Source organism: Larus michahellis, chromosome 1, assembly GCF_964199755.1.
Source record: "Larus michahellis chromosome 1, bLarMic1.1, whole genome shotgun sequence".
NCBI lineage: Eukaryota > Metazoa > Chordata > Aves > Charadriiformes > Laridae > Larus > Larus michahellis.
The window spans coordinates 51,255,949-51,328,037 of NC_133896.1; the positions used below are offsets into that span (position 1 = coordinate 51,255,949).

The window sequence follows — 72,089 nt, forward strand, 5'->3', positions numbered from 1 at the left end:
GATAGCTGAAAAGACAGATGATAGATGATACGACTAATGATTGGTTAATGAGGATGAATAGATGCAATAAAGGCATGATCCTCATTGCTGTAGGGAAGTAATAATGGCATTTTGTGTAACAATGACATGAGTTTCTTTCCTCAGTTCACTTATACAGATTAGAGCTAAAACAAACGTGGAAAGTCAAAACTCCCATTGCCAAAGGAAAGTGAACAGGGCATTTCAGATCTACCAATTCTGAGGGCCATATTCAAGGTAAAGGCTCACTTGAAACCAGAGTTCTACAGAAACACTTAGTTTTGCTACAGTTTTCTTGTCTAATATCCTTTTAAAGACAATCTTTTACTATATAATTTTCTACTTAGGTTTAGAAAGCAGAGACAGTGAAAGTACATATTACTTTTGAAGAAAGGTTAGCTTTTGTGTTACCAGATGAAAAACAAAACGAAATAAAATAAAATCCCTCCGACAAAATTTAGCATGACTAGAATAAGAGCTATATTCTAAGTCAGGATACAGACGCAATGATTTTCTGTTATTTGATCAGTTACTGGAAGTAAACATAAAGCGTGTCGGGCTACAAACAGGTATGTTGTGAACATAATTAAGAACAGCCTTGAGTTGGCAGGTACAAGAACTTCTCAGCATGTATTTACTACTTTTTTTTATGACGATCTGTCACCAAGATGTCCCAGTGAAAAGTAAGGACCGGGCTGTGCTGGATGCTCTTTACTCAGTACTGAAAACGCACCCTTTCCTCCAAGTTTACAAGGCGGCAGATGCCGGAGCGGTATCCCCCGAAGCCGGCCCATGGGGGAGAGCGGGACGTTATGTCTCAACGCGCGGCGGGCTCCAGCTTCCCTTAGCAGCCTCCGTGGGGCGGCTCCGCGCTGGTCAGTGACCCGCCACCATCCCCAACGGATTCCGCCTCCACACAGAGCCCGGACCGGGCCGGCTCCTCCAGCCCCGCCACGGCCCGACACTACGGGACGCCCTCGGGCCAGGCCTCATGCGGCCGCGCGGACAAGGCCAGGCCTCCGCAAAGGCCCCGGGTGCCGCCTCCGCGCTGGGAACGGACCCAGCGCTGGGGGCTGTGCGCGCGGGCGCCCGGCCTCCCCCTGGCCCCTTCCGGGCCACCGTAGCCGCCGGGGGAAGCGGTGGAGGGAGCACGCGCGGGGGCTGTTGGGACGGGCTGTTAAGTTGGATGCGGCGCGGAAAGTCGGGCCGCGAGAGAGGCGCTCATTGGCCGGGAGTGCGTGCGGACCCCGTAGAGAACTGGGAGCAGCAGGGTCCCAGCCAATCGCGGCGGCCGGCGCCGGGACCGATCCCTGAGGAGGCGTCGGGCCGGGAGGGGAAGGGGCTCGGGCTGGGCCCGCTGCCCGCTCTCACAGGTGGGCAACGGCGGCGGGGGCGATGAGCGACCCGGCGCCCCGCGGAGAGGGCGAGGAACGCGGTGGCGGCCGGTGGCGGGGCCCTGCCTTGGCGGGAGCGGCGCCGGGGCCGGGCGGTGGCGGCGCCCTGAGGCGCGGAGCGGCTCGTCCCCCGGCCTCCGGGGGCTGAAGGCGCGGAGCGGGGAGAGGAGCCCCGTGCGAGGCGAGGGGAACAGCGAGGGAGCGGGGAGCAGAACCCGCGGCTGATGCCTTGGGCAGCGGCCGGGCGAAGGCGGGTGTGGACCTTGAGTTTCCTGAGTAGTTTTGTCAGTGATATGCACCTCTCCCAGACATCCTCGTCTGTGAGAATTAGTGGCCTGAAGCCACGTAGAAACGTCCCGGAAACTTTTGGCTGCAAGGTAGTTGTGCTTTCAGCTGAAGGAAAGGCTTTACCGTTCGAGCCCTTGTTTGTTGCTAGTTTAGAATTACCCAGCTGAGAATAAACTGTACCAACCTGGCATCGGTTAGCTTGGCCTTCACTCTTAAAACGGTGTCGGTCAAAACAAATACTAGTATGTTATTGTTGGTGGTCTTTTTGTTTTTTTTAACGTTGTGTAAGCTGCGTTGAAAAGTGACTCGTCAGCCCTCGTATTCTACTGTTATAGCTTAAAGGATTTTCGTACGTCTCCCATAGGGTGGTGAGAATGAATGCTGAAGTGAGTCCTTTAGGTCCAAACTTCCAGCCTTCCCCTGCAACAGTCGGTTTGATTCTAGCTTGTATATCTCCATCTACTGGTGGGAAGCGAGCCTTTGAAATACTCACGGCTTCTTGTTAGGCAGCTGTAAAGTCTGTGGAGATATAAGCATCGTTTTAGTCTCTTGATACTATAGAGGGGGTGGCTTTTCCTTCGTGAGAAGGAAAGTATACACTTTCTGCAAGAATTCAAGTAACAAAAGTGTGGAGTGTCTGCTGCTTCCAGTAGTATCTTCATCTGAATGGTACTAATTGTGTTATCAAGAAAACAAATAATATAGATGAAATTATTTTTGACTTGTGAAGTTTTCTGGCTTATATTTTTACTTCTTATATATATGTATTTTAATTTATTTTTTTTTTTGCAAAAAACAGGTGCAGCCATGCAAGAAGGCATACGTTTTGCTTCATCAGGAGATGACGTTAAAATATGGGATTCCTCATCTCTAACTGTGTTGGAGCAGTTCAACCCACATACACCCACACATCCAGTCAGCTCACTATGTTGGGCCAGCAATAGTATCCTTTACAGTTTCAGCCATAGTTTTGTGAGCGTTCCGCAAAATTTTAGTGAATTTTTTTTATTGAAGTGTCTGCAAGTCACAGGTCTGATGCAGTTTTGGGGTTTTGCATAAAAATGTTTGTATGTAGTGTGAAAAAATTTTGTGGTTCTCTGTGTTGAAGTGATTTACAAAATCAACTCATGCTGGTAAATGCTTCTGAAGAAGTTTCTCTTCCTTTAGGAGGCTAACGCTTTTTTAATGATTGTGATATGCTTGGGTTGTCTACCAACTGTAAAGCTTACTCATTTGTTTCTTCAATAGTTGATTACAATATTCACTTTCAAGGCAGTGCTTCATTTACTGACAAGGTTGAACAAAGCAATTGCTAGTGTAGTAAAATTCTATACATAGTGTAGAGAGGAAAATTGTAATGACAGATTTTGTTTGTTTGTTTTCCTTGAGCAGTTTCTCATTGATTCTGATAGTCTTTGATAGTGTACACGTATCTCTTACTCAGTAGGCACTGGTTTGCTTTGTGCTGTCTGTAGCATTTGCAGAGGAAGCACAAATATTTTGGATGTGTAGAAAAACATTTGTAGGATGGTGGTGATCTATGCATGACAATGGATCTGGCCCATTTAGACCTTTCACCTCTCTCTTGGAAGCCTATTACAGGATACTGATATGAGGTGCCAGGTATTCGGTGAATATTATGAGACATTTCATGAAAGCAGCGCACTGTCAGGTGAATAGCTTGTATGGCTGTTACAGGAAAAGGCAGCCATGTCTGATCTTGATGTAAAGGAAAGACAGGATGTTGGCACATAACAGTTATGTCCTGCAAGTTCTGAATGTGTCTGTCTCTAAGTCTGCAAATAAGTGGATGTATGAGAAAAAAGTTAAAGCCATCAGAGCACAAATCAATGTGTTAGCTATGGAGCTTGCAGATAAATTGAAGCATAGGTATAATTATATATATAAAAATTGTATACATGTATGTGTTCTTTAGTAGACTGTAGCTATATACAGTCTGTCTTGTCATCTTCCACCTAGTCTCCCCTTCACCTGCTGAAACTGAAACAATGAAGTATCTTGCTGTATATGCTTTTGAACATTTGTTAATTTGTTAGGGGTAAAGCATTGATTTTGGTTATGTATAATTCTGTAAGCTAAAATGGTGCCTTAAAATAACGAAAGAAATAGCAAGCACTAATCTGCCTACCAGTTCTTTGGTGTTAAATCCAGCCAATTAACCTGTATTCTTAAATAAGCAAATATAAAATCACAATGGACATCAGCCTGTAGACGTACAGTATGTGGATCTAAATGATGGTGGGTGTGCAGAGGCAGTTTCCCTGCTCTGCAGTTCTATATTGATGGCTTTTCGTACTACTTTGAGGTACTTGGTGTCATAAAAGGTTCTTTTGGTGTGGTTTTTTTTTTTCCTTAGTACAGAGGGAGACAAATTAGCAAACATTCATTGTGCTCTAGAATCTATATGTTGAAGTAGTTTAACATTTGTCACAAACAGGACTGTTCTTGCAATCCATAGCATGCTAACAGCAACAGACATTTCTTTGAACTCTAGTGATAAATAGGCTCTTACTTGGGGGTGGTGGGGAAACAAAATTGTAGACTGGATAAGCAGCCTTAGCGGTAAAGAGATCTTAAATAATGTCTGCCAGATATTTCTCCTCTTCTCTCTGAAAGAAATTGCTCTGCCTTGTATTGGGAAGTAAGGGATGTAGTTAATGCAAGAGCTTCTTAATGAAAGCTTAGAAAATAGCCTTATGTTTCTATTTCTAGGTCCCTTCAAGGTACAGTACTTCAGACTGTTTAACCAATCTGCCTTCTGTTCAGTAAGGGAAACTTACCGTTGCTTTTATTAATCACTGGTACGATACAGTTATGGTCCATAACTTGTGACTAAGATAGATACCTGGCCACTGCGTCTGCTGCTGGTGATAAAATAGTTGTTTCAAGCTGTAAAAGCAAACCTGTTTCACTCTTTGAAATAGCTGAAGGGGTAAGTATGACTGATGCTTTTCCCTGGTTTTTTTTGTTTGTGTTTTTTTTCCCCCCACTCATGTACAGTTTGTGTCACACTTCTTGGGCATATTGGGATCAATTTAATTTTAGTATTGTTAGAGTTATGCCACATATGTTAAAACATTTCCTTTTGTATCGTTAAATACATGTAAAGAGGGAGGGGAATAGTGCTTCTAAAATAGTTCTACCAGTAAGAAAATACAAATGCAGTTATACTAGCGTCCACCGCTGAGAGCTTTCTGCTCGGGGAATGTGCCTGTTGAGCCTCAGTGTGATGGCCCGAGGCAGTCAGTGGTTCAAACTTGATCTAATGCATAGGCAACAGAACACAGCTCAAGTTTGAACTTCATTTTCCAACTGGCATTTTCATTGCCAGTATTGCATACACCTATGAATTGTACATTGAAAAACATAAGAGTCTATGTAAAGGTTGTTCTGGAGCGTACGTGCGCTAGGTTCTAGAAATATGTGAAATAGGAGAACTACTGCAATGGTTGGGTTTTTTTTTTCCCCCTGTTAAATGGAAGTGTGGCCCTATAAACTCTTCAGAAAGCTGGACTTGGTTTTAGAAGAGTCTCTTGACATGGTTACTTGAATGACTTGTTAGCGTTCTAAATCATTCTGATTATTCTCCTTGGATAGCTATTGTAATGCTAATTTGGACTGGAAATTTTCTGAGAAGTTGTTTGTACCGGGCTTGTAGGTTGCCGAAGCAAACACTTTCAAAGATGGAGTGTTTGTCCTGGAGATTTCACTAGATCTGATCTGTAACTAATGCAATCATTTCCAGTTTTACCATGTCAATAATTAGAGGGACTTGTTTTTTTCTTAATTCAAATCTGAGGAACTTAAAAGTGAATTTTCAACATGATAGAACTGAATAATAATTTGTCCTCGATGTAAGATTGACATTTTTTTCAAAAGCTGTACTTCAATGATTATTTTAAAAAGAATCACTTTACTGAATTACGAGTTTTGCTGCTATAATATTCTTTGTAATGTTTAGGGAATGTGAAGTACATGACTTAGGCAACTTTTTGATTTTCTTTTAAGGAGTTTTTTTCTAAACTTAGCATTTTCTTTTTAAAACTCAGTACCTGAATAGGAGTCTATGATTGCACTTTAGGGAGCTATAGTTTAAAGGGAAAGTGCATATTGAAGGAAAAGATGCTAAAAAAAATTGAAATGGGGAAAGGTAAACATTTGAGAGTTTATTAATTAATGTAGATTAAACACGTGTCCAAACTGGACTGGATTTTAAATGCCTTTTTATAGGAAATTACTTTAGTGTACTCATAGTTCCATCAGTCAGTGGGACTATTTGTGTTAGTGAAAATGAAAACACGCATCAATATGCTCTTAAGTAGATTTGAATAAGTCCCTTAATTATCTTTAACGTACTCTTTTAATTTTCTCCATCAGGCAAAACAGACATGTGTGAGCTTGAATTCTAGTTCCTCATATATTGTGAGTGGAGGCCTTGATAACACAGTTAATATATGGGATCTGAAATCCAGAAAAGTTTACCGTAGCCTTAAGGTAAGTTTGGAAGGAGGAAGAACTGTAGCTTTCATGACTTCCAGGTTTTGCTGCCAACAGTAAAAAATGTACTTTCTCTAAGTCCTGTATCTGTAGGATCAAGCTCACGGATAGGAGCTAGCACATGTGTGTGTCTTGTTCAAGTTTGTGTTCTTTATGTGCTGTAAATAGCAAATTTAATTTAACAAGCATACTTAACTTGATGTCTTCAGAGTACTATTCTATATTCTATAATAATCTATGTTTAAATTTTCAGAATAGGCTTCTTACTTTGCGAATTTGTATTGATGCTCTCTGAGGGGGGATTTTTTTCCAAGGGCAGCATTTCAGATAATTGCTGATTCTGATCTGTCAAACAAGAAAACGCTTTTGTATTTTTAGAATACTGTAGTAGAACTAATGTTATGCAAAACTGGGTTATGATTGTCTTTTAACTGATCCAGTATAAATTCTCTAAAACCTTGTTATGATGCACAAAACTTAGGATAGGCTGGTATATTTCCATGATGCCTTCAGTAGATGATTTGCCTTCATCTAGGACCGCTGTTAAAGAGGCTATAAAACCTTGGGTTTGATTTATTGTTTTTTTTCTTGGACTCCTAAAGTTACAGTTTGAACCAAAGCTAATAAGTAGTTAATACAATACTTTAAATATCTGTTTCTCCTTTTTTGGGCTAGAAGTACTTGATTGTCTTCCCCTATATATTCAGAAAAACACAATATCATCATTGCAAATGACTATACTGAAAAGCTATTTGGTAAATATATGTGTTAATACCAAAATGACAGAAGGGGAAGTTGGCAATAGTACATCAGATTAACAGAAAGTGTATTAAAATATCACTTGCTTCTGGAAGACTTTACTTTCAAAGTAACATTAATGACACCTGTGGGAGATATCTCTATGGTTGTCTTATTAAAATATTGTATATACTTACAGCATCATCTTTATTAATTTATTAAAGCAATCTGAAAACAACCAGACAGTTATTAAAATATAACGGCTGATCTTCAGTATGTTCTGCTGCTGTTTTCTGGGATATTCCGTAATAACTCTTAAATAATATTCTTAAATGTTACAGATGGTCAGAAAAAAACATCAAGCTGAAGTTTTTCTGCACGAGCACAGAATAGGAAGGAATATGGTTATCCTGAATGTCTTTAACCCTCTCCCTCTAACACCCCTTCCCCACAGGATCATAAAGATGAAGTCACGTGTGTTACATATAATTGGAATGATTGCTACATTGCTTCTGGATCATTGAGTGGTGAAATTATCCTACACAGTGTTACCACCAACTTATCGAGTACTCCCTTTGGTTATAGCAGCCGTCAGGTAGGCTATCTGTTCTAAGTTCCTTTCAGGTATGAAGCTGTAATTCACAGTGACTAGAAATGGAAAGTACCTAACAAGAGCTTTTAAATTTTGTTAATCTGTTTCCTTTTAATTTTTAAGAGTTCGCTTATGGAAAGGAAAAAACAGACCATTGTGTGTATTCTAGTCTTAAATAGTAGGTAACGTTGAAATACAGATTTCTCAAGTACCTTTACTTATATGCAGGTTACAGCACGTTTTACTTTGTAGACTCTGGTGCCTCAAGAACAAACTTCTACACATCTTAGAACTGAACAAAAAACAGTTGGCTTTACAAACCGAAGGAGGATTTGAGTGCACGACTCAATGTGTATTGTTGCAAAGAACAAAGATCATGTAGCCTGAGTTCTGACTTATCCAAAGTAATCAGATTTACAACTGAACAGAGGCATCCGTACAGTACGGGTGAATATAAGCCTGCATTTGCAAATAGTAAATTTATTTAATCTGGAGATTAAAATTGCACAGCTGCTCAAAGAGAAAAGCAATGAGATTTTACATTACCTATGGAGGTGTTTAGATAGGATTTTGGATAACTAATTTGAAGGAAAACTATGCAAAAGACAAACACAAAGCATGTGTGCTACTTGAGGGCCTTGGTAGGGTTTTCCACTGCACTTCCTTTTGGCAGATACAAAAGATACTGGAGAATTAGTGGGTACCGTTAGGGGAATTGCCTTGTTATAGGGGCATCTGCAGTAGTAAATGAGATGTGTTGTTCCATCAGAAGTTCCAGTGTGTGTTCTTAATGTAATACTCACATTAAGTCTTAGGCACAAGCAAGTGTTTCTGTTCTAGGCATTCTTTTATTTTCTTACTGAGTTATTTTTACTGAGGTAGAAGCTGCCTAGGGGATGCAGAACTGTTACTTTGGTCCTAAACCTGGCCTTTAACGTTGCAGGGAATATTGAAGTTATTATTTAGTCATTTTCTGTTACTGCAGCAGCTTTTTCAGTCCTAGATTGCAGATAGAGTGTGAAGTTAAATTTTTCTCCTGTCTAGCGTGAACAATATGACTTGATGAAGAATCTTACGACGTTATAACATCATGGGAATTGTGGTATACTTTCTTTTGAAATATCTCCATTAAATTCAGACTATCTCTGCTCTTAGGTGCTGCAGTGTCTTTGATCCATCACTGTAGTCTCATACTTATATTGAAGGAAAATTGTACTTCATATTTGGTTTGATCTTAAAAATCCATCTATGTAGTCAGTCCATTTTTTCTGATTTGATTGTTGTGATCTTATAAAAAGAAACGTGGCTGTGAGGCAGGAGCTACAGGGATATCCATGGCTGGATTACACAGACGAGGTGAATATCCAGAGTGCAGACTACGTTGCTAGTTAAATAAAAAATGAAAAAATTCTTATGAGGATGACTTATGTCAGCCTGTTTGATATATTCAACTCTTTCCACCAAAAAGTGATTAGGAATAGGAATAAGTGATGCAGTGAATAGCTATTTTGGCAGATGAAATCAAGAGGCCTACTGCAAAGCTGAGTGACCTTTAAGATGGATAAAGATATTTGAAGTGTTAAATCAAAGTAATTGCAAGCACAGAGCTACTGTTCACTTTCTAAAGGGTCTATAATATTTTCTAAAGGGGGGCAGTTATTTGATTGTAGCCTTAATTTAAAATGGACTGAGCTATAATTGTGTAATGGGATGTCTACTTGGATGTCCCAGTTTGTCAGTTTATCTTATATCCTAAAATTTATCTATGCTCCTTGTGCACTGTATGCAAAACCAGCTCAATTTTTGGTATTGGGTTTTAATTGCTACTTGTTGAGAATTGCAGGATTAATTGTGCAGTGAAGCAAATATCTGAAGACTTGTGTAATTCTGTTAAATTTAAGAAGCCTTTACTCGATTTATAGTTTAGGGGCCCAGCTTCTAAGAGCATGTTTGAATAGATACACAGTTTATTGTCCTGCTTGATCCTGGCACTAGCTGTCTGGCTTAGTAAGGGTCATCACTCCCTGGTAACCTTTTTTACAACTGGGGAATGTGAGGTCAAACTAACCTAATAAAATTTAGCTTGTCTCTGTTTGATTCGGCATGATGGAATGTAGTTTCCTTGCCAGTTAATTTCTGATATTGTATAGACTCTACAAGTAGTAGAATAGCCTAAGGTTGCAGTGCTTTCTGTGACTTTAAACAATTTTCTTTTCATATGAGTTTTGGGCTATATTCTATTAATTGATTTTGATTTAGAAACACCTTTGTGCTTTATTAGAGTTGAGTTCTTGCACAGAGTTGTTTGCAGATCCCATAATTTGTCTTTGCTGTTGGTATTCATTTAGACTACCAGATTCTTATCTACTTGCTGTTGTGAGGATGGATTAAGGTTTGTTTCAAAACATAATGTTTGTTCAAGTCTTCACTGCCTGGTGCTGTTCTCCTAGCAACAGGATTTAGCCTAGTTGTTTGAACAGCTGGCCGATTTGTAAAGAAGTGTGATGAGTTCTGGTCGCTCCATATAGTGAAATAGCTTTAAAAACTGAAGGCTATCAACTGTGTTTACATCTGCCTTCTCACTTACAAGGCTCTCTAAGGTATAAAGGAGATTAAGAAACTGTACTATCTTTAAATAAGGTAATCGATGATACTAGACTACTTCTGGTTTAGTTTTGGGCTTTTCACTTGTTTTCCAGCGGTGAAAAACCCTAAGCGTAAGAAGTCTTTCTTAGCAATGGACCAGCCACTTTCTGAAGTGAACTGTTCATTGTTTGGCTGTCTTACTGTGAAGCTCAAAGATAAAATGTACTTTTATTTTCTACAATCGCAGCTAAGGCAAAAAGATGTATATGGCTTTTTGTGCTACATTGAGTGTGGAAAATGTTCCAAGGAGGACTTAATTTTCTCTTTGTGTGTTCAGCACCTTGTGCTAAACATGTTTCTGGTAGTTCTGTGTGTGCAGAATTCCCAGAGATCATCAGGAGTTGTACTTATTAAGGTGTAGTGAAACTTGCCTTCATATTTGCTGCTTCTTTTTTTTTCCAGTCTTGGCAGGTTAGTTCCAACACATGACTCTTTCCAATAGTTCCTAATAATCTTGAAATGATTTTAGTGTTAGTAAGTAAAATAATTAGAAAATAGATGACCCCTTCCCACTTCTGTTCAGACATTTACTTAAGCATGTTTGAGTTTTGCTTAGTGAACAGCTATACTGACTTAAAATAAAGCAATCTTAAATATCCCCTTAGATCCAATTCAGACAAGATACTTAAGCTTGCCTAGCCAGATTTTTCCCAATGAATCATGTCCCACGCTTTTGCCATTTGATTTCTGGGGATGAAATTGTAATCTGTAAATGTTCTTGGGCTTCCTTTCAGAAAAGTACCGACGTTTAACTTGTCTCCCACATTCTTAGCTAATTTTTTTTCTTGTAACTAGTAAACCTCACTGTTAAACCATATGGGTTGTGTGCCCTTTTTAGGCTTGGGATTCATATTGCTGGCAGTACAATACAACTGTATTGGGGCTATTTTCACCTAGTCTGAGTTGGAGGCCCTAGTGTTCAAAATCCAAGTAACAGAACTCTTGTTTCTAAACCATAACTTAAGAAAAGGGACAAGAGATGATAAATGAAGTTCAGCTGCTTCAGGGAAAAAACTTGGCTAGGAGTGTACTGAAGTTCTGTGTGACTTTATCATGCCAAGCAAAAATCAACTTTTTTTTTTTTAAAAAAAACTGTTTGGTGAAGACTGTGACTACGTGTTAGTTTCTTGTCACTAAGATAGACAAAAACATTAAGAAGTACAAGAAATAAGATAAAGAAACATGTATTAAAGTCAAAAATAGTTGATAGACTCTGATCTAAAATAGTATGTGTGACAGCTCAAAAAAAGTTCACAGAATTAGGATTGGCAGAGTTACAGAGGGATTAGAAGTAGGGAAGAAGTCTGGTAAAGAGAAAAGAATGGAACTGAAAAAGTAGGCTCTTCTTAAATAACACTTAACATAAAAGGATACACAGTTAAACAATAATGCTAAATTCAGGGTAACATTTTCTCTGTGAACACGCAGTTGATCATGGTGATTTTTGATTTTTTTAACGTGCTCTTTGGCAATAAAATTAATCAGAGGGAGAAGGTTGGAAAAGTAACTTGAGAATTACAGCAGAAGGAATATTATAAAGGAGGTAAGTTTTGGTTTTAACTAATTGGAAGAGACTTGTGCCTAGATTATCCTGGATCTGTCTCCTGTGGTGGGTGGGGAGGAATTCCTTTTGCCTTCTTCAGAACTCCAGTATCAAGCACTTTCGTACATATGTTGTAGGACTAAATAGTTTAACTATCTGATCAAGTGTAATAATTCATCTCTTCCTGTACAAGGAGTCCCATTCTCTTGCAGCAGTGGGTCACAAAAAAGATACTTCTCTATGTATACTTGTCAGCTTTCATAGTGTCTGTTTGTGTGTTTTAACTTCACTCCAGTGGTCCCTGGATAGTGTGTTGTTTTTTTTGTTTGTCTTGTTATAAAATTCAGGTAGAGTTGAGTCAATATTTTAAAGACAGAATGCTACTTCATGAAGCCTATTCTTTTTCTAAAATACAGTTGCTAGTTGATTTATGGGTGGGGTGGGAAATGAGCAAAATGCAGCTATGACTTACTGTAAGTGATGTTGTTTGACCACCTGCCTCTTAAAACTTGATGCTTTCCCATATGAGGCTTGGTTGTCTGCTCTTTCTAACTGTGCTAAGCTTAAAGCTATATTTTTTCACCCAGATGTTTCTCAGATAGAGTTGATTGGTTTGTGTTTTTTAAAAACTTCAGATTAAGTGACTCACTTCTGGAATGAGTTTCTTTCATGCCTTCAGCTGTCTGGGCAAGACTTTGAAACTCAGACATGTAGCATATTGTCAGGGATGCCAATATGATGCATTTGACTGTCTCATGTAAAAGTGTGCACAAATTTAAGGGCCTCTGTTCCTTGAGTCTGATCTAGCAATTGCATTGTTGCAAGTGCAGCGTGCGGCTAAGCTAATTCAGTGAAAGTGGGTAGTGAATAGGAGCTTCCTCACACCTCCTTCATTGGCAACCTGAAATTAAACTGTTAAGCTGCTCTGAGGAAGCACCAGGACTTCAGTGAGAAACGGGAAACAGGTAACATGGGGAAGGTACATATATGAAAGAAAATGGAGAACTTGCCTTGGTCCTGTGAGATCAGAAGGAAAAAAGAAAAGGAAATGGGAGACTTGATAGGATAGCAAGGGCGGTTTGAGGAGAGCTGGGAGAGAGTAATCTTGGTGGGCAGGAGGACAGAGGAGGAAGAAAATGGAGCATGAGCAGATGCCAGGGCAGTAAGGAAAGCATTTGGAAGTGAATAATTGAGGGAACTGTGAGGGACGGGCATGTTTCTCATGTAGATCGTGTACATAATTGAGGCTGTTGTTCCCGAATCTCTCAATGTTTATTTCGTTAGTGTAAATAAACTGAAAAATGCTGATAAAAATGTCTCCATCGTGTCCAGTAGAGGGCTGTATTAATTATAAACAGTCATCTTCTGTCCTATTTGAATATGCAGTTGAGGGTGCCACTTCTTTGTCGAGCAATTACGTTTCCAGCAAGACATGCAATACAAGTGCTAGAAATTACATTGGAAGCATATAAACCAACACATATCTCCATTAAAATGAAGTTAGAGAGAAATAGGATAAAATCCAATACAGTGCATTGCGGTGTGGTCTATACTAGAATAATGTAATAGCTTTTTGAGAGCATTTTCAGACAAATAAAATGTATTGGCTCTCATCTGTCTGGACTTGAGTAAAGCACTTGATTCAGTGCCTTGTGAGAAAATACTAGAGAGGATAGAGGTTAGAAAGGAATTGAGGATGGGTGAGAAATTGGCTATAGGAAAGAATACAGTAGGTAATATTGAAAGAAAATATTTGTTTGGGTTATCAGTAGCTAATCTTGTTTAATATTTTTCAGTAATGGTTATGATATGAGAATTAGACCTATGATGAGGCTCAGTTGGAATGTATTGCCTGTAAGAGAGAGGATTGTGTCAGTATCCAAAAATGATTGAAATAATAGACATGGGAGCAACAATGACAGTATAGATATCAAGGTATTAGACTTAGGTCACAATTGAGGCTTTTCTTATTAGACTAGGATTTGAAAATTCCCAAGGGAAAGAAGGACTTGGGCTTCTTGATCATAAAATGGCATTGAGCAACCAAAACAGATTGGTTCACAAAAACGAAAATGCAATCTAGGATACGTCAGGATGAGTATTTACAGAGGAAGTATTACTACCTTTGCAAAGGCAGTAGCAAAATGCTTTGAGGATCATACAAGACTTTGGTTGTCTGTATTCAAGAAAGATTCAAACTGGGAGAGCTGCAAGGAGACTGTACTGAAAAACCAGTCTTAGGGGACTGAGTCTCACTTATTGTTTATAGCAAAATAAAGCCTGAAAGGTGGTGAGGTGGCTGTCTATTAAAACAGGGAAAAGCAGCAATGGGGAGTTAAGAAACAATTTAAGTGTAAGGGTGTTATTGTCACAGAATCACAGAATGATAGGGGTTGGAAGGGACCTCTGGAGATCATCTAGTCCAACCCCCCTGCCAGAGCAGGGTCACCTAGAGCAGGTTGCACAGGAATGCGTCCAGGTGGGTTTTGAATGTCTCCAGAGAAGGAGACTCCACCACCTCTCTGGGCAGCCTGTTCCAGTGCTCTGCCACCCTCAAAGTAAAGAAGTTCCTCCTCATGTTTAGGTGGAACTTCCTATGCTCGAGTTTGTGTCCATTACCTCCTGTCCTGTCCCTGGGCACCATTGAAAAGAGCCTGGCCCCATCCTCCTGACCCCCACCCTTTAAGTATTTATAAGTGTTGATGAGATCTCCCCTCAGTCGTCTTTTTTCCAGACTGAAGAGACCCAAATCCCTCAGCCTTTCTTCATAAGAGAGGTGTTCCAGTCCCCTCATCATCTTGGTAGCCCTTTGCTGCACCCTCTCCAGCAGTTCCCTGTCCTTCTTGAACCGTGGAGCCCAGAACTGGACACAGTACTCCAGGTGTGGCCTCACCAAGGCAGAGTAGAGGGGGAGGATGACCTCCCTCGACCTGCTGACCACACTCTTCTTGATGCACCCCAGGATGCCATGGGCCTTTTTGGCCACGAGGGCACATTGTTGGCTCATGGTCATGGTAGAAGTTATGTTGGAGGCATATAAACCAACACATATCACAGGAGTGAACTGGTGCAAATGGGTCATATAAAATAAAATTAATCTGGAAATTGAATATTGTAATTTAATATTAGAGCAGTGGGGTTCTGAAACATGCTCTGAAGCAATATGGTGGAAACAAGATACTTACTTGCTTCTGAGAGGCAAGTTAAGTTCCTGTAGTACGTGGTTCTGTGGTAACAAGGCCGCACGTGGTAAACTAGGCATGTTATCCTCTTCTGTGGTCCCAGGTCCCAGGGTGAAGCCTGTTCTTCTGCAGGACCTACGTACTTGCATGACTCCGGAGTCTTTTTGTCTTATGAAATTGGCTTATGTCCAAGTACTTCAAATCAGTGGAGGGGAATTAAGTTTAACATTCTTGGCAGGAGACCAATCAATGAAACAATGTACCTTTTCACACGCTTTTAACTTCTTTATTTTTAGATGTGGTGTGTTGTATGGGGTTTTTTTGTTGGTGTGTTTTTTAGCGTGTATGATGGCGTGATAGTTGCTGAAAAATCAAGAAACTTTTCTAGAAGTTTTCTTTTTTTTCCTTTTTTTTAATTAGCTCATGGTACGCAGACACACACAAAAAATCTGCCCCCTGACAGCAAAAATGGCATTGTAATGCAAAATGAATGTGGTGGGTGTGGTTTTTTTTTTTACTTTTTATTTTTTAGAGTGGCCAGCCTTAGTAGACTACTATAACTTAATGTAACATTTGTATTCCTAATGTGTTTGTGTGTTTGCAAAATAACTAAATGTGATGTTTAATAGTGGTATTATAATTCATTTTTTATGTCTGTTTTACAGCCTATTCGACACTTGAAATATTCATCCTTTAAGAAATCCTTGCTGGGCAGTGTTTCTGACAGTGGTGGTGTAACGCTGTGGGATGTAAATAGCCAGAGCCCATATCATAATTTTGAAAATACTCATAAAGCACCAGCTTCAGAAATCTGCTTTTCTCCAGTCAATAAGCTGCTGCTTGTAACTGTAGGTTTGGATAAAAGAATTATTCTCTATGACACTTCAAGTAAAAAGTGAGTATATTTAAAAACCTTTGATTTTATAGGATCCTTATTTGGCTCTTATAAACTGAAAAACCATGCCTAACTGTGACGTGAAATACTTAATTTAGACCCCACTCAGAATGGTTGAAGTGGTTGGCATATCGCTACTGAAGAATGTCCCATAGTCCATTTTGCCTTTTTATTTAAAAAAAAAAAACAAACAAAAAAACCCACCCAAACAATCAAAAAAAACTCCAAGGTATGTGGGTTCTAACTGAGGTGCTATGTGTGAGTGACTGCTCCCAAGTGCTCGTGTACGGGCTTTTCTTGTCGATACAGAACAGTTAACTTCTGTGAGGGGCAGTACAGCCCGTGAGGACCTGCAGCCACCTGAGCTCAGCTTGCCTGCTTTTCTAGTTCAAGATACAAGACGTAACTGTGGTGCACAGAGTTGCTGAGATAGTGAGCCTTAAATATGGGAGAGCATCCGTTGAAAAAGCAGCAAATACAGGATGATGTACATAGGTGATGGGGCTGTGTAGTAAGAGGGGATGATGGCAAGTGGTTTCATGGGTCTGTGGTTCTAGTGTGGGTGTGCTTTCACTCTAGCTGAATAGAAGTCTGGCTCTAGCTTGGAGGGGTTTAGTAGAAGGATGCAAACTAGGACCTCAAGTTCTTCCTAGAGTTATGGGAAGGTTAGAGTCGATAGGCTTGGGAAGCTAGGGGATGTATGTAGTTTGATTGCTGCTGGAAATGGTGATATCAGTAAATAATGTTGGTGTCAGAACTGCTGTTATGAAGGCAATTTGATCCTGTCCTGGTGAAATCTTTTGGGGCATATGCAACCTTTAATTTGTTAAGCATGAACACTTAGTATAAATGCAATCCACTGTTCTGTAAGATATTTCACTGAATTTACTTGGCACTGGAGAAGTGGAACTACTGCCCTGTAGCTGAATTATGAAAGCTTTTATACTTTTTTTTTTTTTAGATAAACTGTTTCAAAAAGTCTAACTTTTGAACTCTAAAAGCTTCTCTATCCTGTCCTTCCTCCTGTTTGAAGGTTGCTGACAACAATAGTAGCTGATTTTCCTCTCACAACAGTAGACTTCATGCCTGATGGTACTACTTTGGCTATAGGATGTTCCCGGGGAAAAATCTGCCAGTATGACTTAAGACAACTGACATCACCAGTGAAAACAGTTATTGCTCACAAAGGCTGTGTGAAATGCATACGTCTTCAGTTCAGTAGCACTTTTTCCAAGGTAAAAAAAACAAACAAACCACCTTTCCTTTTTATTGCTCAACAGGCAGACTAATGAAAGCAAAGCATAAATTTAAGTTCTAAAAAAAGTTTAAAAAAAAGTTAGCATTCAGTTTCTAAGCACTATAGATGCCAATGCAGAAATTGTAAACTGCTCAGTCTTAAGTGCCGTTTTAAGGGGGTTTTAATGTGGAATTGTCCCCATTTGTAGCCTCAGTGTAGAAATGAAAATTTCGTGGTGTGAATCTGCTGCCATTACAGATCAGTTTGTAGCATTTTAGATTCATTTGTAGGGAGTAGCGGAGAAGTCTGTAATGGCCCCTCTGCTTAGGGTGAAGACGCATAGCTGCCCGTCTTAAGGTATTTTGCATGGCCTTTTGCAGGCACATGTAGATGGTGAAGTTGATTAAATAATAAAGAAGGCTTAAGAGATTCTTCCAAGAATTAATTAGGCTCTGCTCTATCCAGAAACCCCACACATCCATTCAGTGGACACAGAGAGAACCTTTGAAGCGGATTCTTCACCAGTCTGAGACTTTCCTCCTCTTCCAGCATACTTGCTGCTGGTAGTTGACTATTCCTTTACAACTTGGAGTCTCTAATAATGTAATCTCTTATTTTTCCCATGCCTAAGCCTAGGATCAAAATTGGCTCCTGCCAGGTCACTCCAGTGTTACCTTATGTTCTGTTGCTATTCTTTTGCAGGTCCATGCAGTATTCATATAATAATACAGATGTTTCTCATGTTCTTTGAAGTTACATTTTTTTATATTTTTAAAGGCATATCTCCTAGGCAACTTTACATATCTCCTTTGCAACTTGAACTGAACTTTTTTTTTAGTGTTTTGAGGCAGAAAGAATATTGGCTTATATTTTTACTCTTAGCTGAAGGAATTATAACATCTCTTTGTTCTATTTTCATCTTCAGTCTAACCTTACGGCTTCTTCAAATAAACCTGTATCCAAAAGAGTAGAAGTCAAATCTGGTAGTAATCCTGGAGGATTTCAAAATACTGGCATCAAAAACGTTGCCTCTCAAGCATCAGCAACAGTTTCATCTCATTTGACATTGCCAAATGAGAATAAAGGAGGAGAGGTTCTTCAGGAGAAAACAGGTAGTGTATTCTTCCTACTCTTATAATTATATTTAGCATAACATAGAAGATGAAAGGAATATTTCATGCCTTGAGAATTACAGTATAAAAACTTCACTGAGAGAAGGGCATTTGTTTGGAAGACCTGTGTGTATGTGCATGCACATCTGCACATTCTTAGCCCTCCCCTACTGCATTAGACATACTGTGAGACTGTGGGAAGTGAATTGGGTCCTACTCCAAGCTTTAGACGTGTGGAGTCTAAAATTCTAGACTTGAAGTAAAAGTATGTATTTAAACTTTAAAGGAGAAAACTCTATGGTGATATTGTGGGGTTCTCTCTTGCGGTCTGTAGACTTCCTATAGATTATCCTTATGTACACAATATATTTTCTGACGCGATGTCTGTATGGAATGCACAGCTCATGGTTTGTAATTCCGTTAATAAACAGGAGTAACAGACCTCATCTAAAAAAACCAACCAAACAAAACACAGGAGAAAAACCCACAACCTAGTCTAAAAATCAAAGTGAGAACTGAACTGTATTTTTGTGAGGCATGATTCCAATATCACATGGTAGGAAAGATGTTAAATATAGTTGCAAGTATGATTAGTTGTATAACTGTACTTGCTATTTATGCTTCTGAAATTAACAAGTTCTTTTTAAGAATTCTGAGCATTATTCTAAAATTCTGCCACTGTGTGAAATGTACTCTTAAAATTTTATTTAATTCAAGAGTTCTGAAAAGTTCTGAAAATATAGTCAAATCAATGACACTGTTAGTTTGATTCTTGGAAAAAATCCTCAAGCCGTTTTAATGCAACAGCACTTTTTCCCTCCCTTTTTAAATAAGGAGAAACACATTTAGCAACAGTAATTAGGCAATAAGCCACTGCAGTCTATAGGGATGTGCATTAATGACCTCCCTTGGGTAGGCAGTGAAGTATGAGGTGAAGTAGAATGCTTCCTATGTATGCAAGAAGTATTGCTAATCAACATTACTGAATGGTGTGGAAAATTTTATTTCAGTTAAAATATATGATTTATTATCTTTATTTGAATATGTAATGGCTGTTACCCCTTAAACAGGATCATGCATAATAAATAAATGTTTTAAGAAAATGAAGGCTTGCCAAGTAAAACAAATATTTTTCATTAAACTGAGTGTTCACTTTAGAAGTAAACACCTTTGTATACTTCAGAAGATACGGTCTTTAAACTTATAAATGGGAATGGATGAGAGATCACAAACTTCATATGTTCTGTGAAAACTCTTCTAGACTCTGATTATGGGGTTTAGCTTTGCAGAAATAAGAGGCATTCAGTAAAGTGATCTGGTTGATAGCATATTTAAAACAAGAAAACACCTGTTTGTACAGTTTATAAATGGACTGGCGCTTTTTGTCACATGTATTTTAAAGTACAAAAGTATAAATGAAGGCAGAATGTGATGAGAAGTTTGGATGTACTTTGAGCTGCCTTCCCATAAACTCCTATTTAACAGCCGTCCTTTGGTTTAGGTACTTGCTACACTTAGATTACTGGGAATGGGTAAAAATATACAAAAGGCATTTTGACCTGTTATGCTTCTTCCATGTAGATCCTCTGTAAATTCTGGCACAGGTTGATACTGCACTTCTAGCTTGACTCAGTACGCCCAGTATTTACTTAATGGACAAGCAAGTGCAGACCTATGTATGTGTCACAACTGACACATCTGAAGGAATGGAAAATGCGATATATTAATACATTTAAAAGTGAAATCTTAAACCTGACTCAAGTTCCAGTTGATGTAAATACTTGGGCGTAATTAATTGTAGTCATCCACACAGTCACATTTGGATCACTTGAAGTAATCCCACACAGAGAAGTAGTTACAGGTTTTACGAACAGTGATTTGGTTTTTTGTTGTGTTGTGTTTTTTTTTTTTTAATTAAAGTAGGTACAAAGTAAAGCTTTTGTATCTACAGGTGACTTATTTGTAGGAGACTTATTTATGTATTGCACAGCACTAATGCTCTTTGCCTAGATCTTAACTTATTAAAAAAAAAACCAAACCATAGGCACTTTCAGAGTAGGAGCTCAGTGAGGGAAGAACTGCAGCATGCTTACAGTCCTGATCTGGTTTTCGAACATACTAAACTGTGAAAGTTATTTAGGTGGTTATCTTAGCGGTTCAGTTCACTTCTCCATGTATTCCTCATCTGAAAACTGTAGTTCTAATAACTACTGGGGTTTTTTTTGGTCTTGAGATACACTTTCATTCTTCAGACAACTGCACCTGTTACCATGCATATGAAAGCTAACTTTTTTCCCCCAGATTGGGTCAGGGATGGGGCTTGAGGGTGGAACAAGTTTCTTTTGTCTGCAGCTGTAACCCCACTCTGATTTCCTAATCTTAGAAATAAGCAGGGAATATCCTAACATCAGGTAAGCTTTAAAATAAATGTTTCATAGAATTTCCCTTAGAATGCTTAATGGCCCCAGTGAAGCACATTTATCTTCTTGCAGAATAGATTTACATTTCGATTATCTGAATGTGGTTACCTTCTTTGCAGAAGGCACATTCACTGTTTTTCATTTCCTCTGATACACCATAAATTTGCTGCATCCATCATGTAGATATATCTGAAAATTAGTGCATTCTCCAGTTTGTCAACCCTTTTTAAAAAGAGGAAACAAATCCAACGGTATCTTAATTTTGTTAATAGGCATCTTAGCTTTTAGTTATATTCACCTGCACTGACAGCCCAAATAAGGAAGTTAAAGTTGACTTTCTACCTGGGATCTGTAGAAAGTTCTAAAGTGCTTTCTACACCTACCAGGCATCATGCTTACTGTGACATTGTTTGGGGATAATGTGTGTTATTTTTGGAAAATGTCAATTACTAACTGAATGTTATTGTCCCTTTAAAGGCTTTCCCCATAGTTGCAGCTTGGATGTGATTCCATCTAAAGAAACAGATCATGGGAAAAAAACTGATTTAAAGAATTTTGATGATTTGGGTCGAAATAGTTTAGGAGATGTGTTTTCTCCAGTCAGAGATGGTAAGTTGCTAATACTAAAATTTGTAAAGCATCATTCATCTACGTATAGCACAACTTGTTGACATTTGTGCGTTACTGACCACTGTACCTACTTGGTATTTTAATTTGTCTTTGATTACGAACTCAATGCAATGATATGAATATTGATGTAGATTTCATTTAATAAACACTAATTTGTCTATGCTCTGATACTTTGTAGATCTTATTGGAAGTAAACTGAATGAAGATCCTCAAGGAAAAGGAGACGGTAAACATACTTTCAATATATTCTTTGTCAGTGGTAGGCCTTTGGAGGCCTGTGCTAGTTCTTGCATGCTACTTTTGTTGTATGATGAAAGCAGATGCTGAAACAAATGAACTTTTCTGGAAATTGTCTAACGCGTTGAGGTGCTAAGACACAACATGGTAATGGGAACTCCAAAAGTATGGGCCTAAAGTGATTTTGTTTTTCCTTTATGCGATTTATAGTGATATATGGAGGTTTTTCATGCTTTATTACTTTCATAAGGACAGTGACAGTGTAAGTTGGATTTAAGGACTTAGTTTTTTGTGGGGTGCATTTTTGGGTGATTTTCTTGGGATTACTTGTCCTGTGTGGGTGTGCGGGCATTTTACTTGTGGGTTTGATTTGGTGTGTGTGTGTTTCTTTTTTGGCCTATGTGTTTCACCCTTCCCTCTTCCTTTTTAGGTCTGGATTTTCAGTCCTACCTTTTGGGTTTAGATTTTCTCCCACAGCTCACCAATGCTTTACCAATAAAAAGAAACCCAGTGGGCAGTAGCGTGCAAGGGATACGGTCTAGCCCATTACATGCACTTGTGGGATCTCCAGTTAAAGAAGAGGAGGAACATCTAGAGACTGACACTAAGAAAATAAATCTTGGAAAACAAGAATCTAAAGAAGTCTTAAAGCAGGTATACTATACTAATTCTTGCTTTGAGTGATCATTTTAGAATCTTGATAGGATACTACTACTTGAAGGAAAAATCCTTGATGTCATCCTAGCTAATCTTATTTTACAGCTCTGTTCACACTATTGACACAAATCTGTAAAATGTTTTTCAGTTTAAGTGTGTTGACCTTCAGTAATGCAAGAAAAATGTATGTTTCTCTTTATATAAGCTCAGGTTATAAAAGTTCACATGAAACAAAACTGGGCTAGCTTGAAGAATATCTTTATTTTTCTAGAAAATCAAGAATGATCATTAGTTGGTTGCACCAGTATGATTGCTTATCATTTATTAGGTTAATTCCACGCTCTCTTCTTTTCCTATTCTTGATCTCCCTCCTCTTCCTCCTTGAGCTATCTTTGATATGCTTCTGCTGAGACCTTGGCTCCTTTTGTATTGCTTTTGAGAAGTCTGAGTTTGCTAGGAATGATGTTTATAACTTTGCCACAAAATGTTTGATGCGAAAATTAAGAGGCCTCTGCCTTTTGCACTCCTTTCTGTGTGTGCGCACTTGAGGCAATTTTGGCTATTTTAGCAATCAATGTCTTGCTAGAAAATGAAAAACAGATTTGTGAGCAGATTCCTGAAACCAAAAATGCTTGACAGTGCATTCCTGCTGAAAACTTGGTCTTCAAGTGTAATTAAGTAGAGTTCGTCTTTTTTTTTTTTTAATTATTATTCTTATTCTTATTGTCAGCTTTCAAAATCGAGCTCATCAAGTGCAGAATCCATAACTTTAAGTCCTCCACCATCATCCACTGCTGTAAAGGCTACTGATACAAATGAGAGACTAGTGAAGAATATTCAGGTGCATCCTGCATATGATTTGCCAGTAAATGGTACTACCTCAATAAGTAAGTTGATCATTTTGGCCCAGTTTTAGGCGTGGTTGACTGCAAACTTATGTGAAACCTGGTAAAATAGCCTTAGCCTTATAAAAAAACATACAATCCTGATTCTTCTGTAAATCTAGTTAGCCCTCCTCGAACGTATTTATTTGCCTCTGAAAAAGCTTATTCTAAATCAAGACTTCTTTAACTAGGTAATATTTGAGAAAAAATATTGACAAGCATCAAGAGAAATAAAAAAACCCCACCTTCTTGTACTCCATTATGCTGATTTTTTAAAAATTAATTCTTATTTATGTATTTAATTTTATTTGTAAAGGTCCAAAGATAACATCCCCTGTCACTGCTGGAGTTGCCAGTTCATTGTCAGAAAAAATAGTAGAAACCATTGGGAGCAGCAGACCAAATGCACCTCTGACATCAATCCAAATAAACTTCATTCAGAATATGATACAAGAAACAATGGATGACTTCAGGTACTGGTATTCATGCAGAAGACTTTTGTTTTCAATGACATGTTTTACTTAATAAGATGTTTTAGCATCTGCTTTAACATACTTCCCAATATTTAACATGTTCCTCCATATAAACACATATATAGCCCTAATCATGGAAATTTAGGTATGAAACTTTATTTATTTTGGATAGCTCCGATGCCTAATTACACTGATGTCTCTGAGGGTTTTTAATGCATGTTGCTAACATGTTTTCAGAATGAGTGCTTGAATACTTCTTGGATGGTAAATTCATCTGCATAATGAGGTCCGTACTGCTTTCATGAAGCCTTATGCTGATTTCTTTCCCTCCCTGCTCATGTCTTGTCCCAGCAGGGGAAAATTCTCTTAAAGTTGACATTTTGGAGAGTTTGATCTAGATGGTTGACTTGTATTGGCTTTGATTGTTGTTAGCTTGGTATGTATAAGGCAAAATACTGTGTGTATTTCTACTGGTGCAGCTTGTCATTAAAATAATGTCTGTTCTGTAAGTGATGGCTGGTGTCAGATTATTTTGTGTTTGTGGATACCTAACTAACATTCTACTTGTCATGAAAGAAGTTGAGAAAGAGAAGCTGAGAAAGAAGTTGAGAGGAGAGTTGTATCTAGGGGTTCGCTTCCCAGACCATGTTTAAGATGAAGTAGGTTGACTGACGTGGTGGAGCGGAAAAGACCAGGAGAAGTATTGCTGTCTTGATGACAAAAAGCAATGCAAAACTAGATTAGCAGTAGGTCCGTGTGCTATGCCTGTTCTGTATCTGCCAACAGAAAAATACATTGAATGTTATTAAATGTCTTTAAATAAGGATATAGTATAGAAAAACTCCCTTGGGATTTTTTGGCAATAATCACGCATCTGATTAAACAATGTAACTTTCACATGATTTAAATCGCAGTCTATGGATTGCAGATGTTTTTTCTTTAAAGTCTGTGTTTAGGCATCCCATTGTTGGAAGGTATGCTCGTCAGTCTTGTACTCCCAGTATCTGAGGTCAGGAGCCTCAGAGATTGTGTTTCTTTTCTGACCTATACTTCCTGGAGTGACTGGAAGGCTCTACTGGCCCTTTTCCCAGTTGTAAATTGTGGATACATTAAAACCAAATGTAAAAGATTGTTTGTACTCAGGTCAGTAAGAGGGAAGGGAGCCATTGCAAGTTTCTCATTGATAACTGCTTTCACGCTCTGGAATCTGAGGAAAGGATTTTTATCACTCTTGCCTGAAATCCATTTCTCTTCAGGTAATGGGGGGAAAAAACAAGGACCTTAGAAAAGGGTCAGGAGGAATATATAACTCATGTGATTCCAAAAAGCCGCTTGTTTCTTGAACTTCCTGTCTTTGGGAGATGACCTACATCTTTGAGTTTCTAAGCTGCCAGCTGGCATCTATGCTAGATACCATTGAAGACTGTTTGCTTTTAATAGGAGGTCTGAAGCACAATAACCTGTGGAAATAAACCGTGAAGAATATATTCCCTTTGGGTTTGCTATGTGTTTTAGGAAAGGAGAATGGAATAAGATCTCTGTGTGTCTACTTAAGACTTTCTCGGGCCGTTGGTATCTGTAGCACAGTATTTGGCCTCAGACGATTGCACTGTGATGTGCTGTTGAGGAAGAGCGTATGAGCTTGCCTGCTTTTTTGTGAGCTGTTCTCCTTGTTCTTCCTTAGCATCTGGAACACTGGTGTAGTGTTCAGAGGGTATTTCCAAGCTTGGTTCTTATAGTGTGGAATAGTTGCCCATGAATTGACAAATTCATGTCAATTCATGGACAATGCTGCCACTACTTCTTATGTAGATTAACCTGGAGCGTTCTGTGGGCTCGAGGATCATGTATCATTTATCACTGTTGATGTTTTGGGCCCTCTTACAAAAGAGTGCTGAAAGGGATGTACCGAAAAGATGTATCTTCAGGTATAGATAAATATCTTTCTCTGCAATACTTGTGATTGAGGGATTGAAAATTAACTTTGAATGGTAAAAATGAGAGCAGCGAAAAAAATATGTTGATACCGCCACGTACATTTCTATATTTCTAAACAGAAAAGATCCTAAGTCTTTCATAAACTGAAAAAATGGTAATTATGAAAGTCAATGTCATAACAAAATAAGCAGTAGAGGAGTACATTTCATGGCTTAAAGGTTTTTAGACCCATGTTTCACAGTGTTATGAAGGTGAGGAAGTGTGGGGTTCTGGGTGCTGAGGATTGGAGAGAATTACTGCTTTCTAAATAAAACTAAGCATTGTCCTTTTGAAATTCTTCCCCCAGAGAAGCGTGTCATCGAGATATTGTGAATTTGCAAGTGGAGATGATCAAGCAGTTCCATATGCAGTTGGTATGTACACAGAGCATGGTGGGAAGTATATTCAGTTTTCATTTTGAGTAATACCAAGGCGTGCCAACTTCTCTCAAAACAAAATCAATTTTGCTTACTAAGAGCAAGAAAGGGAGGATTAGATGTGAAGGAGGGGGAAACTATGAATTGGAATCTGTTAAACTGGTTTATGATTGATAAATAAATGGGTAGGTATCATGAATTCCATATTTCAGGAGTTATAAAAAGAGAAAAGGAAAACAAATTCAGCTGTCCTTTGGAAAGGACCGAGAAAGAGCTGGGGTAAGGAGGAGATAGATGGAGTTCAAATAGAAAGCTTCACTTATAGGTACTGCATCCATGCTGAACTGTGTTCTGTGTTCTTTAAGTTAATCTTTTTATGAATCTTTGTTCTTTTGATCTGCATTAAAAAGACCTTGTCTTGGTACTGAACACTTTAATGGAACCTGCATTAGTAGAGTCTCATCCTGAAGTAGTGCAATATATCCTTTGATAAAATATTCACTAATGTATTAATGATCAAAATACTGTATGTCAGCATAAAAAAAATTCTTACTGTTCTTATCAAAAGTTTCTAAAACCAGTATTATCTAGGTTCTTTAATTTTCAAAAGGGATATGAGAATTGATAGTCTGAAACTGGAATAATTAACTTTATAGCTGCTGATTGGAGCTTTTTTCTTTTCTCTAGAATGAAATGCACGCTTTACTTGAAAGGTATTCTGTAAATGAAAGCTTAGTAGCTGAAATTGAGAGACTGCGAGAGGAAAACAAAAGACTGAGGACTCACTTCTGAAGGATTTACACTGCTAATTTTATTAGCATGAACTCACTACAGGTGGTGTGTTGTTTATGACAGATCATCCATCATCCCTGAAGTATTGTATGAAGACCTGCTATTATTTTGAAAGGGAATCTTTTCTTCTAAATAAATGGTGTAAGATACTATGTGTAATTTTAAGATTTTTAACAGATAAACACTGTATAAAGAACGTTTGCATACTCATGCTAACCACCTTGAAATACATCCTTCTAACAGAAAAACTAAAAGGATTAGTACATTATCAGAGTTTTAGCAATATGTGAAGTGCCTTTTTATAACAAAATCAAAACAGGACAGATGCCTTTTCTGTAAGAGTTTTTTGATATACCTACTTTTCTATCAGCTTCTTTATTTTACTGCGATCAGACACAATCACTGTAGGTTGCCTTTCAGATACTTTTCTTGGTGAAAAAGAGGAGCGAGAAAGCTCATCTGCGTGACATGGAGCCTTGTTTATAAGGAGCTGGAAAGTACTGTATTCAGTTAACTTTATTCAGCTGGTAACTCTGCTAGCCTGAGTAAAACTAGAGCTTGAAAATATTGACAACATCAGTGCCGTGATCTTTCTTATTATATTCGTAAATCTGAAATTTGTCTGCTATGAACTCTGATGTTGCAAATCCTACTTCAACTGCACAGTGAGATTTTTCTTACAACTTTAGCTATGAAACTAGAATGCTTTTTATTTACATGTATTTGAATATTGTCACAGCTTGTCCAATTTGAATGCAACTTTAGACTTCAAAATGTAAGTATACTCCGCCATTAATAATATAGCATTGGGTAAATGCCATCTTTCAGTCTTTGACTCAAGCATCTGCGCCCCCCCTTCCTTTTTATTCATAGTGGACAACACTTTGTATTGAGCAGTTGTGTTTTAGTTTTGAACCTTGTCGGCTTAGCATTATTGTAGCCTTTTTCAGAGAGCTCCAAACCAAATCTAACTACTCTCTTAGTTGTACAATTAACATTACACACATTAAAGAAAAATCATTACTTCAGTAGCATAACGGTATCATACTTGTGTGTGAACACTTCTGAAATGAAGCTCAGTATGAAGCCCTGACTCTACTGAAGTTCGTGGGAGGCCTGGCTTGGATTTATCTGTGCCAAGAGATTACATTAAATTAAAACTTCAATTTAAATTAATTTAAAAATTAAATTAAATACAAATTTCTCTGAAAGACTTCTACAAGTGTCTCTTGCTATTTAAATTGTTCTGGAGGCTTCTTAATTTTCCCACTAATATTTTGTTGTTTCTTTTCACATGATCATTAGAACTCAAATAAGGTAAGTCTAAGAACATGGTGAGTTAATTAGTTACAACATCTAGTGTTTAAATCCATGATGGCACTCTTCTACTAAATGAGAAAGCCATAATATATAGTGTAACTTATTTTTATATGTTGTAAAACTAAAAAAAAAAAAATCCCCTATCTATACCTTTTCACTATCTAACTTTTTTTAAAAAAAGAGACCTTTTTTCATGTCAGTTAATGATGACAATCTTGTAGCAAAGTGAGTGTGTTCAAGTAGTCTTTAATATTAGGGACAGGACTTTAAATGTCTGCAGTTCTACTGCTTTAATAAGCTTTGAAAAATATTTCTATATGACACATAACTTCATGGTAAAAGGAAGCAAAGTAAGTTAAACTTTTCTTTTTTTCAGTAACTTAACACACAGTGTAGAGAACTCTTTTTTATAAGTTCCTAGGATGTATAAGCTTGACACTGACCACACAGTTTGTGAAGACGATCGTAGTTCAAGATAGCAAAAATATCTTGCAGTTCTTGTACATGCTTTGCAGTGTTAATGAAGTAACCTTGCACACTTGCATCTCTTGATTTGTTCCCCAAGTGCTCTTGTTGGTGTACTCAGATGACAGCAGGGAATTAGACAAGTATCTTGGGTATTTGGCTTGTAGGTACTTTGTTTTCTTGACTCAGAACTGTATAGTGTTTTTTGTAATTCCCAAATGGAGGTGATTATAGCAAGAGTGATTAAAAGGAGACATTTTGGCCTTTTAAAAAAGATTTTTAGGGCTTTTTTCCATATTGCAGGATTACTGTAGCGCAAGTGGCTACATATGCTGTGGGGAGACTCAATATGCCTACTGCTATAGGCGTGTGTTTTGCCTTGTACACAAATCTGATTTTAATGTTTAAATAAAGCTTGTTTTAACCTTTTTGAGGAAAAAAAAAAAATGCTGTGGTGACCTACTTATTAAAGACAATAATCTATATTGTAATTGTTCTACCTCAGCAGGCAAGCACCTGCTCCAAAGAATTGGTAGAGATCTACCTAAAATTCTTCAGTAATCTCACTTCTGCCTCTGGCTTGATGTAGACAATCAGATCACTTTCACGGAAATGTTTGCATTACCTCATGCCTTTGGAGTAAAGAACAGATGTACAGTTTCCCCCTTCCAACTTGGAAACTGTTACAGTCATGACAGAGAGATCATGTTCACATCTAAAAATAATGTTCAAGCAGATGTTTTGGGTGGGGGGGAATAATCTTGTCACGTAAGCTCCTGGTGAGTTGGAGATCCTGCATCTTCCTAATACTAAACTTAATGCGTGCGTCTTTTTTTTTTTTTAATTCACAACTTTTATGCATGCATCAGACTTTCTGTGATAGGAAGTTTACTTGCAGTTTCAAGGTACGTAGGGTTTGAAAACTAATTTTTGACTAATTGATTTATTCTCATAAAAATGCAAAATGATAGTACAACCGTACTTCCTGGTATCAGCCCCCCAGTGCCTGATACCCACGCTATGCTGTTCATAAACACCACAACAATGATGAATTTGGAAGTTGCTCACTGCCCCTTTCTGCACAAGGAACAGGACATAGGAAAAGGAAGAAAACGCTTCACAGGCTCCACCGCCAAACTGTAGAAGATACCCTGGATACTAAAATTTAAGATGAAAAATGGTTGTGGATTATTTGGATATAAAGGTAACAGATCTGATATTGCTGGATGTTTAAAACTGACAGGTGACATGCTCTATGCTTGCCCACCGGTGTACTTGTGTCTGTGTGATCGTTACTGCTGCGTGTCAAGAGCTGCACCTTCTGGTCTGGCTCAGCGCAGCCGTTTTCGCATTAGCTCTTGCAGTGCATCTGGGGGATGGCGACTAACAAATTCTTGAAGAACAAACTATGGAAAGAATCTCACGTTATTCCTTAAGCATCCTGTGCCAGGCACTGGCAAAGATAAGATATGAGGCCAGAGGGACAAGAATAAAAAATTCTGAAGTGTTTTCTGTGAAATTAGCTGTGAATCTGGATGTGTCTCTGTAGACAACAAAGTGCAGGCAGTACCTGTGTTCTCACATTTCATGTTTTCATACTTTGAGCTGGCACAGCTGTAGTACAAGGAAGATAACAGTGGAATCATCCTTGCTGAAGATCTCAAAAGTCATTGTAAACACATCCATTTTTGTTCATTTTAGCAGTCCAAACAGTGATATATTTGTGGGACTAAGAGCTGTGAGGAACAATCATTCAGGTGTGGACAAGGAGTTGTCCTATCTAGTATCCCGTCTGTAGCAGTTGCCAATAACACTTCCTGATAAATAACAACTTTGTCTGAAGTTATGGGCTCATATGAGATGTTTTCCTTTCTTCCTGTGGAAAGTTAGCCTATGGTTAAAACGCATACCTAATATTTTCAAAATAAACTAACAGAAGCTTTTTTTTGGGGGGGAGGGGGTAGTGCATATAATAAACCATGGATTTTCAAAAACATCTTTATGAGATGGGGAGGTGATGAGACCAGAAAAAATATTCGTGGTGCAGAAGGCACCTCAGATTTGAGAGCAAGCTTAGAAACCTCCACTAAATCTGCAGAAACTTCGAGGTTATTCTCTCTTGACCTGGATTTAGACAGCTGGTGACTAAGGCCAAGGGAAGTGTAGACTGCTGGTACTTATTCCCTAGCCTCATTGGTCCTTAAAACGTTCAGACCTCAACTCAAGTGGAAAGAGTCATTCTTTCATCTGGACAAACTCTGTCAGGACTGGAGATGTTTGGTGGAGCAACAACTGCCCCTTTGTTGTTTTTTTTTTTTTTTTTTTTGGACTCTGCCCATCTTGAAGCAGTTCCGGTCTCCAAATGCTGGTGCAACATCAACAGTGATGCCCATGGTGTTTTGGGGCTCCACCGTGTCAAAATGTCTGGCTTGGGACTCTAAAATCAGCTGATTAGTGTCCTAAGCCATCCACTCCCCATCACGTACTAGCACTAGCAGGTCTTAGGAAAAACTGGCCAGCTTTCTATCACCTGCTGGCTTAGCTGTAGACGTGACTGCCTTTGGAGGGAGTTTGTAACTGTTGTCGTACCTCCGAGGATCACGTGAAATCTGTTCTAGTTATAGAAACTTCTGTTGTTCTTATTAGCAGAATATTGTTCTCCCTTAGTTCTAACAGGTGCGAGTTGCAGCACAAATGGTCGTGCTTTGGGCTCTGCATCTCTCTTGAATTCATCATTTGCCCTCTCATTCTAGCTAAAAATACCAAAGCTCATGTAATTGAAAGTTATTATGGTTCCCGTCCAATTTCTTACACTAGAAAGTTCTGTCTCTATATGGAAATTACTGAGAGGCAGTGCTTTTTCAGCCTATTATTTTGCAAGAACGATAATTCTGATTTATTCTTTTCATCCCTACTTGTCCTCTGAGTAATGGAGAAGGAAAGAAATTACACAGAGAAAAGGGCACATGAGAAAAGAACATCATTTCCTATACAGGTTATTTACATATGAGTGCCTTTACAGGTTCTAAAAACACGTATTAGCTAATGCAGGGCAGAAGTGCTTCAGAATTAATTTTTAAAAATTAGTGCTATAAATAAATACTAGTGCTCAGTTGCGTTACTGCAGCACGCCTTGCCAGAATGGTTGAATACCCAGAGGCGTCCAGCTGGAGATGTTTTTTATAATTACCAAGTTGCAGAGGGTGAGCTGTGTTTTCTGAATAGCAAGTTCTTCATATTTTCGTAAGGTCTCAGACTGGCCAATCAAAAATCAGGGCAAACAAACACAGTTAATAATTTTTTTGAAAGTTTGGGGCTAAGTAGATAGAATTGTCCCCCTAATTTCATAGCTGTGAAACTCAAGCAGTTCTGGGTTTGTGCTGTTCCAGTTCTCATCACAGAACTTCCTTCTCAGTCAAAACACTGATGCAATTTGTTATCCCAGTCTAACTGAATAAAGAAAATGGTGCGAGATCTATCTAACACTTTAATAGTCACAGCTACTTACTATCAGCCACGCAAGTGTTACGTTTCCAACATTACACAAGCATCTGCAGATTTGTCCTATAGTTATTTTATCACTGAAGTCGTTCCTCCTGACGAGAAGAGTCAGCAAGTCTTAAAAATTAAGGCAAATTTAATTGAAATAGACCCTGCAACCTCAAGCCACCATTCACGAAATTCTTCCCGTGCCGCGCCAGCCCTAAAGGAATCACATGTGGGGCTGGAGCTCACCCTCCCCGTCTTCCCCACAGCGTGGGGAAGGAATGTCACTGTCCTGCGTCCAAAATATTTGTCCCCTGAGTCCGATGTCTTATCATCTCCTCCAGCTGTGGGAAAGATGCTTGCTCCCTGCCTCTCGGCAATGGCAGAAGAAATCACACGTCTCCTTCCCCTCAGAGATATCTGGCCCCACTCCGTGGCCCCCCCTCCAGGTCCCCTCCCTCAGCTTCCTTCTGCCAGGCCCCGTGCCCTGCTGCAGCGCTTCCTGGCACGGGGACGAGCTCCACCAGGTGTTGGTCACGCCATTAATGGAGGGTCACTTCGCATGGCGAGCCTTGGGTGGGGCTCAGGAATAGCTGCGTAAATGCCACTGCTTGTTTCCATAGTAACTTTGATGCTTCAGAAAGGAAAAGGCAAAAAAAGCCGGGAACACCAGGAGACGATGCAGGGAGCTAACGGCACTTCAGTGACATGTGCTTGAGTTGCCCTGTGCTATTCTGGAGCGACAGAAACCCCAACTGTGACAGACAAGTGCTCTCCAACGGCGATATTACGCTTTCTGTAATTGCCCATCCCATAGCTGATTTTGCTATTTATTTTGTTTAGTTTAGGTTTTTTTAAAGGCCCCTTTCTACACCAGCTATGAGGCGAGCAGCGCGGGCATCGGTGGGGCTGTTGGGTGTCTCCACCTGCAGTGTAGAGGTCAGTGGTCCCAGTGCTCCGAAAGCTACGCCATGCTTTTCGGAAATACGGGACCTTAAATCTAAAACCCACGTGGGAGTACCACCGCGACTGAACAAGATAAACATTGTTCTACCTTTTAAAAAATCTTTATCTTTGTAAAGTTGAAATGTGCTTAAATTTCATGTAGTCAATTGAAAGTACTTTATTGCTGCTGACCTCTCACACGTTTCATGTCGAGGCATGACATGTAGCATCTGCTTTTATTTCACTGTTTAAAGCAGCCTGGCTCGGGTTTCTGCCTTATTTAAGTGGCAGTTGTGTGGCAAACTTCGTGGGAATAGTTATCTCGTACTGAGGGAGGGAACTGGTAGCTTGTCAGTATCTCAATCCCAACAATGACCGTGGCTTTTATACTTGCAGAAATGACAAAAGTCTCTTCACCACCCAATAATCATCTTTGTAAAAGAGGTCTCACTCAGTACAAGGTGAAGAAACTGAAATATTTCACATCTAGTCCTTAGATTTCACCTCTGATTTCCTCTGCTTTTGACTTTTGCCTGCTTCCATCAGGTTAGTCTCTGCGTAGATAGTACCAGAAGGATTAGGAAGAGTATTGAACAGGACCACAGAGGTTTGTCTTTCTGAGAAATTCAGTGTTGACTACGATGCTGTCAATCGGTTTAGCAGCTTCCTTTCCAGACAGAGAGAATGACCACCGGGGGGAGACCACCTCTCAGATGACTGCTTTGTGCGTCTCTTGCTCTCCTTTCCCAGGAATCACCGCTGGGCTGGAGAAACCTGACTGTACTTGTTGATCATAGATAGGGAGGGAGAAGGGGAGACAGACATAATGATGACTGAGCAATTAACCTGGTTCACCTGCTAATCTGCTTTGAAGATGGGAACCTTGAAGCTGATCTGCAATTGAAGAGAAAACCCTAACTACTGGTGCAACAGCTCTTCTCAGTTGAGATGCTTAAAAAAAATATATATTCCTCTAATGTCTCCCTTGCACAGCAGATCAGCTCTTTCATATTTTTCTACAGTGAAGCGGCTTTTCTGGCCTTTGCTCTTCCTAGTAAATTGCTCGGTAGTAACCCATCCTAGGGACTGCAAGGCTGGGCTAACAGAAGCCAGCTTCAACTGCAGGGGAAAAGATGGAGACATTTCATGCCACTGTTGCTGTGTGTTAAGAGCATCCAGGAATGAAAACAACTCTCCGAGGATTTACAGCCCTTGCCACACACGGAGTCACAGCAGAGGATTCAATAACAGGAGCCCTCCAGGTCCTTGAAACGCTTCTTTCAATGAGCATCCACTCCATCACACCAAGGCTAAGCGTAAACAAACTTTTCTATCCATACACTTGGCTCAGCCACCTACTGGGTTTTTCTGATAATGCCATGGCAAGCTCCGGAGGAGAAGGCAGTACGGTCAGCTGCTCCCGGGAGCGTTTCAGCATCAGGGATCAGATTAACTTCCCTCAGGGTGCGATACCTTAAGTGATCGAACTTCAGAGGGCTTTAAATAAATAAAAAATAATAATAAAAAATAAATTAGTACCTGTAGGGTTGCGTGATGAACACAGACGTGGAAGAGGTGGAGGGAAGGATGGAGCTAAACGTGCCAGGGAGGGATGAGCGGGACCTCGGCTCAGGTGGGGAACATGAGCCGGCCAGGCTGTGGCCAGGGGGAGGCGGCAGATCTGGGAGCGGGGACGGGGGTGCTGCCACGCCTCGGCTCCGGGCCCCCTTCCACAGCGCCCTCCGCCGGCATCCCGGCCCCCACGAGGCCGCACGGCCGGAGCCTTTTCCCTCCGCGGCGGCGCCCTCCCGACGGGGCCCCGGCAGCCGCCGGTGAGCGCGGGGCGGGACGGACAGCGGGACACGCGCGGGGCGGCGGGGCTGATGGCGGTGGCCCGGGGGCTGGCGATGGGGGGGGCGGCGCGGCCCCCCGGCGTCTCCCCGGCGCCCGGGGAGCGGCGGGGGCGGGCTCGCCGTGCCGCGGTGTGCGGGGCTGGGGCACGCTCGGCTGCCAGACAGAAGCCAGAACGTACTTGGTTTGGCTTCTGCTGCCCCCGGCTCGGTTCTCAGCGGGGCGGGATGATACGTGTCACCGCTGAGTCGGGGCCGGCGGGTTCCCGGGGCCGCGCTTCCCGCTCCCGGCTGTACCTTCGTGTTAGACCCGCCCTGATGAGAGCGCGGTGTGACAGACCGGCCTCCCGAGCCAAGGGTGCCCGTACCGCGCCCCAAATCCCGGCGCTTTTCGCATCCCAGGCAGGCAGGAGGGCAGAATGCCAGGCAGGAGTGCGGGCGGGCAGGCAGGAGGGAGGGTAGGCAGGCAGGCAGGAGTGTAGGCAGGAGGGGAGGGAAGCAGGCAGGCAGGAGAGCAGGCTGCCAGGCAGGCAAGGGTGCGGGCAGGAGGGCAGGCAGGAGTTTGGGCAGGCAGGAGGGCAGGCAGGCACGCAGGAGGGCGGGCTGCCAGGCAGAAGCACGAGCAGGAGTTTGGGCAGGAGTGCAGGCAGCAGTTTGGGCAGGCAGGCAGAAGTTTGGGCAGGTGGGCGGGCAGGAGTTTGGGCAGGCAGGCAGGAGAGCAGGCAGGCGTGCAGGCAGGCAGGAGGGCGGCCAGGAGTTCGGGTAGGCAGGCACACAGGAGTGTGGGCAGGAGGGCGGGCTGCCAGGCAGAAGCACGAGCAGGAGTTTGGACGGGCGGGCAGGAGTGCGGGCAGGAGTTTGGGCAGGCAGAAGTTTGGGCAGGTGGGCGGGCAGGAGTTTGTGCAGGAGTTTGTGCAGGCAGGCAGGCAGGCAGGCGAGCAGGCAGCAGGCAGGCAGGAGGCCGGCAGTACCTCCCGGCCCCCGCAGAGGGCAGGGCCGCCCCGCGCGTCCGAGCCCCGCTGCCGGCGGCTGCCGCCCCACGGGTGGGTCGGGCGGTTGCGTGTCCTCCCCGCTCCGCTCCGCGCCCGGCCGGCGGGCGAGTGAGTCCCGCGCTCCCGGCCGGCTGCGGGACGGGGGTGTGCGGGGGAAGGCGCCGCGGCGGCTCGGGGCCGGGGAGCGGTGGCTGCCGCTGTCGGTAAGTGATTAATTAGCGTGAGCCTCCGCCAGCGCCAGCCGGAATGCTGGGCGGTTAATGCTGAAATGGGCAACTGGTTTTGTGTGGCAGGTTAAGTCCTGTTTGAAGCAGCCCCTTAAGTACATTGTCATTCCAGCACCTTATGTGGAAGAGATGCAAAATAGTTTAGATTTCATTTTGGAGTTACATAAAAGTGATATCATGCATTTCAAAGAGCTCTAGTGATTTTTTGTTGTTGTTGGCAATTGTTCGTGGTAATTAATATATGATACATTCACCAGGACATATGTTATTTTCTAGGGATGGAAGGAAGAAGTGAAAGAAGAAATAGGATGCTACCAGGTGATCTCTTTTGCCTTGGCTCGTTTCCTGCCACCGTGAAAACAGTCAGCTTCCTAAAGCTAAGAGCAAGGGAGCAAGGAAAAAGTAGTTTAAACTATTTTAGCGAGGTTTTCGACGTTGTGGGGTACCCTGCTTCAACTCTTGGCTGCATTGAGTGGTTACGTAGTGGAGCTCGAGCAGGTCAAACAAAGATTAGTCAGTATCCCTGTTTCAAATTAGGTAGTGCAGGGACTAGAAGTAAAATCCTCGTTCGTGAGAAGTACCCCAAGAACATGTCTTCTTTGTTGTAAGCTTTTGGTAATTATCAAATTCCCTCTCATTCGCCAGAGAAGTTGTCTTAAGTCTTGAAATAGTCCCAGGATGGGAGAGCTATTCCCTGCATAACGCGAGGTCCAACAGCTGTGGGAGAGCAGCCATCCTTGTTAATGCCGTATCTGCGCGAGATAACCAAGAGAAGGTGCTAGACGGGACTCTGGGTGGCCAGGCTGCATCAGCATCTGTGGGAGTGCACGCTGTGGTGGAACTGGGACTCTGTACAGCTCAGTCCTTTCTTTTAAAGGAGTGAAAACATACAGTTTCATCTTCCCATTCTCTTTGACCTGGGTTTTGAAGGGATTTGAAGACAGCATTTCTCAACTCCAGAAGGAGAAGTCTTGCTCACAGAATCTATGCTTTCTTGATGCCCACTGTTGTGTGGCACATATATTTGTACACACACACAATCTTCACGTTTCTGGTCCCATGAATGAGCCCAGTCATGGGACAGTCTTATTTAATGCCTTTCAGAGCATGGATGGAAAATATGGCATAAGGTAGCTCAGTGTCGCCAGGGTTTTAGTAGTTCTTTGTGTACCTTGCAGCAGGCAGCGGGCGTCTTCCAGGTGCTTATGGGGGCTGGGTGGCAACTTGAACGCTCACCTTTGGGACTTAACTGCATAAAGGGGCATGTAAATACCTAACAGTCTTGGAGCTTTAGCATAGATTCATACACTTGTTTTCACTTGTTGGAAATTTGGGTCAGGCTATTCTTTATGGATTAAAGGAGTTACCGATGTGATAGGAAAAAAAATATCTACAGAAGTGATGATACCCAGAATAAGGCCAGGTGACCTTAAATCTAATTATACGGGGTGAGAAATTGTGATCGGAAGTGTTATATGTGGCCACAATTTAAAGTATCGATCGGATTCTGAGCTATTTCAACTGTCTTGTTTGTATCTTTTAACAATAACAAAATTTCCTATCAGCCTCTGGTCAGTAGGAGAGGAAATGGAAGTGAAGGCAACAGTGAGTTTTTAAAGCCTCTGTCTCACTAGTTTCCACTCTTCTAGGCTTCAGTGCTTATTAGAGCACAGCAGAGCATGTCCTCAGAGCTGAATCACCTTTTTCTTGTTTTGTAGCTGTTTCAACTTGACAGGAGTTTTCTTCTGAGACTGTGTTTATGTGTGAAATGGCCGTAGTGCGGGAAGGAAATTTGTGTTCATCTCTGAAGACAGTGGATTCTGTGGTCGCTCACCCCCTCCTCAGGAGTGAGTTTCATGGCTTTGTGGATGCCGTAGGGGGGGGGACTGGCTTCTCCTGGGGTAGTCTCTTAGTTTTGATAGCATGCGACTGTGACAGGAGCTGTGGTCCTAGGGTGAAAAAAAAATCTCTGGTATAGGTATTACAAAGGTCTTTGTTCCTGTTTTTTATGGAGAGAGAGACTTCAACTGAGCTTTGTGTTCAGTGAAGAGCTGAGAGGTGGAGGAGAGAGCAACACACCTGAGTAACATATTCAAGAGGATCTTGACCAATGAGCCTTTGGGCTGCTGTCTTATAACAGCACTCTGGGTAGGAGAAGATATTTGGAGATGTTGTGTCCGTGGTAGCATCATAGATGTGACACAAGGAGAAGTTTGATGGTGCGAGGCGCTATGGAAGCGTGGAAGAGGCCAGGAGAAATGTGTGTGGATGTATGTCCTCCATCCGTGTGCGAAGGGTTGGTTCGCTGGTGATGCATATGGTGATGCATGCTTTCTCACATGCTGTGACTGGAGGGGGACCCTGGGCACTGGCAACTGAATGTAGCATTTGAGACTTTATTTGGCTACCTTCCTAGGGTGGCTGGCTTAAGAAAGTGTCCTGGAGACTTGGAGAAGGGGATGGATGCTGAACTTGACTAGCCAGCCTTGCTGGGCCCCCTCTCCAGCCACTGAAGAGACATTGCTTCTGTGGGGGCAAATGGGAGCGTAATTCCTTGGGGGAATGTTTCTCTCCATTGTGGGTATGGCTGGAAGTCCAGGTAGATAACTGAAGAGCTCAAAGTTGGGTCGTACATACACATCCTCCCCTTCACTCATTTGCAGTCCTGTCCTGGCTCGTTTCAGGTTTGCTGCCTGTCCCGAACGGTGCTGTTTAATGGTATGCTTAAAGGAATGAGGACAAGGAAATCAAGTTGCCTGTGAAGTCATGGAGTCATTTTCACATGACTGAAAGACCTTTTTCTCCCATTTTCTGATTCTTCCCTACGGTCTACGGACTATTTTTATCTTTCATTTGTTTATTAATGGTGATGGCCATTGGCATTTGAAACGGAAACAAGAGAACACCCACATTTCGTATGACGTTAAGCAAAAGCAATGATTCAGAGTTCTTATATTTTAATAATGTTGGTTAAAGCAGTGTATGTGCATATTTCTTTATGAGCCATTGTGAATATTTATTTTTAAAGCATTTTTCTTCATCCTAGCTACTTTGCGATGGCTTTTGTTTATTCTTCATCTATCACTGCGCTGGTGTTGAGCTTCTGCTTTTATTTCTAGAAAATCTGGTGCTATTCTGTTTACTTGGAGAAAAACAGTATATTTCTGACTAATAGGCTGAAATAAAGGAATAAAGAGCCAGTGTCACAAATGTTCATAAAAACAAGGTTTGTCAGCTGGAGAAAGGCGTACTGCTGCTTTACTCCGTGTTTCTGAATTGTTAGGGTTAAGTCCTGGCTTAAGCACTGTGGTTTGGATTAATACTCTGTTTCTGAAGTTAGCTGGAATCTAGTCTCAGGAAGGCGTGAGACATGGCGGTGTGACTAATTACTGAATAACCCTCCCAGAAGGACAGTTTTGCTTGGGTCTGTCGGACAAAGATGGGCTTTTAATATTTTTTTCATTTTTTTTTTTTTTTAATGTATCTTCTACTTTAAAACAGTATAATGGGGAATGTTTCACATTCAATGTAAATGACTTTGGGTTTACTCTTAACAGTGGGCATTGTGTTTTGTGACAATTTACTTGGAGTTCAGTGATTTTTTTTTTTATTTTTTTTTTTTCTTAGAACAAGATCTTCTCAGTTTATGGTAGTTTCATAGTATGTATTTTCTGATAAAACAGAGTAGAGTGGCATCTTCTTTACCTCCTCTGTGACTTTTCTTAATGTATATTTCTAGTGTGTGCCCCTTATTTGTTTGCTTCCTTTCACTTCGGCCTTTCGTTGCCACGTAATGGGGGGGGGCGAGCTTAAAATGGTTTCAAGAGACCATTTCTTAACGTGAAGAGTCTCCAGGGCCATCAGAAATAACTGACAATTAATGCCAGTGCCGTTCTAATGCTCGTTTGGAGTTGAGTCACACGGATGCTTGTAGGATGAATTTGTCGTACAGGGAAAACAGGCGCCGTGTGCTCGGCGCTATACGGCTTCGGGTTTGAAGAACCATAAGGGAGATCTTAAGTGGGTGAAGCCCAGGAGGAGGTAGTAAATAAAACAAGACTGAATGCTAATGGGTGTTTGGTATGAGAGAATTAAGCTGAGTAATCTGAGGAGGTGTTGAAGCAGAGGAAAATAAAAACAAAGTCAAACGTATGCTCGGGACCATATGTGACGGCTGATGGTTATTTAGTTTGACGCGTATTACGAAAGCAAGACGAGATGAACCTGAGGTTTCAATTGAAAATAAAGCACCTAAAATGTGGCTGAGGCAGGGCAGAATAAGGAACCTCTAATTTTCTTAAGCTGCATGAGATAGATAAAGAACTTGTAAATAAATTTTAAACAGGTCAGGACGTTAGCCCCTTTTAAGGAGCAGTAGCTTTTAAAAGTGAAAATTATTATGTTCACTTTATTTCTTGTTTGCTTGGCTGAAGACGAATTGCTCTCTGAGATCATAAAGCTGCATTACGTGAAGAGTTGGTTACCTGGAAATTAGGGGAGAGACACATAACCAACTGGTACAAAGCGTAAGAGTTTCGTAGTCTGGGAGCGACTGTGATAATGGAAATACTCAGGAAACTGCTTTAACTTCTAGACAGTGTTTTTGGAGAGAAGTGTAGTCTCACTGTGACAACAGTGGAAACCACGAAAGCCACCAAGGCGGAGATAGAAAAACCTGTGATTAATTTTTCTGTCTTAATAGTCATGTGGTGATCCACGCAAAGCACTAGAGAATTTTAATTTCAAAAGGATTGTTACTTTACTTGCATACTTTCTAAGTAATAAAGCTGGAATTATTTGCAACAGAGCTCAACTGAAATAGATGGATCTATACCAGCGGAGGATTTGTTCTTCAGGTTTCCTGTTCTGTATTCATTAGAAAACCGTTAACTTGCATAAAATAACGCGCTGGTTGCTTTGAGAGCTCAATCCCAAACAACGTGCTAATTGGCGCTGAAATAGCGCGGTGCATGCGGTGCCCCCTTGTGATTTGGAGTTACGGATGATCATATTTATTAGTGGATTCAGAAATTAAACCTCTCATGCATGTTTTAACTGTAAGGACTGAGTGAATAATTGTATCATATTCTGAAACATGGAGTTCCGAGAGATTGTTCCGTGTTACAAGATCACTGGGCAAATCAGACTTGCAGGGAAGGTTTCCCTGCAGGCTCCCGTGCTAAAGTCTTTTGAGCACTAGGATAGGGTTAGAAAGATGTAATAGAAGGTACAGTATATATCCTGGTCTAATTTTGCAGTAAACTAGCAAAATAATTAGCAATTTCTAATTGAAAAGCAAGATAGATACTTAGAAAGAGGAGTGCAGCATGTAAACGGATGCCTGAAACTTAAGAACTGAGTTCCATTTCAGATAGTTTTTCTGCATATTCTGCTGCCAAGATGCTATGCTTTTATATTGACTCTGCTTAACTACATTGTTGAATTTTGGAAGAGGAGCTGGAAAGAGTTTGGACTTTTTATAGCTCAGTAAAGGACAGTGAGCACTTCAGCAGTTTGGAATTTAGACTGAGAATTTTAATGGGACGTTCCTGAGAAGCTCATCAGGGACACAAAATTGATTAAGTCCTTCCTCTCTCCCCTCCTGCCCCCCAGTTTAGGTTTCTGAATCGACTTGATTAGATGAACGACTCTGTTCTTAACTTTCCAGATTTGCTCAGGTTTGTCTCCAGAGTAAGGAAGATGATATTGCCCTGGATTTCATTTGGGTCATGTCAGTAATTTCGCAACTGCGAGAAAGGGGAATGTGTTTTGTTTTCAAATTAAAGGTTACGTTTTGGTGAGGTCCCACACTCAAGGTGCGATTTCTCCATCAATTTCTACCGTGAGCGAAAGCCTAATGCGTGGTTGTGTGCCAAGATCGATGGTTGCGTTCCGGCTGCTGAAACTCTCCTGCCTTGGGATTCACATCCTCTCTGGGCTGCCTCTAACATGAGAGACATCGAAGGTATAAAACTGGTGGGTAATTAGATGTTTTACTGATGAATATTGATTCAATTATATAATTTAACTATAATATCTGCAAATGGGAGTGAAGTGCAGAGTGAAAGAGGCATTGTAGGCCTGTATCTGTGAAACGTGAATTAATTCAAAATATGTAGAGAACACTGGAGACTTCGGCAGTATTTCTGTTAGTGCTATATGTGCCTCATTTTAATTGCGTGATGCTATTCTGCCAAGCTGCATGAAATTAAATAGAAGGAAACTTACAATGGAACAAACAGGAAATGAAATAATAAGTGGAGTAAGATGCCTCTGGAGAGAACGGCAAGGGATTTGCAGTAATATTTGAGAAGTTATTAGATGTGAGAGTCCCACCTGTGTGCTCCAGAAGCCTTGTTTTTCCTCACCCCCCCGTAAAGCTGCATCATGGAGAGGAGTGAAGGTGGGAAAGGCCGTAGGCATGAGTAGCAGGGGCTGGAAGCACAGGCTTTCAGAGTGGGATACAGAACGAGTCTTGTGTTAGACCTTGTCCTTCCCTATTTCTGTATCCCTCACCGTGGCGAATTTGGATTGTGGGACATAACCACAAGCAACGAAGAAGCAGTAATTTGTGAATATCTGAGTCAACGAAGTCTGGTTTCCTATAGCATTGCTCTCCCTTGAGCTATTCACCCAAGTTGATGTCCATCATCAACCACTCCCCAGTTGCCCTGATACTTCAGGACCTCTTCTTTTCTTCCAGCTCTCCACCATCACTTGCAGTCTCCCACGCATCCCTAAAACCAGTGAGCAGTACTCTGGCTCCTCCCCCTTCTGTGCTTTCAGCCCTGGTTGAAACTCTGTCAGGCTCGGAATTTATTGGAGGAGCAGAAGCTGTGAGACTGCATGGTATGTTTTCAGCCATCTTACATTAGCCCGGGAGGATGGCCAGTTTTGGCTAACTTGGGAATTTGTGGGTAAACTCTTCATACTGTGCAAACATCAGCAGCAATAAAGACTTGTCGGCGTTCCCTCTTCTGTAAGGTGCAGGTGTTGCTATCATCGTTCGGCCTTCTTCAGCTGTTCCCTCTAGTGCTCCTTCACTTCCAGTCTTGCCATCAATGATGGAAGCACTTGCATAGGCTAGTTATCATCACTTTTACTGTTACGCTGCCTAACCCTGGTCAAATGGGAGAAATTTGTCTCTTCATAAATGGAATTTTAGTATAAGCTGGAATTGTATGCGTTGCTCCTTCTGACATGTATGGGCTTTGCAGTGCCACCGTTTGGTGCAGGCGGTGTGTGCAGTGCTACCGGGGTTTGGAGTGTACAGAGAGAACCAGTCTGATGGGTACCAGGCTGGCGTATACCGTTAGTCAGTTTTCTGAACACAATTGTATGTAAAACCTTATGTTTATATCTTAGTCAATGTGCCTCTTTTTTTTTTTTTTTTTTTTTTTTTTTTCCCCTAATACAATGGAGTTAGCGTTTCTGCTGACGGCAGCTCCCCCTGGAGCTGATTGAGCTGATATTTCTGTTCTGTAAGCCTCCCGTTTGTGGTTTCCATAAAGCTGAAAGTAGTTCTTGGTGCTGATTGTGTTTTTTTTCTGGCCTAAAATTTCATCCCAATTTCATCCGTACCAGATAACCTTTCTTGAGTTTATCTAGTCTTTTCCGAAATTAAAAGGAAAGCCCTATCTGTAAAGTTTTCTTAATTCTAAATGGTCTCTGATATTTCTGCTAGAGTAAACATCTTTTGCTCTACATGGAGTCTACTTTTTGGAGAGTTTATTATGGGACTCAAGGCATCAAAAACATTTGGTTTATTGAACTGTAAGATGGAAACACTCTTCTTCTATCGGGCCTGCAAGCTCCCTCCTGGTAAGCTGTAGTAAACTCTTAAGCATTGGGATTGAAGTTTTTCATGCCAGCTGCCTTTTTTGTTTGTTGTCTCATCAAAATGTTTGGGGTTCTTTTTGAGCATGAATTTCTGGGGAAAAAAATGTTTTGTTTTGTCACTTGCAACCACAGTGTCATGGGCTTTGCAGGGTAGGTTTGGCAGAAGCCTGCGTTTTTAGAGGAAAATGGTTCTTCTGCTGCTTCTATTTAATTCTTGCCAAGTTTAGAAAAGTCTCTGAAAAAATGTGTGCCAGCAATAAAATGCTGAAAGCTTACCTGTCATCTCTCCACAATTAAACAGTGGATGTCCCATCCTTGCTGAGCAAGCAAGAATGTTGTATCCCAAGGGATACAAACAGATCCCAAGGGAGCTCAAACAGACCTTCCTAAGCAGTTCCCTGTTGCTGCAGGCTGGGGTTAAATTGCATCCTGAAACAGAAAAGGGGGCTTCTGTTTCCAAAGCACCAAGTGATCGTCAGGTTGTCTAAATGCAGAAGAAATACAAGCCAGGCTGTGTCAGGAGGTGGGAAGAGGGAAGGAACGAGATGGTAGGGATTTGGACATGGGCTGTGGTGACTCAGGGTGGGAAAGGGAGGGAGGTTGCCTTGGAAGACAGGAGCTCACTGGAAGATGCTGTGGCTGCTCAGAGATGTGTCTCTGAACCTCTTTTTAGGTCCTCAACCCTCATCCCTCTCTGGTTCCTATAAGGAGCTGCACAAGCGTGAGAAAGGGGTCCCTGCGAGAGCCTAAATTCTGTCTTTGGGGCAGGGGTTGGGTACCAGGTCTCGCACCTTGATTTCTGCCTGTCTGCGTAGTGCGAGCGCTGCTGCTGCATTTGCACTTTTGAGTTCTCTCACGCAGAGATAAGTGTCTGTTGGCACTGAGATGGAGAGGATGTTTATACTTTTTGTCTTATAAAGTGTTCATGTGTACCTTATTTGAGATCTGATTATATATATATTTTTACTCCATTCTTTCCTTGTTTTGGGAAAACATGTTCTTATTAGTAGACATGCACCTGAGACACAATTTAAATAGGATGAAAGGTATCCAAAACGAGAATTGTCTTGAGGTTTGTTTTTTTTTTTTTAATATGTCTTCAAAGGGTTTTGATTAACGTTTTATGTGATTGAGTTTGTAGTGTGGGTTTTACCAGTTTCATACAGGAGGCAGCAAATACACATGGTGTGATCTAAAAGCTCAGCTAATCTGAATTCCCACTGAAATGCCGTGTTGGACACCAGCTTCACCGGTCACGCTCGTGAGTCCTGCCAACCTGTTAAACTCCACTGCTTTATCCACGGCTGCATCATTTCTAAGTGTGTTTAGTAAAGCCTTGAGGCTTTGCTGGGGGGCCTTCTGTCAGGAGCCATATGTATACATAGCAAGTCATAGTCATGGTCCTGGAGGGTTTGCCATCTGAATTGAGAAGGGCACAGCAGGTAAGTGACACACACAAGCCGGGGTAAAAGAAGAGGCAGGACCAGGATGGCACGGTCAGATGTGGCTTGGTTTGGTGTTGAGGTTGGAGGGCAGGGCCACCCCGTCACCGGGCTCAGTCTCTGCTAAGAGGGTCAGGCATGCCTCTACAGGTGCAGCTTCTCCTTGGAAACAATTTAGCTCCATCCCAGCATCAGTCAAATGATTTCCTCTGGTTCCTTTTACTGAAAAGCTGCTCTAGAAACAAACTTTTTAGTAGTCAAACCCCTGTAATTTTGAGTTTAAATTTATTTGTGCCCTTATTAACAAATGTCCATGTATTCCTCTTTGTCCTCTGGTTTGAAGGACTGTTCTTTCTCATCCGGGCACAGACAAATCCCAGTGTTTTTGACATGAAAAGGCACGGCTTTTACCTCCTGAGCATGCTTTACAGTAGAGCTGTTGCTGCCGGTGTGCCTCTGTAGACGCACCTGGAATACCTTTGAGCTCGCTGGTTGGCAGACTGTTAGCAGCACAGTCGCCACGGTGTGAAGGTCAGTACCAGGTGACCAGTTTAGTGCTCAAGAAGTTTCTTGGGTGGAACTTGCTGTCTGTGCCGCGTGCTGTGCTGGCCTAGCTGTGCTGCCAGCTGCACCCAGGATTTTAAGGAGGCTGAAGAATCCATATTCCTTCAGGCTTTTCCCCCTGAATATCCCCCATGCTCGTGTGAGTATCCTAGGGGTTCTCTACACTTGCCCGAGTTCATTTTTCCATGGTGAGCTGACCAGCATCGTTTATGCTCGCCATAATTAAAGCACTCCACGTGCCTGGATGATGTTGCCAATGGCATCCTGTCGCTGCCTGTGATGCACGGTGTTTGTCATTCCTCTGCTTGCACGGTTTCTTCAATGGCTTTAAGAAGCCCAAATGAAGATCCCAACCTGCAGAAGGGAGGGGGAGGCTGCTGCTTTGCGGGGAGCTGTGGTGGTGCCCAGGCAGAGGAGCTTCTCTGTAAGCAGGGGGGGGAGTCCCCAGCTGAAGGAGAAAGAGACTTCAGTGGGGAGCATGGAGAGTCGTGGCCTCCAAGAGGACTGGGTAGAGTTTGTTGGGATTCAGAAAGCTCCTGAATCATCAAGTCAGAAATCAGAGACGTGCCCTTGGAAGTGTTCGGTGGGCAAGGGGAGCCCAGGGTATAGTCCCTTCTTACTTCTGTTGTCTTCCCTACTCAATTTGAGTATTCTTTCTTTCTTTTTTTTTTTTTTTTTTTTTTCTGATAGAACCTAGCTTTCTTGAGCTTGAAGACCTAAGTCTGCTGCAGATAACTTGTTGTCGTCTTTAGAAGGCTTAGTATAATGTGATCCACCTCAAAACTCTGGACTACCTCAGGGTCCTTCTCCAAAGCAGCTCTGAAAGTATCATCAGTTGCATTTGCCTTTGGCTGCATTTTCCTGGTCTCATGATTGTGCCATGATGGTAGTTTGGAATCATCCTGCACTGTAGGAATTCTTACAGGCACTGCATCTTGCACTGTTAAACCTTGTTTTGTGTTCATTGTCACGCTTTTCTTCCTTTCTGATGCCCAACTCCATGTCCTTGCAGATCAGCGTGAAGGAACTTCCTCATTAAGGAGCTTTCTGCCTGGTACTTTCCACTTACTCTTGTTTCTCCTTTAAGTAGTTTATCTGATTTATACATCTTAAACTTTTGCTGACTTTTTCCAGTTTAGCCTATATAGTGCTTTGACAAATGATTTATTAAAATCCAGATAGATTACATTCACAACATTTTTTGTGGGAATAAAATAGAAAAGAAAGAATTTGGACTAGTGTGACATGATCTGTCTTCTGTAATTAATTTGATTTCCTTTGTTTTCCATTCTTTCCTCAAGATTTGTGTGCTATCTGTAGATGACTGATCTGTCTGTACTACCAAAATGACTTTTTTCCCCTCCGTCTTTCCTCTCAAGTATAGGCACCATATTTGGTTTTCTTCAGTCATGTGGTACTCCCTCATTTGATGGATTTATTTAATATCCATGCTATCAGACTTGCAATTTCATGTACCAGTTCTTTTGGTGTTCTGTGATTAAGATTGTTCTGCCACCCAGACTTGACAGCAATAAACTCTTTGGATTTTGCTTCCCTCTCAGTAATTTCTATCTCCAAGAACTCATTCTTACTAGCTGTCATGTGTCTGGCCCACTGTTCAGCATCAGTTTGTTTTTCTGAAAATGAGTTGGAGATAGTAATTTGTTTTGGGAGCTGTGCGTACATTTCACGTGAAGTCTACCCTACTCCAGTTAAGAACTTCATGCTCCTTTCATGTACTGGGTGGTGGGGTTTTTGGGTGCAGGGTGTTTGGTTTTTTCTTTGTGTGGGTTGCTTTTTTGTTTGTTTGTTTTTAATTAAAATGTGGCTAAAGGACTGTCTCGTACTCTACATTCTCTTTGCCATCTGTCTGGTTCATTTACAGCAACAGTGCCATCAATCTTTGTATCTCTTGAACTCTGAGGACACAGGTGCTTGTGAGTTTTAGGACAGCAGAAGGAACTCAGCACTTAACCTTTTTCCATGTGTGAGATCTCTTTTTAGTGTTTCTCCTTCCCTTGGACAAAGTACCCAGTTGGGGCTGGACCCTTCTCTTAGAAGACTTTCTTCCTTTGGGGTAGAGGCTGATTTAATAGCTGTGGCACTGCTTCCTTCCAAGAAATTCAGCTTCACTTCACGAAGGGTCTCTGATTTTTTTAATGTATTCGTGGAAGTAAAAAAAAATGATTGTGGGAGCGAAGAAGGATGATGTGGGCTCTCTCGCAAATAACAAAGAAAACAGTGAGAGCAACTGCATGCACCTCTGTGACAAGTACTCTGGACTGCAGGTAGATCTTCTCGTGAATCTGCAGCCTGATACTTCTTTTAGCTTTGGGCCTATTGTGACCCACTGAGGAAAAGGCCCAATATTTTTGAAATACTCCAGAGCAGCTCCATTGCCAGTGGAGCATATCACAAAATAAACCCCAGAATTTTAAAGTGTTTCTGTGGAAGAATTTGAATGCATTGATCTATCTTTCCGGGTTTTTTTTTTTTTTTTAGAAGTGTAGCAATTAGAGGCTTTGCAGACTTTCAATGTCAGCTTTTTCTTTCTGAGGAAAGTTCACACACAAAGGATGATCTGATCTGGGACTGGGTGCAGAAGCAGCATGCTTTTTCAAAAATTTTAGCCAGCTCTAATTGCTCCATGCCAAGGACCAAGCTACACAGCGAGTCCTGAATTAATCTGAACTGCACCAAGTCTAATTCTGTGTGGACGATTCATGGATGCTCTGTTACCTTCTGCAAGCAAATTAAAACCGCAAAGTAGCAGGGAAGTGTTTTTAGTTTTCATCTGGTGTTTCTGTGGAAACACAGTAATTAAGAAAGGGTACCTTGCTTAAAAGGGCACAGAAACAATTGCAAGTGGGATGCTGCAGCTGCCAGCTTTACTCAAAGGTCCGTGTCTGCTGCCGTGTGTAAGATGCGTTTGTTCACTGTGAACCATCCACCCGACAAACTGCAGCACTCCGGAAGCTGAAGCAGTTTGTGACCTGAGGAAGAGGATGAGGGCTTTACTGTACTAGCCTGATCATAAGTCAGCTCTCCAGCCCGGTTTGGTGTTTTCAGCATCCCGCGGTGTCTGCCAATTGGCCTTTTTCCTCCCCCGGAGAGGGACAGAGGAAGACACAGAAGTGGAGGTAAGCACTTACTGCTCATGGTGAGAGGAGGTTGGGAAAGTAGGAATAAGGAGATAGTGCTGAGTGGTGGGAGGAAGATGACCACATCTTGCGTCGTGGCACTGGAATACAATCGGGTTCCAGCTATCAGCGTGTGATCAGACTACAAAAGAAGATGTCAGAACTGGCCCTGTGAAGAACCTGCTCGGTTCTGGCAGGGTTTGGTAGCTCCACTGCTGTGCAATTCAGACTGAACCATGCTGTTCCCAAGTCATCTCAGCAGTACTATGGTTTCTAGACATCACCTGACCTTGTGAGCCCCGGTAGGGCCAGGTTGGGTCCACCAAAAGCTGCTTAGATTTCTAGAGAGTTTGTCAGGTTGGAGTACTAGACCTGAAATGAATCCAGAAGAGGAGGCTGAGGGGAGACCTCATTGCCCTCTACAACTACCTGAAAGGAGGTTATAGAGGTGGGTGTTGGCCTCTTCTCCCAGGTGAATAATGACAGGACCAGAGGAAATGATCTGAAGTTGCGGCAGGGGAGGTTTAGATTAGATATCAGGAAGAATTACTTTACTGAAAGAGTGGTCAGGCACTGGAACAGCCTGCCCAGGGAGGTGGTTGAGTCACCATCCCTGGAGGTGTTTAAGAAACGTGTAGATTTGGCACTTCAGGGCATGCTCTAGTGGCAGAGATTGTAGGGGTTTTTTTGTGTGTGTATGGTTGGACTCGACGATCTCAAAGGTCCTTTCCAACCATGAAGATTCCATGATTCTGTGCTATGTTAATGCCACGTTAGCCAGTCTTCCCAGAGCTAGAGTCCTGAAGGATTCAGTGCAGATCCACCTGTGTCTTTGCAGGCATCAGTACAGGTCTGTTAGGGCCAAATCAGGGCAGAAGATGAGTCCCTGTGAACCTGAGCTGACTCCATGTGGATTGTGGTTTTTCTCAGAAAGCCACAGTTTTTTCCATAATACCTCATGATAAAGGTTCAGGTACCTGAATCTCAATTTTATTGGAGAAAATGGACATTATTCCTAAAGTAACTGGCTGGAGAAAGCAGTGTTCCCAGAGCAGACTGCACACACTGTAAAATAAACAAACAAACCCACCCCCAATCAAACAAACAAATTAACAAAACCACCCCAAAAAAAGGCAAGCTGGTTTAGTTGGAGCTGCACCTGCGGTAGGTGGCTGGTTTGTCTGACCAAGACTAGTGTGTGTGTGTGTGTGTGTGTTTATATGATGTTTTTTTTAGAAGATATTCAACATGTTTATGGAAGAAGTCTTCTGATAAGCAGAAGCAAGATAGCAAGAGCTCTTGATAGCAAGAGCTTAGGCTCACGGTTTTAGCTGTCTCTTTTCTTAGTATTGAGGACAGGACAAATGTTTGATTATGTGTCTGTTGTGTACCATGATCCTGTTATACAAATGCTAGGCAGGCTTCAAGCATTCTGCGACTTGCTTACCAGGAGCCAGCAGAACTTAATGGGATTTTTCTGTTTTTTTCACTATAGGTGCAGTCTACTTTCTTTCTACTTCCAGGATGCTCTGAGAAAGCACATTTAACTAGGTCCCTGCTATTGCAGGTCCCCCGTGCCCATTGACTGTCCCCTTGATCTCTGACTCTCTCTGTTTCACACCAGATTGGTGTCTCCTGTTGTTCTGCTCTACAACTGGAGGTTGTTTTAGGATGTTGGGAAGTTTTACATCTGTGGTAAATGTGAGCATGAAGGATAAATGACTGTGTATGCAGAAATAATGCAGTTACTTGTTTTCTATTTGACTATCAAAACACGGTCTCAGCGTGTAATACACACCGGAGGCATACCCCTTGGAGCATGAGTTGAAGTCCTTGATAAAGTTTTACATTTATTTTCTTCTGCTCTGTCCATATTACCTCTGCATCACGTGGACTGAATTTTAGCCACTCTGCTTAGCCAAAACTATAAAAGCAATTAGCTGTTCCTCTGGATGGTCAGGCAGGTAGGAGAGAGCATGATGAGAAATTGCCACTGAGGGTGTCGTAACACACACCATCTTCGCGTGTGCATGGACAGCAGTGGATATCCAGGAACAACTCTCCCTGTAAGAGCTCTCAGCTGAAAATGTTTCCTTTACAGGTGCCTGTAACTGTCTCTTGCTGTGAAGACAGAGATGTGAAGCAATTGCAACTCTGCCAATTTTAGAGACTTAAAGTATGGGAGACAGCTACTAGATTTTTATAACTTTTATAGTTGGTTTATTTATTTTTTTTTTTTCCCCCTGTTGGTGGGAGGAAATGGTGGATCAGTTTTGTAAACACTCTTAATGCTCAGTTTCTGGAAAGGCACTGCATTTGATAAAAACCTTATCAGAAATCCTGCAGTTTAGCTCTACAGGATTCAATAGAACTATGAGGTTGATTACGTAAACGGTATTTGAACGGCTGGAGAGGATGACCGGCAATGTTTGTTCTCTTTAATGAAAGAAAAATCAACACCAGGATGCAGAACTTAGTGTTTTGCAATTTGGAAGTTTCAGGCTATAGTAACAAATTAGAAGATCAAATTACAGCAGTACTTTGATTTTAAAAAACAAAGCAAAAAAAAAACCCCACAAAACATATGGAAAGATGGTACTGTAGGGTACTATAATTTCCTTTGTCTGAAAATATCACCTTGATATATAAATGGTATCATTTATGAATGAGATGCTGCCGAGTTGTATTTATATTAGTGTGAGAATTTAATTTCTCTTCCAGTTTTGTTTACTGGAGGCCATCACAGTTTGTACAAGCAGCTATGTGTGTGTGATAATGACTAATAGGATGGCTGTTATTGGTCTATGTATATTGAATCTCTTAAAGCTATTAGTTTAAATGCTTTAGGTTTATTATTAAAAATGTAGAATTAGATTCTCGCTTAAATAGATAACAAACATAACCTCAAGGAAATAAAATATTTTATAACATATTAGAATCTTATGGATGCTTAAACTAAAACTGTGTTTGCAAACAAATTTTTTTTTAAATCTGATTAGCTCTTAGTTGAAGTCTGTGCTCTGTAATACTAAGATTGCCAGAGACCACAGGGAATACCTCTTTCCGTTGTAATTAAAATTGAACAGGGGCATGTTTATATTACATCTTTGAGAGCATGCAAGAGAGCCCCCTTCAGCAAGGGAAATGCTGTAGGCAAATGTAGTAGATATTGATACAAGAACACGGTTTTTAACGAAGAAAGCTTAGAGACCAAAGTTTGACAACAGCAGAGATGATAACTGAAATGGCAATTTCTTAGGCAAATGCCGTAACCTAAAATCTATATAATTGATCACGACATGAGCACAATAAGATAAAGGTTAAGAATCACAAAATCTCATCAACCAAAAGCTCTGAAGTGATTGGAGGGAAAGGGGTCGTGTGGAGCAGAGTGGATAATTATTCAGACACCTGTGATCTTTCCAGCACAAAGTCTGGTCTGTGCTGCCACCGAGGTCAGCATTGCTTTGCCTCTTGCAGTCTCACTGCTGTAAATGCACTTGAGAAATCGTGGTTATATTGCGAAGGTGACCAGGTTTTAAGTTCAGTAAGCCATGCCCCCAACCCCAAGAGCTAACACAAAACATTTTCTTTCTGGTTCTGTTTTGAGAGACCGGGTTCTGCTCTGCTACTCCTTAACGTCCCAGAGCTCTGTGTTGCAGTCACAAGGGTTGTTTTCCTCTTCTGCCCCACTCTAATCTGTAATTCCTCGTGGGTGATGCCACGACATTTAACTTCTGCCCAAGATTTGAGACTCTGGGTATACTGTTCAGTCTGGGTTTCTTTCCAAAAACTTTGTGGTGTTGCACCTGGATGCTGTTCAGGTGTCCCTGGAGGGTTTTGAGGGTGGTGAGCCACTGTGAGAAGTGGTGGCCACCGTGAGAAGAGGCTGCCCCGTGCTGGACATGGCCTGCTTCAGTGGACCCATCACAGGACACAGCTGAGCCCATCAACCATGGGTATTGCACCTCTGGAAAAAACTCTTTAAAAAGGGGAAAAACATACCAGACAGAGAGAGGAGGAGGGAAAAAGTGTGACAGATGGCAGAGGGAAACAGAGGTCAGAGGAGAAGGAGGAAGTGCTTCATGGTGCCTGAGCAGATACTCACTGCAGCGCGAGGAGGAGCCCATGCTGGAGGCGAAATTTTTCCTGAAGGACAGCAGCCTTTAGGGAGGGTCCCGGCCAGAGCAGGCGAAAAGAGTGAGAAGGAAGGGGTGGCAGAGAGCAATCACTGTGTACGGACTGTAATGCCCCTGTTCCTCTGTTCCCCCTGTGCTGCTTAGGGGTGGGGGGATCGAGGAGTCTGGAGGAGTGAAGTGGAGTCTGGGAGGGAAGGGAGGAAAGGTATTGCTTTAATGTTTGCCTGTGTTTCTCTTGGCAATACATTGAATTAATTTTCCCCGTGTTGAGTCTGTCTTGCCTGTGAAGGTAATTGGTGAGCGATATCTCTGCCTTTATCTCCGCCCATAAGTTTTCTTATCCTATTTTCGCCCCCCCCCACCCCGTCCCGAGGAGGAGGAGGAGGAGCGAGGAAGCGGCTGGGTGGGGATTTGGCTGTTTGCCAGGGTTAACCCACCGCAAACATCAAGTTCTGGAGGAAGGGGCAGATAGTGGTCTGCCTTCTCCTGTCAAGAAGCTTTAGCTATGTATTATACCACTTGTTGCACGTTAGGAACAATTATTCTATGAAAAGCAACAGCAGCAGAGAGCTGGATGAATTCTTTAAAAATAACAGCATGAATTTTAGTATGTTTTTGTTTTATCTGGAATTTTGCTTAGTCTGGATTTTCCCTCATCTTCCCCCATTACTGTGGGCAGCCTGAGAATTCAGTCCCGCGGCAGGGCAGGGCTGTGGGGAGCTGGAGGCTGGCGCTGCTGGGGCAGGGGCTGATGGCCCTGGGGGGGCTGACATGGGCAGGGACAGTCAGGGCTGGGGGTGCCCTTGGGGTCCTGACAGAGCCTGTCTAATGTTTTCTTGAAGTCTGTGACAAAAGACTTAGAGCAGTTTAAAACAATAATTCTACTGTAAAGTTGCACGGACTTCGATGAGTTTATGGATGGCATTAACTCTACGAGTATCTGTTTGCATGATTCGGACTTTGATTTTAAGAGGCATTTCTCGCAAGTTCAGTATAAAGCAGGATGAGACGTTGGGGATGTTTGCAACATGAAACAGATGGCTGTTTCTTTGGAGGAAGCTAGTCAGAGAATTGCAACTCTGTCTAATTAAGGAGTTGACAGGTTGAGTCTCTCATCTTTTCTGAGCAGTCCGCAGCAAAATTTAAAACCCTAATCCTGGAAATAGTTAATTATAAGCATCATTTTCGCCCGTGCAGGTTGCTTCACTGAGCTGAATGGGATCTCTCCAGTGATCAGTCACGTGTGCTGAAGTGTTTCCAGGATTTGAATCTTTAATCTGTAAAGATCTAAAGTTTTTCAAGCTCAGGCGTGTCAAAGCTCGGGGAGTCTAATTTTCTGTGATACTGCAGAAGGCCCTAAAGCCACAGTCCTGGGAAATATGTAGACACTTACTTTACCCCCACAAACTTCAGCAGCCTAAGCCCACTTTAAAGTACTCATCTGTTGAGGTTCTTTAATTGCTGAAAGTGCAGGTTTTTCCAAATTATTTATATTTTTGGCAGGACTTTCAGAGACACCGGGACAGGTGAGTTACCTAACTACCAGGTATTTGAAAGGAGGATACACATTTCAATTACTAAAAATGCTTTTATCCACCAGGTGTATCTACACCTTGTGAGCTGGGTTAGAGGTTTGAAATGAGACTACAGGTACAGGTAACTTCCAGCATTTTGGGGAGCTTTGACTTTGATAAAGATTTTGAAACATCCCTGAAAATGTTTGTCAAGGCAGCAGAAGTGTTGCTTTGGCTTTGGGCAAGGAAAGGTGGTTTGCTCATAGCAGGAAGCAGTTACGGTATAGAAGAACAATGAAAAACCCATGAACTTGTCTTTTCTATTCTTCTTTGCCTTTGAAAAGTGTAGGTGTCTCGGTTAAAATACACCAGGTTTTATCTTCCTCATTTTGAAATCTGCAAATTTAAAGTAGTGGCACTTAAACCTTTGGCTCCTAGTTTCAATTCTAGAAATACTTGTTTGAAGGACTGTGTACTTGTATCTCTTTCTCCTTCAAGTTGCCGAGGACAGAATGACAGTAACACTTAACGGTTTCCATCCACACGAGGACAATTCAGCATTTCTCTCTCTGATATTATGGATGATCCTAATGAGTAAAGTGGAGGCTGAGGTTTGCGGAATTATAAAACATAGCTGTTTGATCTTGTATGAGTTTGTTGATCTGATTTGTAGTGGATCAGAAAAGGGCCATTTCTCATTGTTTTGTGCTTTCCTAGGCGACATATTTGGGTATAGTTGAAGTGTGCTATTACTACGAGAAGTATGGAGAAAGCTATAGGTCTTCTGTCAGTATGTGAAAAATAAAAATGAACCATTAAAATTAGCATGCAGTGGTATATATAATAATCCATGTAAAGGTTTTGCTTTGAATAGGTTAATTTCAAATCGTCTTTAAGAACAGAAAAGCTTTTAATACGTGGCTTTTATTCACCTGTGTTGATATATATATATTTTTTTTTTTAATTAACGGGTTGTTGCTCAATGTTATAATTCCTAGTTCATTGCTGCAACACTGCCAAATGTTCTGCAGTGCTTTCTACAGCTTAACAAAACAAAACTTAAGATATTGCAAACGGACTGGTATCTGTCTCTAGAGCAACTAGGTGAGAATTACTGCAGAGATGTATCTCTTCAAAGTACCCAGCCTTCTTGGTGAAGTGCGGATATATTTGATAGAATATCAAGTTTCTTCACCGTAGTTTTGTTTTTATAAATGACTGTGTCTTGCTGCTTAGTTCTTCTAAATGTGAGATGTAGGCAATAGTACAGATGTTTGGATAACTACTTATCTAGCTCATGGAAGAAATGGGTAAAGTGGTATTTTCATTGTTATAATGAAACTATCATTACATTTGCTTGTGAGGTTTGAATTGTGTTCTTAACAGGAGCATGTTCAACAGGCAAAAAAAAAAATTAAATGGCATAAAACATCATGTGATGTTCGGATAATGAAAAATGTATCACTTAACAGTGTTTGCATTATTCAGAGTTATACACATACAAGTGTCTGCTCTAATCCCTTGCCAGTATGTTGTCTTGGTAACCAGCTACCTGCACACCTGCTCAGCTTCTGCAAGTGAGGGAAAATGGATGGTTATTGGCCACAAATATATTGAAATGGAATATAAAAATCTAGCAAATATTAATATTTAATAAGGCTGTGCCTTCTAACTTCAGTGTTTAGTCTCTAGCAGCAAGTTTTATACCTGAACAAAAAGAAATTTGACATCATTTGCGTTACTTCTTTCTGCAAAGCAGGGAGAAGTCAAATTCAAATTTGTACCTAAAGATCCTATAATGTAAGGAAAGAGTATCAGCGGTGTGTATATTAAAATATACTGGTTCATGCTAGTGACAGTCTTTTGGGTGAATGTTTTGGAGTAATTAGTAACTGCTGAGGAATTAATCACTTTTCAAAACAGTTCCTGTTTGTCAGTGAACTAAATTGTCAGTTCCATAAAGGTACTGACCCGAGAATCAGAAACTGGGGCAGAAGATAAAATGCTGGTAGGATTGGCCCTGAAAAAATATTTTCTGCTTTGGCTGAACTTCACTGGCAGATCTTTATCTTAACTTGAAATAATTTTTCCTGGTATAAATACAACCTTCTGCTGAATCCCAAGAATTTAACAGTGGGACGTTAGGAGGTGGTAAAGAAGGCATTACAGGCTTACGTGAGCTTTTTGTTCTTTAAGCTCCAACTTTATGAATAACTGCTAGAAAAATGGGATTTTTGACTGACTAGTTTTTCATAACTAGATCTAGAAAAATCTTAAGAAAGCAAAAAAGGTGAGTAAAATACCTAAGCACATGAGAATAGGTACCTGATGCAGAGGCACCTGGTACGCAATAGCAGCCAGAAATAAGCCAGAAGAAGGACTGTGGTACGTATGGTGCTGGGTACAAACTGATTGTGCCCCTGATTGTGCCCCACTAAGAAATGTCTTCCTAATGGATGGCCAGAGCGAGCTTGCACTTAGTGGCTGCTGTAGTTGTAAACCTTTGCTGATAAATATACGTACACATACGTATGTGTAGTCACAGATGACAAATAAAAAGTTATAATGCTGAAAAGGGCAACTACTTGAAGTTAACCAGATGCTTATTTAGATTACACATTGTCTACTGGCTAAGATAATGCATGACACACTGGTATTTCCTAAGTTGAGACGTGGGGGTCCGTCTCTTCTCCCAGGTAACCGGCAATAGGACAAGAGGAAACGGCCTCAAGTTGCACCAGGGGAGGTTTAGACTGGATATTAGGAAAAATTTTTACACTGGAAGGGTTATTAAGCATCGGAACAGGCTGCCCAGGGAAGTGGTTGAGCACCACCCCTGAAGGTATTTGAAAGACGGGCAGACATAGTGCTTAGTGCTATGGTTTAGTGATGGGTTTTGTCAGAGTTAAGTTGATGGTTGGACTAGATGATCTGAAAGGTCCCTTCCAACCCAGGCGATTCTATGATTGTATATTCTAGGCACCCATTCATATGCTATTACATACAGTTCTGGAGGTATAGAGGAGTCCTGGGCAAGAATTTGAATCACGGGACCACATTACATTAGAAGGATTTCTCCTCGTTGTACAAAAATGGGATGCGTTCATGCCTTTGTTTACTCCTTCAGTTCTGTTCTAAAATATTAAGCATTAGGAAATGAAAGTTATATGGAATTAGAAGACAAGCATTTTTTAAAAGGCAGTCTGAACCTGTTTGCATGTTAAGGTGCAAGTGGCTCGTTGTAATAACTACCCTGGGGTTCCTTTAAAAATGCCTATTATGTCATTTGGTTTTGTAATGCAGGGTCTTACATAAAATTCTGGTACAAAGAGTTGAACTGTGTGATCTGGTAAGGCGGAATTCAGCTTCCAAAAAAAAAAAGGGCAGGAAATTTATTTTCTAAATTATGTGTAAACGTCTTGCGTTCAAAAGCTGGTTTTAGTCTTATTGTTTCTGTTCATATTTCAGTAGCCTTGACAGCACACTAGGTACTGCCCACGCAGAGGAAGACAGTTTCATTGCCGTAATGTATAGATCCCATTGTTTTTGCCATGTGTCTTGTGCAAGTGAATCATCACAGGACGAGCTTCAAACTTCAGCTATATTTACTCCTGTGCTTGCTCAGAAGTTTTTACAAGATCTGTGCTCTGAGATGAACTGGGTCTTTTTTTAGGATTGCGTGTGTGGGTATGTGTTTAATTTATATACATACACAAATACAAAAAATGCAGTCCTGTAGATTTCACATGGCCAAGGCTAGCTATTATAATATAAGTCTCTAAGGGTAAATCTAACGTAATTATATTGGCAGTTCTGAAGGCTGGGGGTGATAATAGTTTTATATGAATTATGATTTTCTTGCCTTTTGTAATTCTCTAATACTGTAGAAATATACTCGTTCAGGTATACTGCTTTTGGCATTAGCTTGATGGGCTTGGACAAGTGAAAGGACAATTTTGATTGTGTTGTACTTTATGGGTTACGTGGGTGACGAGCACAGAGATTTTGTTAACTTTCAGGTTTACACCTCAGGATAACCAGATTGAAGTGGTTTTACTTTCACAGGAAAGCGAACTAAATAAAATGACAACGTTTTGAAACATAAATTCGACCCCCGTAGTTCAGAAGTATGAGAAAGCATCGTGCTCGCTTTTGGATTGGTTGTTCCATCTCAGGCATGTAGGGAAGGTGTGTGCAACAGTGAATCTAGTTAAAATTACACCCTTACTCATCCTACTCCCCTCTCCTCAGCTCTGGTGAGACACAGCTGGAGGGCTGGGTCCAGCGCTGGCTTTCCCAGTACAAGACACGGACTTACTGGAGACGATGAAAGGAGGGGCTTGGAGCATCTGACATATGAGGAGAGGCTGAGGGAGCTGGGAGTGTTCAGCCTGGAGAAGGGAAGCTCAGGGGGGTCTTACCCATGTGTGTAAGCACCTGATGATGGAGGGGAGTAAAGAAGATGGAGCCAGGCTCTTCCCAGTGGTGCCCGGTGACAGGGTGAGAGGCAATGGGCACTAACTGAAATACAGGAAATTCTGTTCGAATGCAATCAAAATTTATTCTTTAAGGGAGACTGAACACTGGACCAGGCTTCCCAGGGAGTTTGTGGCATCTCCATCCTTGCAGATATTCAAAACCTGACTGGACGCAGCCCTGAGCAACCTGCTTTGAGCAGGGGGTTTAGACGAGGTGACCTTCAGAGGAGCCTTCCGACGTGAATGATTTTGTTAAATTAGTCAGAAAGATACTGGTAATTGTTTGTATCAGTTCTGTTTACTCTCTCATCCTGTCGAAGCACAAGCAGTTTCTCATGTTAATGAGCTGATGGTGATCACTGTTAATGTAACAAACACCGGCGTCCACAGGCTATGTTTAAAGACAAGCACGTACATTAAATAAATGCCTGTTTCCAAAATGTATTTGGATGTTGTGCTTAAACTCCAAGGTCATTTCATTCCTAAAAGCCGAGTGTATACTGGCTTCATTGCTAGGTAAGGGCTTAGGAAACGCTGAACTGCATCCCCTCACACGGGCGCCGGCAGCGCGCGGGAAGCCCGGCAGTGCTGCTCGTGGCGGCTTTGGGCACAGGTCTCTGTTCAGCTCCCTCGGATTTGGGAAATTCTAGTAATGATCACCAGAGGACATTATAAATTCCCTCCCAACAGCACTCTGCCTATCTGCTGGGTGAAGTAGGCAGGCAGGGTTTCGGAGACAGCCGGCCCCAAGATGGGTCCGAAGGGCTTTTTTCCCATGTTCTGCTGAACTGTTTCTGCCTGTATCTTTAATTAAAATGTGAAAGCTTTTAAAAATATTTGTCAATTATCAGCTGTGGATGTCAAGAGTCAGATCAGAAGGGAAGCAGTGAAATAAAAGGGCAACATTTAAGGGCTGTATTTTCAGAACCAGCCTCTCTGCATATGTTTCATCTCCAGCCTGTAATCATCAACAGCTGTGAGGGAGAGGGGATACGAACATTATTATTTTAGTGTACAAACCTAGTTCTGCATAAACCCTTACTTGCAGATGTGTTTCTGGGCACCAACAGAAAATCTCATTGTGAAGTGTTAGCACCATTTTATTATGCAGGATTGCTGTTGACAGTGCACGATGGAAAGGAGCAATTTGCTTGTGTAAGGGTAGAATCAAATGCCCTCAAGTTAAAAAAAACAACCAACAAACAAACAACAGAACCCCCCAAACAACAAACCAAAACTCAAGTCATAACAAAAGCCAAAAGTACACGGTCTAGAATGTTTCTTGTGATAGAAATGAAGTAATTTTGTGCTGAGATGGAAGTTAGGTGTGCAGCTTCAAGAAGAGCACGTATTTTCACTACAGTGTACTTTGAAGTACCAGTGCAAATGCAGAAGTGACTAACAGCTCCGGGTGGGCAGTTTTGGCAAATCAAGATTAATTTGCTTCCCACATCTCATTGCATTGCCAAGTGTGACTTCCTGTGCAGCATTGCTCAGATTTTAGAGCACGTTATGATTATTTGAGCATTTTGCTGGATCCATTTCTGGACTTCCGAGCGTATAACCTCTAGAGGTAACTTCAGATGCACTTTGGTCCAGAAGAGAACTTCTGAAGTGATGCATAAGGAGGACAAGTGTATCGGCATTACTTTTTCTTCCCATTACATCTTTGGTCTGTGGTTATTTCAGAAGCATGATGGAGGTACTAGAGGTTTTGTATATGCTGTGTAGTGACAGCTTTACCTGTAAAGAAGTTGCTAATCATGCTCTAACGTAAAGCCGTCCCAAAGCATTTAAGTCTAAACTAGTTTCCTTAAATATATTTTAATCCATGTGATAATGCTTCTGTTAATGAAAGCTCTAAAGATGAAATGTGATGGCTGTACATGGAAGATAGAGATGTGGGAAGGGGAGGAACAGTCTGTGTGTGCAGTAAGTTTGGTCAGCGGTTGCAGACAACGAAGCAGCTGTGAAGGTCAGATTCGACAGAAACGCCTCCGTACCTATCTTCCGTTGGAGTAATTGATGTAAAGGAAGTGAGACTAGCCTTTAACTTTTGTATGATGTCAGCAGCATATTTAAGCACATATTTATGTTTCCCCCTGTTACCAAGACGTTAGAGAGATAGGTGGCAACCACCAACTTGAAACCGTTTTTGAGCTGTGGGTGCGCGTCAGCCGGTTCCTGCAGTGGGGCTGGGTGCTGGAGCGACACGTCCCGTTAGCTGTGCGGCCGTCCTCTGCTCCCTTCTGGCTCCGTACGCCTCTGGTTTTGGGACCCGCCACCCCAAATCCAGACAAGTATGGGCGAGGCTGGTTTGAATGTTATTAATCTCATACTCTAAGAGATTGTAAGTGTACATGCATAAGGCCAGGACGTCTGATTCTTTATTTCCAGTAACCTAAATTTGACATCGCTGCCTGAAAAGAGTTTATTTTCTTGAAGGAGAAATGCTTCCGAAAAAAGTTTGTTTTTCAAAGATGAGATCATGAGTGAAAATAGCACTGCCGTTGTTTTACCACTGATTATACTGATAAGCTTTCTATCTTTTCTTTGGTCATCGCTGTGGTAAGATTGTTAGGATTAGAAATGAAATGATCAGTACAATGTGTAAAAGAAAAAGGACAGTTACGGGTTTGTGTGAGTCTATGAGCAAATCCCGAGTGAAACGTTGAAGGTGAATAAGTTTTATACTGTTAATTCTAGAAGATCTTTTGTTTTGATTTTAAGACCTAGCTTGATTTTGATATTAGTGATACGTCTTGAAAGATGGCAAAGATGAAGCCTTTATGAGTTGGTTCTGCTTATTTTACTGTAGTTGTGTTCTCTGTACTGCTCCCCTCCCCGTGTCCACTTGGAAGATGGTTGGTATGAATCACTGGTCATATGAAGGAAGCAAAAATGGCATTTTCAAATGAAATTTAAATGTTTCAAAATGTTCGTAATTTGTGGAAGCCCTGCACTTTACGTTACAAACATATAATCCATTATAAATGTTAGTTATGTTGATGTGATTTAGTATTTTTATGGGATATACAGTCTTTATTTGCAGACCTTGAGAAAGCATGAAACAACACCCCCCCCTATTCAGATTAGCATACAGTTAAAATCTAATTAAGGCAGTACCCATTATACAGGGTTACAATTTACAATTTAAAACAATTGCCTTGTAAATCAACTTAAAACAAACGCATTAAAACAAACAAACAAAACCTTAGCAATTCTTGACCTTTTAAAATCGGAGTAATCAATCCAGGCTTGTTTTCTGCTTTAATGCATCCTGGCACCTCAAGTTTAAATGCCAAGTGGTGTTTCTTTTCTCTCATGTGGGTCTGAGGACATTCGTTGCAGAAGTTAAGCAGAATGACAGCCGGCTTTGTCTGATTGGTAGAGCTCTTGACTGTGCTGTTTTTACTTTCCTCCATAATAAGTCGTTAATAGAAATTCACTGGCCTGCAGGGCAGGGTTAATTTGTCACAAATATTGGGTTGATGTAACAGGAACGGAATGCAGCAGAACAATAGCGAGGGATTTTTTGGATGTGGGCTCTTTTTGACTTGGTGATGTCAAACATTTTCCAATAAAGAAGTTCTGTCTTAACGTAGTGAAATTCCCTTGCTTTTAAGAAATCGTGCTGTGTTCGAAAAAGTATGCTTGCTGCTGTGTATTTGAACAAAAAATAAGATTTGGAGATTTGTTTTTCCGTATGTATCTGCGTTGCATAGTCAAATATTTCAATGCTGTTGAAAATATTTTTGCATATGAATCAGTGTTCCGTAAGAGTTGCTATTAATCAGGTATATATTCTGAGGAAATATCTTCGCTTGGGTTTTGTTGTTGTTTCCCAGACTGTTGTTGTTGTCATTTTCTTTTTCAGGATTTAAATTACCAAGGTTTCGCTCTTAAAGTGCTTTTCCCTCAATTTGGGTAGTCTAATACTATCATTTTCCAAATCAGAAAATGTTCATAATAGGAATAATTTTTGAAGAAAAGGTAAAAGATGTAAATACCATAATGCAAAAATTGCAAAGCAAGACTAGGACCTATGGTAGTTCCTGAAGGAAGTTTATGCAGGTCTCACATGCAACAACTAAGTTGTTCCAAACCCACTCTCCTGATTCAGTAGCTAGTCTTGTAGTTCCTACATTGTTTTGTAATTGGTTAAGTGAAGAAACCCTAATTATTTTCTTTGCTGCTAAATTAATGTAATCCGTCAGAACTGTGGTGTTGATATACTGTTATTTAAACTGATAATCCATATAAGACTTTGCCATTTTTTAAAGACGAAATCTGTATTTCTGTCATGCTGATGAGACAGATGTTTTTTAACCTGTCTGTGCTTAAAAAACATAATACATTTTGTTGTTGTTGTTTGGAGAGTTGTCATTTTTCATTTCATGCTTCTGTGACTTAAATACTAAGATCTTTGAAAAACTTTTTATACACCTTAGAAAAAAATGTTTTATTTGTGATGTGTGGTGAGAAGGCAAGTTTGGTCTAACATGGCAGACTGTGCGTCTGTGCTCGCTGCTCAGATTGTCTCACATAAGAAGTTATACCTTAAGTGGTTATCAAGGAGATGGCAGCATGTGTTCTGCCGTCTTCATTCCATGCTGCATTGATAGGAAGTAGGAATGCACTTGTAGTTTCTAGGGCTGTGTGTGAGGTAGAAATGTAACGTTATCTAAAATGAGGTGCAAGTTCCTTCGATAAAGGCATAGACTGCCTGTTGTAAAATTAAGCTTGGATTTACTGCTTGTAGTTAGCATTTGACAGACATTCCAGCCTCCCTAGAATGAAGATGAAATGGAAAAGAAGATCTGGTAGGAAAGCCTCGGAACTGTTGTTGAAACAACTGAAGTTGATCCAACGGAGGTGAAAGTTTTTTGTAGGATAGTTATTTGTCTTATAAAAGAAAAGTGAGCTTGGTCTTTCAAATATAAATTTCAACTTTTGTAAAGCAGAAGTACCTATTTTCAGGGGGAAGAATTGTGAAGAAAAACTGGTGCCTTCTTCATAATACTGAAGATTTCCCTGCCAATGGCAGGGGGGTGGACTAGATGACCTTCAAAGGTCCCTTCCAACCCAAACCATTCTAAGATAATATGTAAGCGAGAACATGGTACGTACCAAGCTTTGATTTAAACAGACATCAAAACGCCCTTATGAATGTTTGCAGTTGGCACTGTCTTACGCCTTTTGGGATCTCAGCCTCAAGTGGGAACAAAAGGACAAATGGACAGTAAATTTTACTTCAGAATGGCATAAGACAAAGCAAATTATGTAGCTTGACACTGGCTTGTATGCATAGAAAACTCCACTACACTATACAGTTCAATTATAAGAGAAAAGAAAATGTTTCATTTCAAGCAGTATCTCCAAGAGCAAGATGTTTATAAAATACTTCTAGCACCAGAGTAGCCTTTACAAGTTTTGATAGCACTTGAAACATTACCCTAACAGTGCTTTTATTTGTTGCTTATTATAATCTGTGTTCTTGATGGTAATTCTGTAAGACAGAACCAGAAGATGACATGCCTTCCCACTGCTTGATATAAATCTCCTCTGATATAAAATGAGTTGAGCTGTAGCGAACTTAAATGCTAATGCTGAAGACATCAGGCAACCTGCTGTTAAATATCACAAAGTTTTAACTTTGGCTGACTCCTGCATCTTCCTCGTTCCAGTATAAGGTAAATGGCACCTCACCATGACTAATGACAAAAAGCTGCTCCTATTTGCAAACAAGGAAGTTGTATATTTAAAAAGTCACTGATAACAGGCATTGCACCAAGTCAGTGCATGCGGTATAGTGCAGGCTTCAGTCAGATAACGAATAATCCCAGTCCTACTTAAAGAAAGACATAAAAGTTATCAAACGCTTTTGGCCGTATGGATGTGACATTCTGTCCTTAGGAGAAACAGACAGGTTCTTAACTGAAGTTCCTAATACATACCAGAAAGTATTCTATATATAATACTGAATATTATATTACATAATTCTTTTCTACAATACATATTCATCCTTTCATGAATTACTTTTCCTTTGAAAATAATGACCTTTCATTCATGGATAAGGTATCACAGCTTCCTTCCTTTCTCCACTCTATGAACTTTTATGTAATGAACCGAAGTAAATGATAATTAGTCTTTCATTTAAGCCTTTCAGAGGCTTAAATGGTCTAGGTTGTTCTCCCATTTTCACCTAATCAGCAGAAGAAAATTTTGATGTCTTTACTTTTCTGCAAGAAGTCTGATTCTGCTGAATAATTCTGTTTCTTAAACTTTGCATGATTTAGATGATTGGCTAAGTGTGGGAGGATACATGAGACATGCTCCTCAGGTGGGGCAGGTGTAGCTCATCCGTAGTGAGCTGCCTTCAGTCCCTTCCACCTGTGGAAGGAGGGGATGTAATCTGCATCCGTCTCCACAGTAACTGAAAGAAAATGCTGAAATCGGGCACTGCATCTGGTAGGGAAGTTCAGGCCTCCTAATGGAGAAGAAGAGGAAGGGCTAAGAAAACGTTAATTTCTGCTTTGTATCCAATGGAGTATTTTGCAGTTCTTGATTTCAAGCTGTTGTTTTCGTGTTTAACTACACAAAGCAGGTACAGTCTGATACTAGAAAACATTGCCTGTTTGTATGCCCTCAATCCATATTACTTTGTTCTCTTTGTCATTGAGATACTAACTTTGTAGTAATACTAAAGTATTATATCTCAAGCCCTTCATCTCCTCTTTCCCACAGCCTGTTTTTCAGTCAGCTGTTGCTAAATCCCATTGTTTAGACTCTATGGATTCATGGGCAGTTGTGTGTTGGGCAGAGCCCATCGTGTGCTCAAAGGTAATGCTCAATTCTTAACTCTGAGCAGGACGAAGAAGGTCCATCTCTTCCAAGAAGGAGATTCTTTAGATGCATTGAGAATTGTGTGGTGTGTTTCTTGGCTCATTTGAAAGAGCTGGTTATGGTCCTGGGCTAAACTAGTTGCAAGGCTGATTTATATATATTTCTGTTATTTGTCTGATAGGGCACTAATTTTATACTAAAACTATATCCTTCGTTTATACTGGGAGATTGAGAAATTAAAACTTTTGAAAGTATAATGAGACTCTCCCAGTCTGTTCCTTTCCTACTTTTCTTGGATTTCACGTTAGTGAGTTGTATTGACTGCTAATTTTTTTCTATTATTTTGATTATATTTCAGATTATAGCTCTCTGAAGGTTGTCCTACATCAGGCATAGCTGTAATTTTAGCTAAAGTTTTCTGACATGTTGGTAGCTGGCTCCTAGCAAAAAATTCAACTCGGGAAAAGCAGCTTTACCGCTTGGTTCTGATTTTAATAGCCGCTATTTGGAAGTATTACAGGAAGAGTAAGAGACGGTTTCTCAGTCAAATTCTCAGTAAAGCACCTTGTTTTGTGATTGACAATTTCTTGCAAAGAAGAATGAAAAGCATGTGTGTATCTTTTTTTTGTTCTGTATATTAGTGTATTGCTATAAATTTTTTAAACAAAGATGAGTTTTATTGTTGAAGTTTTAAATGTTTAAGTGTGTTATACATATAGACAGTGTCTTGGGATGTTGGCATCATAGTTTAAACAAATTACAGTAGTTACTGTAGTTTAAGAAATTAATTTGAGCAAATTTGTTTCTTTGGACTTTGTGGACCTGCTTTCAGCACGTGGGATAATTGCAGTTCAGCTTCATGTTTTGTTGGTGTGAGCACTGGAAACACATTTAAGAAACTGCAGTGAGAATGCGATGAAGAGCAACAAAAATACACTGTAAAGAGAAAGATCTGTACAGTTTTCTAAATGCAGATGTATGGGTTTTGCTAATCTGTCTGCACAGATGAATAGACTGGACGGCTGGAAAGGAACTGTTGTCTAGTTTCGTTTCTTCTTTGGTATTACCTGCAAAAGAGAAAGTACAGCAAACTTTTTGTTTTGTTAATAAATATTTCTATGTCCTTTCTCTGGCAAGGTGCCGTATTAGTCGTTAATGTGACAATTAAGCTATTTTAAAATAGTTTTACTTGTGACGGAACGGATGGATATACGGTGCGTATGAATATTCAAACTGTGGTATTTTCCTTGTATTTATCACCTTTCTTTGGTCATTGGATCCTTGATCTGAATTTATTTATTTATTTATTTTTGAGATGTTTGTAAAGAACACCTCCAGAGATTGTTAACATTTGTCAGCTCTTGGAATGACAGCTCCAGTCACTAGAGAAGACAAGTAATTTTCCTCTTGAAGAAAAGGGATGCTAATCTCCACCTACAGTAACATGTTTTGAGAAACATAATGCACTAAGAAAATGTACCAATTACTCAGCTGAAAATTGCTTCCCTTCTGCAAGATAGACAATCATAACATTTTTGGACTCTTCCCCCCCCCGCCCCCGGTTTTATAACATAACTACTTCTTTTGCAAAGTAAAACTTCATCTTTCCGAGAACAGATGGGTGTTCTATCAGGTATTGGAGCCACATTTCACAGTGGCGTGGCATTTCAGATTTCAGTCCGGCTTGTGACCCTTGTCCAGCCTCTGTAACTAGAAAACAAATAGGCTCTGCTTTATTAAGAGAATGAATAAGTAATAAGCCAGTATGGCACATATATGCTCCCAGGTGTTTAATTTACAGAGCTGTGAGGGTAGTTCTTACACTGTTGCCCATGATGGGCAGCTTTTATTGGTGGGAAGCTGTTTTTTAGGTGTAGTTTCTTAACTGGCTTTCAGAAGTCCGTTACTGATTTCTACCTACAAGTAATGTAGGGATGGTAGGTGGAAAGTGTATATTTGTGCATGTTTGCATGTATATCTCAATATAATTATTTGCATATACTAAATATACTAAGCCAAAAGCGTGAGGAAAATGGCAATTATATTAATGAAGCTGCTTAATTGCATATAATGAAATTTTTAATTTACTGCAACCTACTAAAACTATCATTGACCTAATAAAGATTATACCCTTTTGCTTGTATTGTTTCCTATTTAAATCAGCAGGAGTGTATTAAAACAAACTGCTTAATTGTTGAGAAATTAGATTATTTGAGTTGTAGAAGGAAAAGAAAAACATAGTAATATAAAAATTGACTCTATTTAATAAGCAGTTAGACAAAACTATCTCTTTTAAGATGTTTTGTGCCACAGGCTTATGACATTAGCAAATGAGTCATATCAAGTTACTTTACTTGAAAAGATTTCTAACATTTCAGCTGGAAGCCATTTCCAGTCACGTCTTCTAAAAATAAGGAACTGTTGCTTTTATCCCCCCCTCATGGGCCTCTTAAGGGGCAGAAAGATGTGCAGTAAATGGTCTTTAAGGGCAAGGGGGAGTAAAGGAGAGAAAAGGCTTAATTACAGCTCATTCTAAATCACCTGTTCTGTGATTAACACGCCATTAACCTACGCACAACCGCTACTTCCTTCCCAGGGCAATTTTTGTTGTGAGACTAAATGTAAACAGAATAGTTGGAGTTGTGTCTGGCCCCTTTCTGCTGTGTGCTTCCTCCCGGCCCACCGCTGGGCTTTCCTGGTGCCCAGACCCACCTGGGAAACACGTTCCTCCTTCCTCTGCTGCCGTCGCTTCTGTAGCCTTGTCCCTTGATCCCCTTGCAAGACCCCGCTTCGTTCGCAGCATAGCTGTTGGCTGCTGTTGCCCTCTACGAGGGAACTGACAAAAGGAACTGCGGAGGTGGAAGGAGGTGAGAAAAGTTTCGGCTGAAGTTGGAGTCCTGCGCAGAGTTGCAGGAACAACAGGCTCCTAGTAGGACGTAATGGAGGCAATTAGGAAAAAAGTCATGCTAGCATAAAGGCTGGAACATCTGTTTAATGGTTTAGAAGAAGTTTAACGTTCGACTTCACTAATGGCTCTAAAACTTTTTATCATTAATGTTCACTAAAGAATGACTCACTCTCTGATGTCTAACGACTTTTTGCGAAGGACTCTTCCAGCTGGAGCTCTGTAACTGTTGCATTTGAAGTCATAACACTCCTGGAGAATTCCAGCAGGACAAAACCTATTTCGGCACGGTTTGTTAGGCATATTTCTGGAATAGAACTAATCCAGTTCTATTTCTTGGTGCTGGTCCTGGTTATTGTCTGTATTGGTACCGTGTGCTAGTGCGTAACTCCATCATACATTTCAACATCTCTAACGCTAAAGAAAAGTTTGATTTAAATTCTTTTATACTTGGGGAAACACACAGTTGAAGTAAAGACTTCTTGTAAGGGGGATTGCTGTATTAACTGTAAGCCTGGCAATCCAATTAACTGTTTAACAATTTGAATATTTTTTCCAGAAATACTCTTTTTTTTTTTCCCCCCCTTAGAGATTTTCATCATCCCTCTGTTACTTTTAAGCTAGCTGTATCTTTGGAAAAGTAATAAAAGCTTATTTCCTTTGTAACTTGGTTTGTATACTCATGGCTGTCACATTAATCTGGTGTTAGTATTAGATTTTAATAAAAGGCTACATAGCAAGAAGAAAGAGGCTTGCTGATAGTACAGAATATTCCATATAATTTAGTTTTTATTTTTAATATTTATGTTTTTGGTATATTGTGAGTGATATTGGACTTTGCCAAGTATCTCATATAGAAAACCAAACAAACAACCCCCCAAATACAGCAGTTGCATTGAGGCAATACTAAGGCAGTGACAAAAGAAAAAAGCTGAAAGGTAAAAATTTGCGAAAAGCTCACTGGCTTTGGGATTCAGAAAAAGGAAGAGAGTCTTGACAGTGAAGTGACGTTGCTTACTGGCAATTGCATTTTCCATTTTACGTTCTGATGAAGTTTTGCGTATTTTGGGGAGTTAACATAAAACAGCATTTGAGAATGGATTTTGGGAGCATATGGGTTAGAATTCTCCGGGAAGGTTTACACAAGGCATGCTTGTGTAATTAATTACCACCACAGGCAGGCAGCTCCCTTCTCTCTGTATCCGTGTCCGATGGGGTAGAGGCAAGCTGACGGCCTTCCACTTCTTGGGAAGCAAGGTTCAGGGTGCTTCCTACCTATGGGGCTAAGGTTCAGCTGGTCTCATGTTTAAGATGACAGGTGCATCTTGTTGGGTGAGACAACCATAGGAGAGAATTTGGCTCAGATAATACTACTTTAAGCAAACAGGCAATTCACATGTGCCCTGCTTCTGCAGGGGAGCGGGATCTGGCTATTAGTAATTCCTAAAAGTTGTTGCCGTTGCCTTATTTGGCATTTGTGCTTTTTTTTTAATATTACAATATTATAGTTTTAAAGAAAACAAGGGGGAACCCTTCCTTCCTTCCCAAACAACACTTTAAAATGAATATCTTCATATGTAAACTTAATTTAGTATCTACCATTGAGGGAGGAGAGGAAGGAAGGGAAGGACAAGAAGAAATTCAGTTTTTTGTTAAATTTCCTGTGTCCATCAATTAACATATCTTCTAAACCCTGTCAGTACTGGATGTTCAAAGTTAATATTGCTCCTGAAGATCCTTGTTTTATCAGTACTTATTGTACTGGCCACCCCAAATTCCACTGAAGCCAGTTCTTTGTGTGTATCACAGCACCTCTGTGAATTGAGATACAAATAATCAGAGGCAGGTCCTGCTGTGGGGGGGTCTCTGTTTTTATAGCCAAGATTCACACTTGCATTGTCCAGCTGGGCTTTTTGTTTCCAGGGCTGCTATTGTTAAAATCTGGTTTGGTGGGTGGGCAAGAATTACTCTGGTTAGGGATTACTTTGAGTTTGCGGTTGTTAGGATGGGGAATGTGGCTTTTATCTGTTCCGGAAAACTTGATATCAGAGTCAATGAAGTGTTGGGAAAATGGCATAGTGATGTTAAAAAAGTATATATTGTTGGTAACCTCAGGGTATCTTGATGTCTAGTTCATGATTGATGGACTCATGGGGAGAGGAGACGAAAAACCATCACCGTGCTGCCCACCTTAAATTTCTAAATGCCATATAAGATGTGCAAGAAATAAAGATGGAGAACTGAAATCCTTATTAGGTGGTCAAAGTTGTATACTATAACAAATTTGGTGAAATGACTCAGAGGCTTGAATATTTGTATTGCCTTATTAATAAGAGTGACATTGGTTTATCAAGGTTGTAGGCGCTTGTCCGGAGATCCAGACTGCAGCTGAATTTGAGTGTCTAGGGGTTGTGATTAAAAGGGAAAAAGGGGATTTAATGGCAATCTTCCCTTGTAGCCAGCATGATTATTGTGAATGACGGGTAGAAAGAGGAAGAGAAAGATTGCTGTTTTATTGGCTGACCCTGATGAATGTCATCCTTAAGCGTTTAGGGAAATGGGTGAAATATTTATGTTCAAAAAAACACTGAGGGAGGGTGAATTCTCAGAAAGATGTAAAAAGGTAAGAGAATGGAAGTGAAAGAGGAGAATCAGTGACCTGCAGACAATTTACCTAACTTAAATTCAAGAAAAGTGCTGGAGCTCACAATCTTTGGTGAATACTTTGGAAAAAAAATAAAATACAGTGTGTACTGGTTGAGAGCAATTCTTATCAAACCGGTCTAATTTAATTTTATGAAAGTGGCAGGCCTTGTGGATGGCAGAGAACCTGTAGATGAGATGCATCTTCCCTTAAACACCTGGACATTTTTTTTTTTGCATGCTGCATTTATAAGCAAGCAAAAGAAATACATGGTAGATGAAGCAGCTGCAAGCTGAATCAACAAGTAGTTAGGAAACTGTGTAGACTAATTGTGTGAAGCATCTGCTATTGAATAGGGAGCTGAATGTATTTCTGGAGGATTTAGTTTGGGTCTGCTCAAAATACTTGCTTATTTTGCAGGTGATCATGAGGAGGAAGCAGCAAGAACCACTTTGGAGAACAGGATTAGAGTAAACATGCTGGAGCAAGAGTCTGTAAAAAAGTTGGCTGAAATTTAATAAGGACTATTGCTACACTTTGGAATAATTACCTGCACAAGTACGAGGTGGAGGAACACCTGCTTAGACAAAACTGAAGAAAAGGTTATAATAGCTGTATTGGATACTACACTAAATGTGAATCAACACTGTTCTGCTGTTTTTTTAAAAAAATAAATTATAAAT

The 72,089-nt window shown here is 40.9% G+C and overlaps 1 protein-coding gene across 1 annotated transcript; it reads left to right on the plus strand.

Annotated features, from left to right (window-relative positions):
- The first annotated feature begins 1,157 nt into the window (after positions 1-1,157).
- On the plus strand, positions 1,158-28,047 carry NEDD1 (NEDD1 gamma-tubulin ring complex targeting factor). Its single transcript, XM_074575565.1, has 15 exons — positions 1,158-1,391; positions 2,500-2,643; positions 4,559-4,653; positions 6,099-6,215; positions 7,411-7,551; positions 15,585-15,814; positions 16,848-17,049; positions 17,977-18,163; positions 21,061-21,192; positions 21,392-21,439; positions 21,881-22,104; positions 22,838-22,994; positions 23,308-23,464; positions 25,749-25,815; positions 26,506-28,047. The coding sequence occupies exons 1-15, from the start codon at positions 1,205-1,207 to the stop codon at positions 26,608-26,610; spliced, it is 2,193 nt and encodes a 730-aa protein (XP_074431666.1). The 5' UTR covers positions 1,158-1,204; the 3' UTR covers positions 26,611-28,047.
- The last annotated feature ends 44,042 nt before the right edge of the window (positions 28,048-72,089 follow it).

Excerpts from the sequence above, each read along its gene's own strand:
- NEDD1 (XM_074575565.1), top strand. The coding sequence starts at position 1,205 with ATGCGGCGCGGAAAGTCGGGCCGCGAGAGAGGCGCTCATTGGCCGGGA. Across the intron at positions 21,193-21,391 it reads GTTTTCTCCAGTCAGAGATG|ATCTTATTGGAAGTAAACTG; the intron begins GTAAGTTGCTAA and ends GATACTTTGTAG. Across the intron at positions 21,440-21,880 it reads TCCTCAAGGAAAAGGAGACG|GTCTGGATTTTCAGTCCTAC; the intron begins GTAAACATACTT and ends CTTCCTTTTTAG.